Source organism: Ostrea edulis, chromosome 7, assembly GCF_947568905.1.
Source record: "Ostrea edulis chromosome 7, xbOstEdul1.1, whole genome shotgun sequence".
Lineage (NCBI taxonomy): Eukaryota > Metazoa > Mollusca > Bivalvia > Ostreida > Ostreidae > Ostrea > Ostrea edulis.
This window is the reverse complement of record NC_079170.1, coordinates 74,950,650-75,022,738: the sequence shown is the minus strand read 5'-3', so window position 1 is coordinate 75,022,738 and position 72,089 is coordinate 74,950,650. Positions and strand designations below refer to the sequence as shown.

The window sequence follows — 72,089 nt, the reverse complement described above, 5'->3', positions numbered from 1 at the left end:
CGTAAATGTGCACCAGGAAAATCGAGAAAATAACTATTTAAACAAATACGATTAACTGGACTCGAAGATGACTTAAGTTCATGACCCCTACCTTGGTGAACAGAGTGCAAACCTCCAATATGATAGTCAAGTTATCATAACCGAAAGCGCTAACAGTACAATGCTATTCAAGTTTTGTATTCCTTGACTTCTATTATTGGATATATATATATATATATATATATATATATATATATATATATATATATATATATATAATTGAGGATTATCTCCCTCATGCATAGCTTTTATCCTTAGACGAATTTGGTTCCACATTTTTGGCACGCTCTTTTTGGCTATATCTAGCTCTAAAACTTCATAGTTATTTCGGATTTCACACATTTCGATTGAGCATCACTGAAGAGACATTATTTGTCGAAATGCGCATCTGGTGCATCAAAATTGGTACCGTATAAGTTTTACATATATACTATAAATGTTCATGTGAATAAAGTTTCTCAAAATCATACTTCCTAAAGGCATCTATGGAAATCAACCCAGAGATTTCAGATTCTCCTTCTGTACCAAGGACGCTCATGATTTTAACGCCGATGGATTATGGCCGGCTGGAAACTACTGCATTATGAAACAAGGGTATACGTGTCCTCCAGGTAAAGACAGTTTATTATTTTCCCTAACATGTCTTTAAAAGTTTCTTCTACACCTTCGTAATGTAAAGAACTTTTTAAAATTAAAATTCTTTTAACAACTTAAATACATGGCATGTGAAAAAATTGGAAGTGATTCACATGAATTAATGCTGGATACCATGAATACAGTAAACCTATCATCGCACATGATACACTAAACCTACCAACATACATGAGACACTAAACCTATCATTACACATGATACATTAAACCTATCAACACACATGGTACACTAAACCTATCAAACGCACATGATACAGTAACCTATCATCACACATGGCACACTAAACCCATTATCACTCATGATACCCTAAACATATCAACACACATGGTACACTAAACCTATTATCACACACGGTATACTAAACCTATCATCACACATGATACACTAAACCTATCAACACACATATTTACATACCGATGTCGTGTATATAAGGAAGCTGATATGTGAGATTTTGTTTATGATTCAGGTTTTAATTACGGAACTATTACTTGGGATGACGAAAACACCAATAACATGAACATGCGTAGTGGAATATTACCCAGTGGTGATTACGGCAGGGACACCACCATACAGTATTGCTGCAGGTCTCTCTCTCTCTCTCTCTCTCTCTCTCTCTCTCTCTCTCTCTCTCTCTCTCTCTCTCTCTCTCTCTTCTGATTGTATTAAACAAACATATACACAACAACGAAATGCATACAATGTAGTGATTCTTACGTAAACACCCTCGAAAAGATGAAAAATATCAATATGCTAGGTGGTATCGTATACTGTCGTATACTAGCAGGCATATCTCTACTTCACTAATGTTATTACTTACAATTACACTAAAATTTGCACTAAAATTTGTATTTCAAGGAAAACAAACTGACAGAATCATTCAGAAATTTGCCTGAAATAAGTTAGTATGCAATGGAATCTGTTACAGTTATTTTGAATCTATTATTTCAATAAAATGAAAAGCTGAAAATGACGAGCAGTGATCAATCTCATAACTCCTATAAGGAATACAAAATTAAAAGCTGAGAAAACACGGACCCCTGGATATACCACGATATATATATATATATATATATATATATATATATATATATATATATATATATATATATTAAAAGAAATAGAATAAACAGTACACAAAGTTAAAAATTTAACGCAAGCGCTTTCATTTTATAATCCTCAGGCGTTACATTTTAAAATAGTTTTGAAATGGTTTGACGTCATAAAGGCGTCCTAACATTTCACGTACATAACAACGTCATAAACGAATGAAGGGAAAAGGATTTTACGTTAATGACGTCAAACCATTTCAAAACTATTTTAAAATGTAACGCCTGAGGATTATAAAATGAAAGCGCTTGCGTTAAATTTTTAACTTTGTGTACTGTTTATTCTATTTCTTTTAATATTTTATACCGGACACTGTGATTTTTTTTAAAAACACAATTGGGATATATATATATATATATATATATATATATATATATATATATATATATATATATATACAGTTGGGTATATACCAAAGACCTAATCACACAGAGTATACCCCAAAATGTGGGTTGTATGCTATATGTTGTGACGAAGGTGTAGGCTACCGAAACGGCAATATAGATGCGCGGGTATGTTAAGGCAGGTCATGCTTCATTTGTACACGTAAACTGCATAATTTTTAAAATCTCTCTTACATAGAGAGAGGCAGCTACTAACTCTTAAAAACTATTTTGGTTGTTTACATGAGAACATTTTGTATCATAACAACATGACAAACATGCGCTTACGTATGACGTCATTGCATGACTGTTATAAATAGATCATGGAGGTACCTTAATAGAAAATGTAAAAGTAACACATTATCCCAAGATTCAAATAATGGTCTAACTGGCGATAATGACGGTAAAATACCCATAGTATATCAGAATTACTAATAGAATCCTACCACTTTCAATAAGAAATAATTATTGAACATTTAAACACGAAACCATCTAGGTCATGTTTTACATTTTGCATGATGCTATGCAGTTTTCTTTAAAAGTTTTCTTAACAGAGGATTCTATCAGTAATTGCCGTGTACATTAGTTTATGACCTTTCAAACGGTGTATAAAAAGTCTCTAAAAGTATACGGGCTAATGTGCTACTTTTCCAGTTTTATTTCAGTCTGTGACAGAGGAAAATCGGATCGACATGCTAAATGGAATGTTTTCTCCGTTAAACAAAGTTGTCAATGAATGATATCGGCATACCTTCTTAATATCAATAAATTCTCAGCGTTTCACATATATATTCCATATATCCCATGTCATATATTTCAAATACTCTACATTTTGTCGATATTTGCATGACACACATAAACAAATTCCTTGCATGTGTCAACGTCACTCGATGTATAGTCATGACGTCATCAGTTTACTTTCATATCGATCAGACAGAAATTACACAACAGTATAGCATTTCGAATTTCGTTGGATCTTAGTAGCTGCATGGTTTATTTTATGCATAAATAAAACTGAAATAAAAAATAAAATCGGAATTTAATATATACTTAGTGATATACTTATTTCAATTATGACGTCACATTGTTTCGCGGATTTTATCCCAGTAAACATTTTCATAACCTGCCTTAACGTACCCGCGTGCTTACTCCTCCTAGGCACCTGATATCACCCCTGGTGTGTCTAGGGATCCGTGTTTGCCCAATTATCCATTTAGTATTCCTTATAGGAGTTATGATATTGATCACTGTTCGTTTCCTACACCTTTCATGGTCGAGGTTCGTTTCTGCATACAATGTCAATTTATGAATAATTCGCAGGAAAGCATATGGTTACAGAAGAAAGCATTAATTCAGGGATATATTCACAAATATATTCAATGTACATTTTTTAGTTTTTTCAAACACTTCAATACAATTCCGATGATCGGGGCAAGTTGGGCACTACCGCGTGTCTATGATCAAACATTAAAACAACGCTGTGTTTTATTGTCACTTTTACATGACCAATGATTATGTGTTACCTGTATAAGTTTATGCATGTACTGTCAGTGTTTCCAGTCTTCTTCAGTCGTGTTTATTCATCATGGCAACTTGAATATAACACAAGAAGACTGCAAACAAAAACGTACTATGACGTCACATTGGATGTTACAGTTCATAGTTGAAATTGAGCAAAAAATATTTGGAAAAAGTAAGAGCCTTGTATTAATTCTAACAGTACTCACTGACCCCGTGGACACATCGTCAAACATGAATGAGCGTACAATCTAATAGATGGTAAGTAATGGAACAGGATTTAGGGGGGTGGGGGTCACAAAGCTGTTAACTTCTGGTCTAAGTGATATACAAACGTGAAATATTACAGTAAGTAGTTAATCGGAAAATAAAGCACTGATCTGATACTAAATGTCAGGTGCTAGATGATAGAGATATATACCTATTCATAGAGATGCCTTCTGAATAGCTCATACAAAACATTGATTTTTAACTTATTCTTTAATGCAATTTCATTACAGATCAGATGGTTATTGGATGAACTCTATAAAGCTTCCGAACACTCAGCCGTTTTTTCTGATTAGATATACATCCAACTGCCAGACAGTGGAGGGCATGTTCACGAAAGAAGTGGGCGTCAACTATGGCGACGAAAAAACCTACAATAGAGATTCATCTTCCGGAGCCCATCCATTCCGATTGCATCTCCGCGGAAATACGAATTTCCTTATTTATTGCTACTATTACATTTAAATAACATAAAATAAAATGTTACCCATGGCGGTCGTATTATTTTCACTGTTTTAGTATCTGCAAGATAAGTTACTTTTTTCGTAGTGTTAATATTGGCTTATATCCGTTATAGCCTCTTAAAAGTTTCAAACCTTTTACATCTTGTATTCGCCTACTTGCGCTCTCCGAGAAAAACTAAAATGAAATCGAAAGCAAACACAAATAAATAAGAAACAAAACAAAGCCAAATATATATTGGCATACTGTATTCTCTGATAACACCACCAGTGGTAGGTTGAGGCACTTTTTGGCAACGGGGATGTCCAATGTTTTTTTTTATTTCCTTTTATTTCTGGATTGTGTAAAACCTAAAGCGTTTAACACGGGTAGTGACTGTTTCTTCGCTAAAAGTCAAGCATTAAAATCTTTTGGATTGGAATGGAGTAGATATTTACTGCTGTGAAGAAAGAGCCAACATCAAAATCCATCGGCATACCATACCCACTCAACAATGTCAGTGGTAATATGAAATATTATTTAACTGGTACTTGAATCATACGATTGGTAGTGCATTCGTGATTCCAATTTCCAATTCAAGGATATTTAAATGTAATATAAAACTAAGTTATCTCATTTTCTAACGATACATTTTTAAGGTTTTCGATCTTTTGCAAAACGTTTAGAGTATATTTATCCTTATTAAGAAAAGACATTGAACACACCGATTTCTTTACACATTGAGTGAGATCTAATTCAAGGGGATTGCCATGATATCCTTTGACCTTAAAAGGGGTGTTTGGAGGTGAAAGGTCAAATGAGTGCAGACTATTTTCGTATTTGGAGGTGAAAGGTCAAATGAGTGCAGAATATTTTTTTCTAAAAAGATTCCATTAAAATTATATTCTGAGGTATATTCTTATTACATGTACATGACCGTGCAAAACAGGAAACAGGAAACCTATGTTCATCAACATACTGCAAGTGAATCACATCTAATTCATCGAATTTCACTGATTAATAATGATTGGTTGCAAGGGATCAATAACCTTTGCTATAATTTTGACCATGATTGACTGTTTGCCTCTGAATGAAACGTGAAGGGCGAGGATAATGAACAGTGATCAATCTCATAACTCCTATAAGCAATACAATATAGATAGTTGAGCAAACACGGACCCCTGGACACACTAGAGGTGGGATCAGGTGCCTAGGAGGAGTAAACATCCCCTGTCGACCGGTCACACCCGCCGTGAGCCCCATATCCTGATCAGGTAAATGGAGTTATCTGTAGCGAACATCAGTGTGCCAAGAACGGCCTAACAATCGGTATGGAACACGTCAGACAGTATCTGACCCAATGGTATGTTGTATTGACGTATTATGCACATTTATGATACATTAGCCCAATCAATCTGTAGGGAATTCTTCAAATATTATTCCATTACACAAATAGTTGCAATTTACAGTCAAAATTAAGGTCAAAGCAGGTGACCCAAGAGTGACTTGCCCTTGATTGTAAACAGAAAGATAAGTCGTGCGTCGAATGATATTTAGTAACGAAATCTTTTTAAGTTGAAAAAGGCAAAATGTAAGATATGAATAAAACAACGAACATAGTATGGAAAGAAATACTGTTTAATAGAAAGTGTACAGACTCTCAACTAATTAACATAAATATTCAAACCCTAATTATCTCAGAAAAACCCCCCAGATATTTAAAACAGTAAGGGGAGAGATCACAAGATCGATGGCGGATAAAGATCTAAATTCAAATGTTTGAGAGGGGCGGTAACAATTCCTGTAAGTATTTGTCATCTGACACTGATTATACTTTAGTAGAAAAAGGAAAAAAGACAAGTGACTGTTAAAAACAACAGTTAATAGTTTTTATGTACACTTTCGTTTGTGAATAAACATTAGAAACAGTATATAGAGTGTTATTTATAATCATATGTTTGTACTTGTTAATCGATTAATTTCAACAGTCATCGTATTTGGTTTTAAGGGATAAGGGTGGGGTGTCTTGGTGAAAACTATTTGAATTTAGTTCTATATCAGTCATTGAATTCATAACAGAAACAAAATTAAAAAAGAACGCATCAGAATATTTATAAAAAGTTTATTTTGTAAACAGACAAGAATTCCATCAATTAAAACAACAGAAACAGAAACATACCGTTCAGTTGTTTCTGATGTCTGCAACTAGGTCTAGGTTTAAAACTAAAAGTTCTGCTAAATGACGAATTCATACGTTGACTTTGATATTGGAAGCCAATAAATAGAGGCAGAGTTAGATCTATAGGACTTAATGCTGATGATAACCTGTTGTTTCCAGGTAACAGACATCACGGTCATGACTCGGTATGAGCGAGGCTGGTTTTGACGATCGAAAAAATATGTTCATGTCAAGGCACCGCAGCAAGTCTTCATTAAAATTCTACAACGGAATATCTCAAGTAAGCTAAAACTATCTGACAGTTCTTTTTTTTTATTTCGTCTGACACACACGGGAGGTAAAAAACAGCAACCTACCTGCACTTTGCTAAAACCACGGGTCCTTACGATGATCATGCTGTTGTTCCCTTTCAAAACTTGCAAAGATCTGACCAAGTGTTTAATGTTAAATTGATCCATCCATCCTTCGTCAATTCTCTCCGATTCTCTGAATTTCTATCGACATATGTGTTCAACAAAGGAATACATTGTTCAGAGTGCAGCACGAGTTATTTTCCCCTGAATACAGGGGGCACACAAGACGACGGGGTCTTCTAGTGATGGCGTCATTATAAGGAATAGATAGAGAATGTACTATTTCTTATTGTAATTAAGTGTCAGTTAATGTAGAAATTAAGTGTAATTGCTGACAAACGATATGACTGTACATAATTCTTAGTCATTTATTATATATGTATTTATGTGTCCTGTGTGTGATTTTTCGCAGTCCACAGTATCTCAGTTTAGATCAGAATAAAAAGGATGAGCAATTCTTCATTATTACTTTTTATCAATATTATTGACGACAAAAAACCACAATAAAATATTTAAGAAATTATATGTGCAACCAACGCATGCAATCATTAACTTGTAACCATTTCACACTGTGGACAAAGATATATACATTAGGTGTCAATGAACGAAACATGTTAATTATATCGAATCCGTGTCTCTAATGTAATTTAATGTTTGTGTAAATCAACTTAACCCAAGTACACACAAAAAATCGTCAAGCACGTAGCAATTAAGAGAGAGAGAGAGAGAGAGGGGGGGGGGGGGGGGGAAGGAGGGCTGGCCTATTTTTTTCGACAATGTACTTTTTCTGTTATCATTACATGCCAAGCTGGTTATTCTTACAAGCAAAGTTTGATCTGAAGGTTGTCGCATTTTTTATATAGCAGTATTGAATTGTAGTGGAACTATAAAATTCAAGGAACCAAATTATCAAATGTCAGGACTAACCTCGATCGTATCCTCCTCCTCCTCCTCCGCCCCGGCCCTTTCCCTCCGTGATGTAGGATTTGGAGCTTTTGGGTTTTGTTATATTTGTTTGTTTGTTTTTGCTTTTCAAGAATTTTCTGACAATCATTGTGAAGTCAACTTCACCCTGTCGTCCTCTTTTTTTGAAAACAATATGTTACATACCCCATTATATTTATATTATTAAATGTTTTCATCGTGCATTTGTTTCAAGATTACTCATGGAAGCAAGTTTTGATATTAATAGTACCACTTGGACAGAATTAAACACTAAAATAGGCCTACTGGATATAGGTCTATACCCCACACACCCTCCCATTCCTTCAAATTAACGAAAAGTAGATGTTCTTCGTAAAATCTAATAAACCGAACTGTATTATTATAAGAGATATGATACAACCTGTTAATACTCAGTCCATTATCAAGATTTTGATACCATAAGCTTTACAATACTTGTTACTACAATTTTATCTGAACGGTAAGCCCGCCCCTTACTTCCGGTGTAAGGACAGGAACTACAAAAATGAAGGTCATTGCAACGACAACAAATACCAGATAAATTCCAATCCGGAAAGTTCACTTGACCCTTTGGCTCAGGTGACCTAAATAGTAACCAATCAGCCAATATATCTTACTTTGATTGTGAAACTAACTACCATTATTTGTAAGATTACGGAAAACCATCGTTGTAAAAGAAGAAATATGGAGGTTGGGGTTGACTTTGTAAATTCTCCGCAGATTCGACAAACAACGTTATTCGTAATTGTAAAACACACACACAATTACTAATCATTGATTCACAAGGCCATATGTACAGATGTATATATATATGTATGTTCTTGATATCAACTGTCAACAGATACTATGTGCATATTATCAAAGCATGTCTTCTGTCAGTCGAACTTTTCACCTTTGCTTCAATTTCAACCAAACTTGGCACACAAACAGTATCCTAGTTTAAAGAAGGCTCAAGTTTGTACAAACTATTGGCACCTTCCCTTCCAAAAGGATACATTCAAGAAAATAAGTAATGTAAAGCAAAGAATCACTGGATCAGAGAAGACAAAACGTGTGTCAAAGAACCCATATTAAGTGTAGATCAAACAAGGGGGTGTGCGCAGCTCAGTTAAGGCTATCCGAGAAAAATCACAGTGCTGTTATAAATGTACCTCTGTGCACTTCGCACCATATGATGTCACAATGAAAAAGTACGTCACAGCGTTTATGTTCTGATAGTTGTATCGTGGGGAAAGTGTCATGATATTTTGTCATTATTTACTACTGTTATCAAGTTATAAGTTGTATACGTGAAAATATATCTTGTCAAATGAATATATATATGTATATGTATATATATATATATATATATGTGTGTGTGTGTGTGTGTGTGTGTGTGTGTGTGTGTGTGTGTGTGTGTGTGTGTGTGTGTGTAATATATATATAATTTATTCAAAAACTTCTACGTGAGAAGAAAAAAATCTCTCGCTGTGACCTTCAATTCGACTTTTAGATATATCGATGACGTTTTGTCTATTAATAATGATAGCTTTCATTCATATGTCGATTTGATATATCTCTGTGAGCTCGAAATAAAAGACACCACAGAGTCGTCCACTCCTGCTTCATACTCAGATATTTTATTGAAAGTAGACCTTAATGGCAAACTGACAACTCAACTGTATGACAAACGGGATGATTTCAGCTTCTCCATCGTCAACTTCCCACATTTATGTAGCAATATTCTATTATCACCTGCATATGGTGTTTATATATCTCAACTAATTCGATATGCAAGAGCTTGTTCTGGGTATAGTCAGTTTTTAAATCGAGGTAAGCTACTGACAAACAAGTTGATGGTACAGGGATTTCAACAGTCTCGATTGAAGTCAGCATTTCGTAAATTATATGGTCGTTATAACGATCTAGTTCGTCAATACGACCTCGCATTGGGTCAAATGCTGTCTGACGTGTTTCATACCGATTGTTAAGCCGTTCTTGGCACACTGATTTTGACTGCGGATAACTCCGTTTACCTGATCAGGATATGGGGCTCACGGCGGGTGTCACCGGTCAACAGGGGATACTTACTCCTCCTAGACACCTGATCCCACTTCTGGTGTGTCCAGGGGTCCGTGTTTGCCCAACTATTTATTTTGTATTGCTTGTGAGAGTTATGAGATTGATCACTGTTCGTTATCTTCACCTTGCATATACATATATATATATATATATATATATATATATATATATATATATGAAATATAGTATTCCTTTATGATATCAAATCATTCTCCATTTTTAATATATAGTATGCACGAAGGTGATATTCATATTATATTGTGACCTTGAAATCGTCCCTAATCTGAATGACTGATGCGTTTAAAAATTCCCTCATGTACATAAATAATCTCATACTAGAGAAACAGCGGCAAAGTTCAGGTTCATCTGCTATAAAAAACAATATGAATTTCTCTGCTATATAATCTAGATATATTTGTGCGTTTGAAATGTGCGGGGAACAATTTCTGTCTTGTATATTAACGGTATGATATATATAAGACTGTTGATATGTTGTTAAGTTACAACATGGTCAGTTTGATTATCCATTTGCCCCGAACACTTTTCATGTTAACGATTTTTATCTTTTTTCTGAGTATATCAATAAAAATTCAGCTGGTTACCCGCATGAACCTGACCTTTTGTTCACAAGTAGGGCCTCTTGCTGTTTTCCAAAAATAAAGTGTTAAGTGATATTTAACTGACGTCACGGCAAATTACCATGAGGGGAATTTACGATAGCTCAGTCACAGTCAACATATGTGTAGCATCGTTTCGGTGTTTAACCATAACAAGTGTAATGATACCCGAGATGCAATTTCACCCATGATTATTGACTACGGAATCCCTTAACCTAGTTGCGTGGGGAGTCAAAATTTTACATTTGGATATATTTGAAATTTAAAAAAAAATCTTCTCTCGAACAACAATTTACTTTCATACAAGGTGGCAAATTAATTGTTCAAAAAGATCAGGAATGAAAAGTGTGGTTTTAAAGAATAAACTTTGAAAGAGCAATGTTGAAATGTTTTAGAATAATTAACAACATGTTTAAATGTATCAAAGCAAAATACAGATTGGGAGTCCGTCAATGGGAAAATGTGTCTCTTGTTTTTATTTTACATATACATGTACTTGAATGATTTAGAATTTGTAATTAAGTGCCAGTTAATGATATGACTGTACAAAATTCTTAGTGATTTATTATATGCATGTTTCCCTATCTGATTTTTCGCAGTCCACGGTATCTCAGTTTAGATTAAAATAATAAGGATGAGCAATTCTTCATTATTACTTTTTATCAATATTATTGACGACCAAAAACCTACAATAAGTATGGTGTAAGGTGAAGATAACGAACAGTGATCAATCTCATAACTCCTACAAGCAATACAAAATAGATAGTTGGGCAAACACGGACCCCTGGACACACCAGAGGTGGGATCAGGTGCCTAGGAGGAGTAAGCATTCCCTGTATGTTTCATCGCGATTTTGTTCCCAGGTGTCTGTTATTTATTATCTTTTTTTTTCAGATTACTCATGAAAGTTGTGGTATTAATAGACTTGAATACGTTTATACTCCTTCCCCTTCCCTGCAATATAAAGATATGTATATTCTAAAAATGTTCTTTGTAAAGTTGAATAAACTAAACTTTGTTATTATACCCCGCGAAGCAAGGCTCTAAAGATAACACGTATGTAAAAAAAACAAAAAAGTCAAAATCAGCAAAAGAAAATGATACAATCTCTATATACATTCACTGAAATTTTCGTGATCCATATGGGCGCCGCCATATATTTTTTCACTACCTGCTTCAACAGTTATTCGTGTTTTATTTTGAATGCCAATGATAGAAGACTCTGACGTGCAATTCGTAATTTAAACACTCAGTTTGTTCAAAGTGAATAGTATAATTATCATTGTAACAGGTTTTAGCAAATAATTACATATAAAACCGTAATACGACTAAATAGATGAACGAGTTCATGAGTTTCTTTAAATAAGAATATACGATAAAATTACGGTTATATTTTTACCATTTTGAATTTATTAGTTAATTTTGTTTAGTTTTATAACGGCCTTTTTCATTGCATACGAAATGTATTATTGCTGTTTATAATTGTTTGCTTTGAAAAAGGTTGAGGCTAAATGTGACGTCACAATGCACAGTTTACGTCGCCTTGTGTTTTATTTCCCGTGTTCAATGAATAGGCGGATCCTGTAAAACTGTTGTCCCCATATAAACCCCTTTAATAGAGAGCGAAGCCCTCTCACGGTCCGAAGGGCTGTGAGAGCGGAGCTCTCCCTATAGGTAGCACGTATATACATGTTTAAAAGGAAAATATAGGAAAATAATGAACAATTAAACCATACCTATGGAACTTGAAAAGTTTGGTACCAATAGCGTCGATTCGAATATTAGCGCGTGGACATGTATTCCTCCATTTTGAATCTCGTCTACCCTAGTTCACGTCGTTCTGAGATGTTGCATAAAATCCGTAAAAGCATGTAAATCTTATTTTCTTAATCATATATAATCACTCTACGTTTAACGCCATGTTTTTTGTTGTGGTTCAAATGCTATGCTTGTAAATTTGCTAAATAACGACGCTGAATATGACGTCATAATGTACTGTTTACATTAATTGCGTTTAGTATATTTCCCGCGTTCAATATATAGGCGGATCAAATGTCCAAAATTAGGATGGTTTGATACAGCTCCGTCCGCGTGCTAACTTCGGGATGTTTTTGTCCTGTTTTGGATATAGATACTAATGCCAAAACTGTTTTGCTTCGCCCTCAAACACGGTCACGCCGTAAAACATATTATTGAGATGTTACTGGGTTTTTAGCGCAAGGAAAATTTCATTAAAATGTATATTTTTAAATGAATCATAATCTACCATACTTAACGGAATTATGATTACCACTTGGGACACTCCAATGACCATTACATGCTTCGCTCGGTCCAACGGTCACACCGTATACATATTAAGAGATATGATACAACATGTTAAAACTCAGCTCATAATAAAGATTTTGATACCGTAAGCTTTACAATACCCTATTTGTTACTACTATCTTATCTGAAGCTTAGGACCCCATCGGTAGGCACGCCCACTACTTCCGGTGTAAGAGCAATAACTGCAAAAATGAAGGTCATTGCTTTTTGAACATCAAGTAGGCCAAAGCCACTGTTTCTTCATCGCTGATCGCCACCAAATCATATCACGGATGTAATTTACTCTGCTTTTCTTGTTTTCAATTCAGTTGACTTTACGGTCCATATTACCTTTATTTTACACCTGTTTCGTCTTTTTTAACCTTCTAAATTAGATATTCACGATTATATTATTTTCCCAAAAATATTGTTCCTAATCATTCATTCGATAAAAATCTAACGAACTATATTTTGTGTTGTCCGATTGTTATTTCTGTAATCTGCCATGTAAGCTTAGGTATGGGAGCTTGGTAAGAGCACAAATCAAAAAAGAAATATAGGTGTAAGATATGAAATATCAATTTCAGTGTTATAGGATTTGGCCTTCGAGCGTTATAGGATTTGATCACATTACCAACTTCATGTAATAACCCAATAAGACTCAAAAATGATATCTTATTTCTTAATTAACGCGACACAGATGTCCACAATGAATCCTCGTAATCATCATGATTACTTTCCATGCATGTCGTTGATGATTTGGATTTTTCGAAAAGTTACAGAGACATTTATATTGTTTGATGAAGAACTGCCAAACAAAAACCTCCACGTTTAAAGTATGGACAAATATATGATAATCCCCTTCGTTTTGAGACAATAGAGACAAACATTGCTCAACTGTAGGTAAATATTTTATTAAATCGAATTATAGTAGCAGTACACGAGGGCGTTATCCTTTTTACCCGGACGCGGTCCATAAGGATGGGATCCATATGCATGGTCTTTATTGTTTTCATTTTCGTCGTCGAAATTTATTCTTAATTCTCTGGAGTTCATTCCTTTGACTGCCTGGCAAGGGGAATTAAATCTAAGCAGATGGAATGGCAGGGAAGCCGGAAGTTGGATTGGTGTAGTGAAGTTACCATATTTCCTATAATGAGATTCAATTTTTAAAAATGTCTGTTCATTTACATCATATCCTTCTTTAATTTGCAGTATAGCGAACTCTTGGTAAAATAAGCGTTTAATTACTGTAGATTATAGCCTGCTGTTTTCAGTATTTTTCTCTTGGTTTTTTTAAAACCTCGATTTGTAATGCAAATTAATCCATTGTATTATGCTTGCTATGGTAGAATTAGGAATTTAACAAGTATTTCATGCATCACAAAGGTCTAAATTAGTGGTACTTCACCTACAATAGATAGCATCTTAATATTGGTGAAAAATTTCGACGGGTAGTAAGACAATCAACCATGCATACATTCCAAAATTGATTTTTTAAGCATTGATCATCAGTTGCAATCACATATGAATCAAACTTTCCATTCTATAGAAACATCTTGTAAGGCATGCGATTGGGTATGCTAGATACTCATTATGAGGTGCTGACGTGGCATTGCCCAGATCCGGGTTTACATTCAAAGGAAGATTGCCAAAATATATTTGGTATGATGCCAGCATGGAACCATGGGTAAACCAATGTTTTTGTCATATTAATTCAACATAGTAAAATATAACATCAATTTACACCTTACTTCTTCAACGTTTCATCGTATAATATATGCCAATGCACAGTATGAAAAATTAAAGACAGCCAAAAGAATGTAATATCGACATTTCCTAAATACATGTGTATTTCCAAGTCTGTTATTTCCCAAATCTCACTGAATGACTCCCTATAACTTATCATATTACACGTGACCAGCATTCATTTCAACACTCACTTTCTGCAGAATGATTATCTCCAAATGAAACTATCAACAACAATACAAATTGCAATAAAAAAAATTACCATTTGCTGACTGCGTCTGTTCATTTACATCATATCCTTCTTTAATTCCCAGTATAGCAAACTCTTGGTAAAATCAGTAGTTCTATAAAATACGATAGTGATACCCGCAGCAGTAGTTAATCATCATGTCTTTGTCGTATTGTCTACTTGGTAATACTCCGTCAGCACTGTTTTTGTTTTTGTCGTTTTCGTCATCCCAAAAAATGCTTCCATTCTCAAAACCTAATCACAGAACAAACGCCAAAAATTGAATGTAAAGTATACGAGTTATGGTATGTGTACATTCTATATATATTCAACAATTATTCATCAGCAGATTAAGCTCTTGCGTATCGAATTAGTTGAGAGATATAAACACTATATCCTTGTGATAATGGGATATTCCTGCATAAATTTGAGAAGTTGACGATGGAGAAGCTGAAATCATCTCGTTTTCGCAAAAAGTTGAGTTGTTAGTTTGCCGTTAATATTTACTTTCAATAAAATATCAAAGTATGAAGCAGAAGTGGACGACTCTGTTGTGTCTTTTATTTCGAGCTCACTGGGATATATGGAATAGACAAATGAATGAAAGTTATTATTGTTAATAGAGAAAACGTCGTCGATATATCTAAATGTCAAATTGAAGGCCACAGCAAGAGATTTTTTTTCTTCTCACGTTGAAGTTTTTTTTTTTTAATAAAGTCTACTTCATAAGAATATAAAGACAGGTCAACTAACAAAGGAGGACAATTCGTACCCATGGCAATTCCAGCAGATTGTTGGAAGACCTGATCATCAAAGACCTCGAATATATGGTCAATGAGGAACTCCAGCATATTTTTTTTTATTTCAACTTCAGAGTACTTGTGCTTGGAATCAGAGTGGTGTTAAACACAGTATTTTTTGGATGACTGATCACTAGATATGAATATTCACGCTTTCCATTTTTGTTGAAGAAGAAACTGTCTATGTTAAAAAGTATAGTCTTTAATTTATCGTTAGGAATGGTCGTGTAAAGTGTTGAAAAGTCATAGGTTTTGATGTGGTTGATTTGAGAAAAGTTTTGCGATTTCACAAGTTTACAAAAAGTTCTTTAGAAATTTTTAGAATCCACATTTGATTAACACCACTTCTGGCATATGTAGTCGAACAGTAAGTTTGAAGGTTTTCCTGAACAGCTGTCATTATTGTCGTAAGGGGCAAAGATAGGGGCTTGGTAGAGAGCTTACTGGACCCAGTATTGTTAAATGTGACTAAAAGTGAAGCATTTTTTGAAAAATTTCATCTTTTGACAGGGCAGTTGGAATATAAGTACGATTACTAAAAGTGGAATTAATGGCACGTTCGTTTAAAATACAGTTGTAATAATGAGTCTGTGTAAATAAAGACAATGTTGTTACAAGCTTTGTCATCTGGAACCAAAACATATCCCTCGAGTAGCCTATAACTCCTTCATTACTTCTGGTTTACTAAACACAGAAGGATAGATGTTAAGTACTTTTGTTTTAATATGTCTAATGCGGGATTGTAATATTTCTCGTGTACTTTTAATCCATTCTGACAATGTATCAATTCTTTTTCATATTTAGCCCATCGTCTGGCACAACCTTCGACATAATTCATAATAGAGATGAAGTTCTGTCGCCAATTGAAAAACCGAGGTTCTCTGTATTTAAGACCCTTTAGAATAAGTGATTTGAGGTCCTCATTTTCAACTATATCGACATCACTAGTAATGACATGTCCAGTTGGACTATAGTTGAAAGAAGATGAAGAATATGTACATGTAATTCAATTAAGTATAAGATGGTCTATATCTAGGCACTGCAAAGTTTGTTTATAATTAAAAAGTTTGGATGCAATTGTAGTAGAAGTGTATTTGTAGGAAATACTGGATGCAGACTTGAACTCATTTCATATGCCATAAGCACTCGATCAAGAGCCACTTTTCAATTCACAACTAATCCGATTTACACGCATAAGCCAACATTGGACTTCACTCATTGTGAAAAGCATGCTTCGCGTTACGAAATACTGGAATAAAAGTCCCCATCTTCCGAAATACTTTCCAACATGATTAAAATACATTGGTTAGTCAAAACATAAATGCAAATGAGCCTTATAGATGCCTCACAAATAGTGGCATTGTTGGTTATTTTTATTAAAAACATCGGGTTTTCACGAATTCCGATCATACCAATATCACTACAACGAGAGCAAAATGTGAATGTTGTTCGTAGATGATTGGAGAGTTATCAAACCCTAAAATTTGTATTTTCAAGATCACATACCTGCCGAGATGGTCGATGCAAAGCAAAGTAAATGAACTGCTTTTCTAACACAGAAAACACTCATCTTCAGACGGTAACGGACTTTGACAAGGTGGCTATACTGTAAAACGCTGACTAGCATTAAGTCTCATTAGTTTCAGATGAGTATGGATGAAAAACTTGAATCATTCTCTGTATTTTATATGGTTCGTTATACAAATATATTCTGTCCATAAACGATTCATTTACACTTGCCATTTCGAATTTTATTATGCAATTTATAATATAAGACAAAGTATCAATTTTCCGTATCCGCTCATGTGTAACAACATCATACCACAATTCCCTGACATTCGCTTAAGTCGACCTGAAATAGACTTTGACTGGCGCCATGTTAGACCTTCTCCAAAAAAGTAATAAAATTCAGTGTGTTGACATTTGAAAGAATTTTTGATATCGCGGTAAAAGACAATTTCGTATAAAACAGTTTTTCTCTGCAATACAGAGAGATATGTTGTGTAATTGCCAGCGAAATGAAAATTTCCTTCAGAAATGGACAACAAGAAACTTGTCTAGAAATTTTGCTACCAATCCGTGAAATTTGATACCCATAATAATTGAAGAATTCTACGTGCCTGGAATAAAAAATGTTTTATCAATATCAATTTGTAACAATGAGCGTTGCATGTTTAGAATCTCATTGTCTGTAGGAATTCATACGCTTTTATTTTGGCTAATGGTAATAATAATAATAATAATATCCTTTATTTATACAGGATTGCACAATTAGTTGTATAAATTAGTTTACATTGTGGTCCTGTCTATAACGTATACATATCGATAACCTGTAAAACTTATACGGTACGAATTTTGATGCACATATGCGCATTTCGACAAATAATGTCTCTGCAGTGATGCTGAACTGAAATGTTTGAAATCCGAAATAACAATGAAGTTTTAAAGCTATTATAGGAAAAATCAGTTGCCAAAAAACTTCATTTCTATTATGAATTCTGTCAAAGATTATTTCAGACGATGGACTAAATGTGAAAATGAAGAACTTGATGTAAAACTTATATGGTGCCAATTTTAATGCACCAGATGCGCATTTCGACAAATAATGTCTCTTCATACAGTGATGCACAACCGAAATGTTTGAAATCCGAAATAACAATGAAGTTTTAGAGCTATTATAACCAAAAACAGCGTGCCAAAAAGTGAAGTCAAATTCGTCTAAGGATAAGAGCTATGCGTGAAGGAGATAATCCTTAATTTTGAAATGAATTTCTAAATTTTATAACAGCAATTAAATATACATCCGTATTTTCAAGCTAGTAAAGAAGTACTTAGCTACTGGATTGTAAAGACCCTCGGGGACTAACAGATCACCAGCAGAGGCCTCAACATACATGTATATCACAAAGCATGGAAATATCACAATTTATATACATACAGATAAGAACTAAATGAAAAGAGACAATAAACACACGAGTATCATTGAGGATCAAAATAATGTTTTAGATAAGCTGATTTAAAAGATGTGGTAGTTGTGCATTTTCTTATAAAATCTGGTGATGAGTTCCATAAAATTGCTGCTGAAATGATAAAAGATCTTCTAAAATATTCTGTTTTGATTCTTGTAACATAAGTAAAATTGGTAGAGCTCTTTCTTGTATTTCTTGTGTTTACCTTATTCACAAATCTAAAAATATGCAAATACTCTGAAGTCATATGATCAGGATATCGTGCTCACGCTGGGTGTCACCGGTCAACAGGTGATGCTTACTCCTCCTAGGCACCTGATCCCACTTTTGGTGTGTCCAGGGGTCCGTGTTTGTCCAACTATCTATTTTGTATTGCTTATGGGAGTTAGGAGATTGATTACCGTTCGTTATCTTCACATTGCATGATGTAAAACTTTAAACATAAGAATAATATTTCGATAAATAAAATAGTCAATCAAAGGCATCCATCTCAAATTTGATAACATGCAAGAAGTTGACACTGAATGAGGTACACTGATATGTAAAATGATCCTTGCTGCCCTCCTTTGTAATTTAAAAAGCCTATCAATATTTGTCTTGTTCTTTGTATCCTGCCATACTGTACAACAATAATTAAAATGAGGAAAATCGATAGTATTGTAAATACGGATAACTCCGTTTACCTGATCAGGATATGGGGCTCACGGCGGGTGTGACCGGTCGACAGGGCCTGCTTACTTCTCCTAGGCACCTGATCCCACCTCTGGTGTGCCCAGGGGTCCGTGTTTGCCCGACTATATATTTTATATTGCTTGTAGGAGTTATGAGATTGATCACTGTTATCTTCACCTTTCATACATTGTTTGCAAAACGAAATTATATCGAAATGAAAAATACTTTTCATCTTAAGAATAGGTATTCTATGATACATGCATCTACAATATCTGTGAAATAGCACAACATATTTATTCATGTAGATATGGGTCATTATCAAATTTTGCAGATTGTTCAGAGTTTGAAATGACAAGAAATATAAAGCTCTAATGTCCATTTTTTTTAGCATAAACATTTTTATCAAACATTACGGTAAAACATATTAATTTTGCAAACATGGGATGTGCCCCAAAGTGGGAAATACATATATGTGACACTGGCCTTCGATCTTTAGAGAAAAAAGAAATGCAACATTTATTTGTGACGAGTTTACCTTTGTCAGGATTATCATAAGTATTTCATTTACATGTAGCAGATGCATTCATGACCTTGAAGCTCAACTTATCGAACTCGAGATCGAACGCGGACTTTTCTATTATATCACATATATTAAGTATGATACATAAACATCGAAAAACAAACTCAAAGAAAAACATCAGTATTGTCTTTATTACCGTCGGAAACCCACGGTTGATTACGCTTCGTTCCTCTCTCCATCACCCGTGGGTCCATTCATTCCTACTCGCTCGTTCTCATGAATAAATATTTTAAAATATCGTCCAATCAAAGTAATCGTTATAGTAATGGAACTCTTCTGTTTTTAAAAGTAACACTAACTTAACTTTGCTATCACAGCAATTGCATACCGAAATTGGGCGGAAGGCGTCGTTTTGATTGGACGAATTCGCTTAGGGTTTTCCATGAGCGCCCAATCAAATTGCCTAATTAATTATTCATGAGAACGAGCGAGTAGGAATGAATGGACGAACGGGTGATGGAGAGCGTAACGAAGCGTAATCAACCGTGGGTTGCCGACGATGTGTCTTTATCTGAATCATACGGATTCGAGATTCATCATGAAACGGAATCTATAGCAGGTCCAGGGAATTTTAGATATATCATCTGGAATTTAAGTGTTAAAGACAGACGGACAGTCAGAACCAAATAAATATCCTTTGGAATGAAGTGTTACAGACTGACAGCCAGACACAAATAGATATACTCAGGATTTAAAGGAGCATGGAGACCGTTCAGCTGAAAATTTTATTTCTCCATATTTATTGTTTCCAGTGCTTATCTAACGTATTTCTAATGGTCAACCACAATTTAATATCAGTTTTTGAGTTACAGATGAGTTAGAGCACCCACAATTCTTTGTTGTGTGAACAAAGTTCATGTCCTGTTTTTGTTTGCATATAGATTGCTTGATAGAAAATAGCATGTTTAAAACAAAATGAGATGTGCTAAACACTAGAAACTATTAAATTATGTTCAGAGTTAACTTGTAAATTGAAAAATTTGCTTTAAACGAACTTTTACTGGTATATCTAGCTTATATGTAAACAAAAACAGGGCACGGGCCTTACTTACATGACAAAGAATTGCGAGGTCTGTATCTCCCATGTACCTCGAGAACTGACAATCACATTTTTGATGACCATTAGTAATACCTTACCGAAGCATTCTAAACATTAAGAATGGAAAAATAAAATTTGAAAATTTGCAGCTCAAATCGTGTCCATGCCCCTTTTTAAGGTGCAATGTAGCTAGTACTATATGCAATGGTGTCCTCCCAATATCTTTAGCCTGTTGTTCAATTATGATATTTCATATGTCGGTGGTTATGAATAGTAGATGGCCCCTAATGATTTCCATGTCAAAGGTCAGCAAATACAGGCAGTACAATAAACAATTTATTGGTAATTGTCCAATATCTTGAGAAGACTTTTTTTTTTATAGTGATGCTATTCCATGCAAGGGTTGGTCACTGGTTATAGAGACCTTTGGTGATTTTCAGTTCAAAAGGTCACCTTAGAAGTGCAGTGCTGTACTCCATGCATTTGATGTCAGCTAAAAGGATACATTATGCAATTTCAGTATGCTCAAACTTCAGAGAAAAGGGAAATTTTCCACCTTTAACCAATCACCAAAATGTTATGAAATATAATAAAGAATCAAACATTAACACATTGACAGCTTAATCGTGCCCTTGATGCATGAACCTGACACTCCCTTGCTATGACTGTGGTAGTATAAAAATTAACACAAGTATACAGATGGCATAGCTGAGGAAATATATATGTTTTGCAAACAATTCTTGTTATGGTATTCATGTCCTTAATTCTTTATCTAGACATTGAAAATAGTTTACATGGCAATACAGTACATGTAATTTAGCTCGTTTATGGAAATGATTGCAAAAGCTACTTGGTGTTTACGGATGGCCCCGGGGGTCTTACTGGATTACAGTTTATGTTTACATGTTTTTTTTATCACTTTAACTGATTTTTATTAATATGTTAAACTTCTCCATGTTTATTTTTGAAATATCCATTGTTCTTATTGTTAATTTTGACTGAAAAAAGGTTTAGGTTTGTATTATTTGTCATTAGTATGAATTTTTGGCAAAATTCTCAAATCTAGTTTTCGTGCTACTACAGATCAATTGCACTACGTTTCACCATTATTTTGTTTATATATATTAAAATTCTTTGATTATACTGTATGTATTTTCCAAATTATCTAACTTCATCACTGAAATCCACCAAAAAATCACTTTTTGACAAAATGCCCAGATCGACAGTTTTCATGCTACTATAAATCAATTGCACTACGTTTCACCATAAATCTTTTTTATATATATTTTAAGAGTCTTTGATATGGACATCCTTTGATGGCAGTTATTATACTGTATGTATTTTTCAAATTATCTAAATTCATCACTGAAATCCAACAAAAAAATCACGTTTTGGCAAAGTGCCAAATTATAATACGTCATCGCAACCCTTCAAAATACCGTGAACTATAAATAATCAATGTTTCTAAACTGCATGAAAGTATAGCACTACACAAACAATTAACACACTCTTTATCATAGGTGGATATAGATATTATAAATAAGGAGAGAATTTTATGGGGAATCGAGATTTATGGAGAGAATTAGTTGTCTTTTTAAATTTTTTATATATCACAAGGACAAAAGATGGGTAAAACGGGATGAATTTTACAGTTCAATTAGCCCCCATAGACTGCTGTCGGGTTTCCATGACAACGGATGGTAGAAATTTGGTGCTGGGTTTAAAATTATGTAGGATGGTGCAAGTAAAGTTAATACTGTGAAAATCAAAGAAATCTGTGACGTTGAGTGGCTTTGATTTTTTACATAGAATTGATCTTAATTAAGTGTTTCAGACAGACAGTCAGAACCAAATAAATATCCTCTGGATTTAAGTGTTACAAACAGGCAGACGGACAGTCAGAACCAAATATATATCTTTCCACTGAAGGACAAAAACAAACACATTTTTAAGAAGAAAAAATCTTAGTCGAAAACACTATGCAAGTATATATAACTTACTGTATTAGTTGATCTTAGCCCTAATTAGTTCTCCGTAAAACATTTCTCCAAAATCTAAACCGAAATTGGGAGGAGAGAGCCAGGTGTTATGGGGGCAAATCTGCAATATGTTCATGTGAAACTGCTTCGAAGCACAATTAAGGTTCCAGTATTGGCAGTGAGGGAGCAGATCCCAATCTAAGTACAACAATGTGTATTATGGTATCACATAGAAACAACGAGAAATCGCAACCCTTCAAAATACCTTGAACTATAAATAATTAATGTTTCTAAACTGCATGAAAGTACAACATTACACAAAAACTTAACATTAAACTCTTAGTCGTTAAACACCTATCTCATCACGAGATCACTATTCGTAAGTTTTACCTTTCATTTGCAGTAAGTGTCGGATCAACTGTTTTTCTTAATGAAAAATTATATTTTACAATGGACAAATATTTGTAGAGATTTAAAAACTATTAAGTCGAGAACAATGCCTATATCTTATAAATTCACCAAATTCCTGATCATTCAAATCAGAGGTAGGGGTCAGCAAATTCATCTTAGAAGCTTGAAAATGGTAGTGACTTTCTCAATCAGCGTCTGAGTCCTGCTTGTGAAGTTCATTGGTAGGGAGCAGAAGTCATGAAATGAACAAGTCTTGCACTTATTAAAGCTTCATGATTAATTGTATATTGTTTAAAATCCTGCTTGAGAATATTTCACTCATGTTTCACAATTGTCAGTGAAGGTCTGCAAAATGTAGGCCTATGTACACCTTTACAGCACTTGCGGCCCTTCAGCAGGGAGGGATCTTTATCGTGTCACACCTGGTGTTACAAAGGGACTCTGTTGTTTTGCGGTCTCATTCAAAGGACCACCTCATTAGTCGCCTCTTATGACAAGCAAGGTGTACTAAAGACCTATTCTAACCTGGACCCCCCACGGACTAAAGCTGCATGAAATTGTAAAGATAAAGAACAGTGATCAATCCAGAAAATGGCAAACACAAGCCCCCTACCAGGACCCTAAGTGGAGCCAGCATTCCTGTTGATCAGTCATGCCTGCCACAAGTCTTGGTACATGGAGTATCCCTAACGAGCAAGATCACGATAAGGATTCACTGTTACAGGATTTATTGTCAAATTTCTATACCAGCCAATGATTCTCAAAAGAGCACATCACTTTGTCTTGATATTGCATTATCAATTTCGCAAGGAAAATGCCTGCCTATGAATATTTATAAGATAATTGCAGTATCCATGGCATGAAGAATTTTCATGATTTTGTTTCTTTAAGCCAAGATTCAAGCAAATGTATTTCACTCAAATGTGCCCTTGTACACTATTCATTATTTGTACATAAAATGTATTTAATGAATGAGCCAATCAGTAAAGTACAATCCTTGAAATCCCTGAACTTTCCTGGAATTCGGAATTTCATTTTGCAGGGTTATAGACATGATCTTATTGTACTATTCACTGAGTCTTTTCATATTCAGTTTGCATCTTCCTTATGGTCATAAGAGCTTTAAATATAGTTTTGCGATCTTCTCTATTGAGGTAATTGTAGCGATCACTATAACAAAAAACAGGACGTTCTTCCCAATCTAGCTTCAGAGGTCCAGGTCTGTTAGCAGGTCGTTCTGTCATTTTTCTCCAAGTCGCTTTTGGAACTTCAAGGTGAGTAAATCTTACCTGAAAAAAAAATCAGGATATGATTACATGTATTATTGTGCAGTACACCTGTCAAAACATCAAACTGCAAACTGAATATCAAATAAGAGCTCCATAAATATGGTAAAATACTGTTACATGTAAGAAGTACTTTATAACAAGAAGCCTTACCGGTCACCTGAGTATTGGGTAAAAGTATCACTAGTCTAAAGGAATATGAAATTTTAATGTTCTGCATATTAAAGCTAACTTTATAGTGTTCAGCAGCAGTATAAAACAAGATGAGTTCTTAAAAACACAAAACTTTCTATTTTGGACTAACCCTACAAAACCCTAGTGAGAAATCACAATTTTGGTGCATTCTTTTCTGCTAACTATGCATTTAGTTTTTATACAGAAATTTTAAAGAAGTATTTCATATGATGAAGACAATAATCACTATGATAATTTTGGCCCCGTTCTGGAACTGAAACCCCTACTACTAGGATTATGAAATTCATAATTGTGATATTGGAATACCTAGTTCCTCTAAATATCAATTTAGTGTCAATATGATTAATGTCAATATTAAAGAAGTTATCTAAATGTTTTACATATAAACACTAGTTTGGTCCCACCCTGATGAGAGAAAATCTACCCAACGTTTATGAAATTTACAATTTTGGTATAGGCTTTCCTGTTCTAGATGAATATGCATTTAGTCTTTCTAAAAGATTTGCAATTGTAAATGTAAATAAGATATTTGAAAATTGATCAATTTTGGAAAGCTTTTGCCCTGCCCCCAAGGTCCCAGGAGTGCAGGAGTTCTGAAATCAATGATTCATCTCCACCTTGCCCCAAGATGCTTCAATTTTGAAAAGAATTGGAAAGGTTGTTAGTAATCAAGAAAAAAGTTAAAAATATTCGATTGTTAATGCACGCTCCACAGCGACGGACACACAACAACTGCAAGAGGTCACCAACGTGACTCAGGTGACCTTATATTGACGCAAAGTGACTTGTGTGACCTAAATTTAGTTTCAGATACACTATACAAGTCACAGTGGCTCAGTGGGTAGAGGAAAGGGTTCGAGTCCAGTTTGTGTCTTATCCAACCAAAGACGCACAAATAAAATGGAGGTAGTGGCTGCTCCTTTAGGAAGATCCCAGCATTTAGAAATAAGAGTCAAGAGTCTTATAAACCAAGAACATGCTTCACAGTGAAAGTTGACACATTAAAAATAAACTCTCACTGCTACAAAGTTTGGATGATTTCAGGCAACTGAGTATATTATGATCCAGACTTTACTATATTTGGTAATATCATTCTTAATAAAGGTTGCTCTCACCCTCTCTTAGATTGTACGTGACATACTTTCCCCACCAGACACATGAAGTGACTTATTGAAGTTTGAATGTTCTAGGCTTCATAGTATCCAGATTATCGGAGTTACACATGAAGAAGTTAAAAGACGTACACCTTCATAATTACATAACAGGACCTGTTACCTACAAGTACAATGTATTTACATGCATACTTAGCTGTGTACTGTAAAAGATTAACAAGAGGCCCATAGACCTTATTTGTCACCTGAGTATTAGTACAGGTATGACTAGTCCCAAGGCCTATGAAATCTAGAAAAAAATTCTTATTTTGAATACTAATATTCAACAAAAGTACATGGATAAGTTTTAAGATCATATCTTTCTTTTAAATGCCCTTGAAAGTGCCTATAGTGGTGGAAGGCTTTACATGATATAATCTACACAATATGACTTATTTGGACCCACTCTAGGGAAGGTACCCTGGGATTGCAAAATTCACAAGTTATGTACATCCGTTTCTGCTTTTCCTAAATATCCATTTAGTTTTTATACCATATCAGCAAACTTTGTGAAGTAATTCAAATGATAAAGAATATATAATCACTATAATAATTTTGTCTCAACCCTAGAATCAAGCCCTAGCCCCCTTGGATCATGAAATTTACAATTTTGGCAAAGGAGTATTCACTCCTTCTAAATATCTATTTAGTTTCAATTTAGCATCAATAGTAGTTTCCTCGAAAGCAAGCTTATTTATCGATAAAACGACCTCCATGATGACCATAACAAACAACGTTTATCATTTTAACGAAGACCGTAGATTATGAATTTGATGACTGTCATTACATTGTCACAATTAGAATAATAAGAATATTTTTTCTAGATTTCATAGGCCTTGGGACTAGTCATACCTGTACTTATAACAAATATTCAGGTGACAATGAATTACCCTTGTATAAATTGTATAAATTCAGGTTACATTGAATTTACTTGTTATGCATTAAAATCAATATAATGCATTTTGAAGCGGTCAAAATAGCCATGGTTTTGCATCACAACAACCCCGCTAAGTAAACCAGTAATGGCGTCTTTTTTGTATGAGTTGTTAGGAAGGTTACTTTCACTTCTTGAATCCCAATTCAAAACTGGTATGTAGTCCTCATAAATATTTGTTTCATGCATCATACTACAAAACTTGGAGGTTGTTTTATTGATAAATATACTTGCTTTGGAGAAAAATACAGCAACTAACATAAAAAAAATACTCTACTAGACAGTGATAATTATTGTAAAATGATGCAATCGAATAGTCAATCATTTGAAATCGTGATTATAAAATTCTTATAAATGAAGTCAGCTGCCATTTATGATGACCATGATATATACTACGGTCATCCACTTGTATACAGTGAGGGGGGGGGGGGCAGGAGTCCAGAAATTTACATTTTATGCTCCCCCCCACCCTTGTCCAATGATGCTTCATACCAAATGTGAATATAATTTGAAAATAGTTATTAAAAAGAAGTTAAAATTGTTCAATTCTTCACTCATTTAATAATCTAATTTATTTTATCAAGTGGGCAATGTACTGACATTCTCAACAAATAGATTGAATATAATAATAATAATAATAATAATTGGTTTTATATAGCGCCTTATCCAGCGTATGCTGCTCAAAGCGCTTTACAATTATCAATGTACATTATTACCCCAGCAGACCTTATATCAATCTAGAACTTTCTCAGCCTCCTAGGAAGCATACAGTGCAAGCTGCCATTACAAGCACTAGAGCACTAACATTCTAACAATATCTTTCACTGTCTATAGCCAGGTACCCCTTTTACACTTTGGTGGAGTGAGGAAATTCATGTAAAGTGCATTTCCCAAGGACACAACGTCAGACCTGCCGCGGCTAGGACTCGAACCCACGATCTTTCGGTCGAGAGTCTGACGGCCTAACCACTCGGCCACCGACGCCATATCATATGATACACGAAACACAAAAAATAAGCAGATATTCATCTGGTCAAACTAATTTGATTATAATTCGAAAGTTAATAATTTAGTCTAGAGGTTACTTTTATTTTACGTACCCATGTTTTTTCAATTGTAATACCAAGTATTCATTCATATCGAAAGGACTTCTGCAGGTAAACCAATAGTTCTCCAATATGCTGTGTCCATAACACGTGGTCTCCAATAGATGATTTTGGGGATGTTGCAGGCTATCGAATATATAAGTATATATATGTGTCTGTGTGTGTGTATCACAAAGCATTCATTGTTCAATCACCGTTCATTAATTATTTACTCATTGATCAGTCTGTTTCTTCATTGTCATTCAGATCTCGTAAGCGATGATTTTTTTATGAACAATTTCCCTAACAAAGACAAAGTGAACATGATGAACACATATGCTTGCTTAGTCAATTTAAAAATCAAATTTCACACACTGAAAATTGGTATTGCCATTAACAAACTAACAAGAGTACTGCAAACGGTACAAAATACACCCGTGAAATGCTTACATAGGGTGTTTTTCTTGTGCTATAATTTGTATAACTTTGCTTCAGGTATTATCAGCCATCATGAGGCTGTGACAAACGTTCATATGAACAAAAGGTCTCAACTTAAAAATCTAGATTTCCTCAAAATGGACCAAGTTCAACAACCTGTAACTTTTTCCAAAAATGGAAGAAAATCAAAATCCTTCCCCAGATGCACATCTTCAATACCCATACAAACACTCCACAAAATAAGAAGGTCCTCACTTGAAAACTATGGGCGGAGGAGGGCGGACAAATTATGTACCCTTCATAGAATATTAATGTCCAAATAGACTAAGTTCAACAACCTGTAATTTTCTCAAAAATTGTAGAAAAGCAAAATTCATCCCACATGCACATCTTCAATACCCATACAAACACTCCACAAAATAAGAGATGTTTGTAAAACAAATATGCCCCCCATGGTGCAAAATTGAAAAGGGTTACATACACATCATGTAATTGATAGTAGTATCATCAATTCAAAATATTGAGCAGACAACATCTTCCTATGTCAAGAGTGAATTGACCGTGTGACCTAAAAATCAATAGGAGTCATGCACTCCTTATGTTGTACCAGTGTACCAAGTTTGGTGTCAATCAAGCAAATAATTCTTAAAACATAGGAGACAATATATTACTATGTCCAGGTTAAAAAATTGACTTTTGACCTCAAAATCAAAATGGGTCAACTTCTCCTGAAGATGTACCAGTGTACTAAGTTTGATGCCTGTCAAGCAAAAGGGTTATCAAGATATTAAGTGGACAGTATATTACTATGTTCAGTTTGACCATTGAGCATGTGACCTCAAAATCAATAGGAGTCATTTCCTCCTGAATATACACCACTGTACTAAGTTTGATGTCTGTCAAGCAAAGGGTTATCAAGATATTAAACGAAGAGTATATTCCTATGCCCAGATTGACCCTTGACCTTTGACCATGTGACTTCAAAATCAATCGTTGTCATCATCTCCTGAAGACGTACAGGTGTATTAAGTTTGATGTCTGTCAAGCAAAGGGTTCTCAAGATATTGAGCACACATTATATTCTAATGTCCAGTTTGACCCTTGAACTTTGATCATGTGACCTCAAAATTAAAATAGGAGTCATCTTCTCCTGAAGACATACCAGTGTACTAAGTTTGATGTCTGTCAAGCAAAGGGTTCTCAAGATATTGAGCGGTCATTATAATATTATGTCCAGTTTGACTCTTGACCTTTGACCATGTGACTTCAAAATCAAGAGGGGTCATCTTTTCCTGACGATGTACCAGTGTACGAAGTTTGATTTCTGTCAAGCAAAGAGTGCTCAAGATATTGAGCGGACAGTATATTCTAATGTCCTGTTTGAGCTTTGACCTCTGACCATATGACCTCAAAACCTAAAGGAGTCATCTTCTCCTGAAGTTGTACCAGTGTACCAAGTTTGATGTCTGTCAAGCAAAGGGTTCTAAAGATATTGAACAGACAGTATATTCATATGTCCAGTTTGACCCTTGACCTTTGAGCATGTGATCTCAAAATCAATAGGGGTCATCTTCTTCTGAAGATGTAATGGTGTACCAAGTTTAATGTCTGTCAAGCAAAGGGTTCTCAAGACATTGAATGGTCAGTATATTCCTATGCCCAGTTTCACCTTTGACCATATGACCTCAAAATCAATAAAGGTCATCCACTCCTTAGGATGTACCAGTGTTTTAAGTTTGATGTTTTTCAAGCAAAGGGTTCTCAAGATATTGAGCGGACATTATATACCTATGTCCAAAGTAGATTGACCCTTGACCTTTGGACCTGAAAAACAATAGGGGTCCTCTTCTACTCATAACCACCCACATATGAAATATCATAATCATTAAATGAATGGTTCTCAAGATATTGAGCGGACAACATGTGGTCTACCGACCGACCGACCAACTGACCGACTGACAGGTGTAAACCAATATGCCCCTCTTCTTTGAAAGGGGGCAAAAAAGAAGGGGGGCATAATAAGAAGGCTCTCAATTGAAAACTGTGGGAGGAGTAGGGTGGACAAATTATGTACCCTCCATATAATAATTATTTCCAAATAAAGGGGCAAAACTCCTGGAAAAAAAGTCGAAATGGATCAAAATTGCAGTATGATCTAGAGTGACCCACAAAGAAGCTACACAGCAAGTTTCAGCATGATATGTGAAAGGGAAATGAAATTATAAAGAGAAAATCCCGAACGGACGGACGGACAGACGGACGTACAGACATCACTGTACCATAATACGTCCCGTCTAAAGACGGGCATATAAAAACAGGGATGAGGTTAAAACTGCTAATAATTGACCAATTCATCAAAAACTGCAGATCTGTAAGAGAGACTAAATGCATACTTTAGTACTGTAGAGCATGATGATTTCTACCAAACTTGTTTGGTCAATATTTAGCAGTATTTACCCCAACCCTAAGGATGTGTGAGACCTGAAATATACAGTCAATGTCCCCAAGATGTTTCATACCAAATTTTAAAAGAATTGTAATGATAGTTATCATGAAAAGGTTAAAAATGTCCCACCATGATGAATGCAGACCAAGGGCAATTGGTCACCTGATTGACCTAAATATCAAAACTTTACATACCAATGATTTGTCTTCTATGTCAGATTTCTGCTTTTTCATTGGAGGATATGGCATAGAGTCGTTCTCCGAAATGACCTTCAAATGATTTTTTCCCCTTAAATATGAATGAATCTTAACACTACTTATTATAATAATAGAGGTCTATGGTCACATGGTAAATCTGTATAGCTTAAATCAATTTTAAGGAGTCACTTATACATGTACCAAACATTTGAAGAAAATATATATATATTAAAAACACTACCTAGAGGCCCATGGGCCATATTGCTAATCTAGATACAGGAGTTGAACAAATGAATTTAGTCTACATGAAATGTATTGCACTATGTATCCTAAAGGTTCTTACATATATGTAGCAAGACAATTTGAATACATTATCCTACATGTATATATTACAAAGGATAAACTTTGAACTACTTTCACCCTAAAACTACACTACCTGGAAATATTTGCATAATGTGGAACCTGTATATTAATTAGCTTTAATTGCCCTAGTACTTGGAGTTCTGGTAGGAACAAAATATGAACCTACACTACATGTGTATTATAATACCAGTGTTCTTGAAATGGATTTGACTGCTTAAAATTTCATCGGACCATTAAAGTTCACGGTTCATTTCATTATTTGGACTTATAAAAATCTTGAAATGTTTGATACCACAGAAGACTCTGGACTATAGATGCATATTGAATTTGATAATCTGTACCCATGTTGTCCTCAAGGATTATTCAATGATTTTTCCTAATACTAGTGAAAGGTGAAAATAACGAACAGTGATCATTCTCATAACTCCTATATGGAATACCAAAATAAAGAGTTGGACAAACATAGACAAACATAGACCCCTGGATATACCAGAGGTGGGATCAGGTGCCTAGGAGGAATACGTGTCCTCTGTCGACCGGTCACATCCACCATGACCCCTATATGTTGATCAGGTAATGTCAAACTTTGTGAAGCATAAAGCTAAACTATGTCAATTCAACAATTTGTACCCTTGTGGTTCTTGAGTTGAATATTTCCAAATATTGTGGTTTATAGCCCTCATCCTGGGGAATATGGCATGAAAAATATAAGCCAAGAAAAAAAAAGAAAAAATAGACACCTCTTATGTTTGTATGTTAACACGTGTAAGCTATTTCCCAATTTCCTACTGCAGAGAAAAATCTATGGGCACTAGATTGGACAACAAGCCAAGAATGTGCATGAGGTCATGTACCCTGCCTAGAATAGATGGAATACAAAATGGAAAATGGCTTGCACATATCTATATGCATGATTAACTGCTTTGTAAAATAAACATCATTTTGATCGACCTGGAGTAGGACATATGATATTGATCACTGTTCGTTATCTTCACCTTTCATCTGTTATATGAATTCTTGGTGGGGTATATGAGATTGATCACTGTCCGTTATCTTCATCTTACATCTGTTCTATGAAATCTTGGTGGGGTATATAGACTCTCGACTGACAGGGAATTAAAGTCCTTATACTTTCCATATAACTAATAATATCTATAGTGCTGTCAGTTTCATAGGCAAGATTACAGAGTTCTTGCCACCTGCACTTTCTGGTAATAACCTTGTTTGTGTGAACAAGAGGCCTACAGGCCTTTTCAGTCACCAATATTCTCAAGGGCTATGAAATCTAGTACATGTTCCCAGTTTGGCCCCAACATAGAGTGAAGAACATCTAATTCGGGGATCCTGAGAATTACAATTTTGGTAGTAAGAGGCCTTCCTCCTCTATATCAATATGCGTTTAGTTTTTCTTACACTGTTGTTGCTGTTGTAAAGAAAAAGATTTTTGGAAATAGGTAAATTGTTGGCAGTTTTTGCCCCACCCCTTAAAGGTCCCAGAGATGCAAGAGTCCTGAAATTTAAAAGTTTTGTTCCCTTTGTCCAAAAGATGCTTCATAACAAAGTCAAAAGGATTTGGAATGGTAGTTATCAAGAAGTTAAAAATTTATATTGTTCACACATTTAATAACTGACCATTTTTGCCCCATCTTGATACCAAAACCCCCATCCTAGGATATCAAACTCATCCCTACCCTAGGATCATCAAATTCACTCCCATCCTAGGATCATTAAATTCACCCCTACCCTAGGATCATCAAATCCACCCCTACCCTAGGATTATCAAATTCACCCAACCCTAGGATCATCAAATTCACTCCCACCCTAGGACCATCAAATTCACTCCCACCCTAGGATCATCAAATTTACCCCCACCCTAGGATCATCAAATTCACAATTTTGGTAAAGGGCTATCTGTTCTAACTAAATATACATTTAGTTTCAACAGTACTAATCTAAGAATGTTACTTAAGTATTTTACACATAAAAACTTTGTAGAACCCCAACTCCGGAGATTATGGAATTCACAATTTTGGTAGAGGTCCTCCTGCTCTACATCAGTATGCATTTAGATTTTCTTACACACGTGTGGCTGTACAGAAGATGGTTTTTGAAAATAGGTCAATTTTTGGCAGTTTTTGCCCCACACCTGAGGTCCCAAGGATGCGGGAGTCCTGAAATTTACAACTACTTTGTCCCAAAAATGCTGCATACCAAATTTGAAAATTATTGGAATAATAGTTATCAAGAAGAAATTAGAAATGTTCAATATTGTTAACTCACAACAGACGTCGCATGACAACTAATTGCAGTAGGTCACCTAAGTTTACTCAGGTGACCTAAATATTTGTACACACAATCCAACTGTTTCATGATATCTGGAGTGGACATGGATAGATTTCATTGTCTTCATACAATCCAAAACTTGATCAATTTCATTTACTTTATCGGTCAAACATGATATACAAAATGTAATACTAACCTCACATACACAGATAACGGGTTTGTCTGTCTGTCTATCAAATCGAGAACAAATAATGTCTGCTCTGGATGAACACGTGTGACCCATTATTAATGCTTTCTCCATATTAATGAATGGCTGGTTCCTAAAACAACAAGATGCCTATGGGTCACATTACTCACCTGAAATTGGAATCTAGCCTACCTGAGGTTGTTCATTGCATTATAAATCGACCCACTTGTATATATTACAATTAAAGATGTTGATAGGAATATTTTTCCAGAGCAACATATACTGTATAAGTGAAAGATTTTAATGATACACACATTTAGCAATATTTTCATAAAACAACGATGCTATCACCCAAGATATGGAATGAATTGTCAGCAAAGATTCAATTTTAGCAGTATCATCACTCTCGCTGATAATGCAGAAATATACTCCTCGCTAAATATTATGCTTATGACGGTATTCCAAAGTCACGATAAAGATCCCTCCCTGCTCAAAGGCCGTTAGTGGTGACCAATGACCTAAATTTTGCAGCCCTTCACCGGCAATAGTGATGTCTCCATATGAGGTTAAAATATTTCAGCGAGACGTTAAACAACCAACCTTTCACACAAGGATGATTTGTACCAAGTTTGATTGAAAATGGCCCAGTTGTTCTGTAGAAGCAGATGAAAATTTATGTGAAAACTTAATGACAACAACAACAGAAAACGGACAAATTTCAATCAGAAAAGCGCACTGGAAATATTAATCAACAATTGATCCATATAATGAAAAGACTTAATTTATCCTTATCTTTGCAAGAAATGTACAAAAATAGGAAAATGGACAGTTTAAATCACAATTGACCATTATTAACCAGCATTGACCACTTGGGGAGTATTGACCGGGATGGTTAAAACCACACTGGATAAAACCGGGGGCAGTTCTGACCGCCCAACCCTGATTAGGAAACAAATTCATAAAGGTAAAACAGAATACTGCATTTTCTTCTGAGTAGAAGTAGCTAGTGTACAATTAAGTGTATATAAAGGTGCATAAGTTTTAATCATTCTCTTGCTGCCTTGAATTTGCATGTTTATCATGTTTACTTAATATAAACATTTTATAGAATGACCTTGATGACAAAATGGAAGCAATTGTTTATAACAGAAGGGGGCAAATAGACCAAGATTTTGTTTTTCTTTGCATCATTGCATCTGACATGTAAAATGTACGCCAACGGTATATCCCTAAATTAAACACAGGGGCTTTCATATATATCAGATAATTATATTCTAGGGTGTAAGAGTTTAGGAATACAGAACATTGGACAATGTAATTATGTTGTCACAAGTATAAACACTATATCATATCCAGTTATAGTAATCTATGATAATTACATTTCTCACCGGGGAGAGGTGGGGGTTGCGGGTGGGGGGATAATACATTAAGGTGTGTTAAAAATCATTCTTATATCATATACTGTATGTGTGTTAATTTCAGGGATGTGACTGAATTCCTCAGAAATCAGAGGAAAACTGGTCAAAAAGAGAGCAAAACACCTCACCCTACTTGGAAAAATATCATTTTTAGACACTTTAGATCAAAACCAGAGTGTTTCATTTTTTCGAAAATTGAGCAAATCAGCGGATTTCCTTTAAAAAATTCACACCCCTGTAAGTTAGACTACTAATAATAATGCTTGTGTTTTCGCTAATATTCGCTAACATCCGGCAAAAAATTAGAGTAGATGCAGGTAGAATATATGAATTTTTCTCCAAATTCATTTTCAGAATACACAAATTAAGAAACATCCTCATCACAATTTCCTACAAGGTACAATATATGGGCTGAAACGATTCACTGAAATATTGATACTTAAAATCTTTTCAATATAAACGCTTGATTCAATGTTTGATTCATTGCCTTGATTTACGATTCCATATGTGTATTACAATCAAGAGGTACTGTGAGCAATGCTCACTAAGAATACTCTCTGCTTACCCCAATCTCCCAAAGGGTGTTGTTAATAGGCATAAATTACCCCTCTCCTGAGTGTAAAAATATAGTATGCCTTTGTAGAAGAAAATGGAAGATATAGTCCAAACACAAATCCATGGTATAAACCTATAATTTTGACCTTGAGATCAAATGTCAAGGTCATAAAGATATCATGAATGTACATGACATTTAGTCTCATGGTGATACACCCATGTCTTATGGTTTAACTATGTCAAAACCCTATAATCAATTTTGACCTTGAGGTGAAAATTCAAAGTCATATAGAGGTAATGAAGGTACCTGACACATTGTCTCATGGTGATACACTCATGTGTCAAATATGATATGCCTATGTCAAAGAACAAAGAAGTCATGGCCCTGACACGAATGTTTAATTTTGACCTTGAGGTCAAGGTCATATGGAGGTCCTGAAGGTACATGACACATAGTCTCATGGTGATACACTCATGTATCAAATATGGTATGCCTATGTCAAAGAACAAAGAAGTTATGGCCCTCACATGAATCCATTGTAAAAACATTTAATTTTGACCTTGAGGTCAAGGTCATATGGATGTCATGAAGGTAAATGACACATCGTCTCATGGTGATACACTCATGTGTCATATATGGTATGCCTATGTCAAAGAACAAAGAAGTTATGCCCTGGACACAAATCCATTGTAAAAAAAAAAACCTTTGATTTTGACCTTAAGGGCAAGGGTCAAGGTCATATAGAGGTCAAGAAGGTACCCGACACATCATCTCATGGTGATCCACCTGTGTGCCAAATATGGTATGCCTATGTCAAAGAACAAAGAAGTTATGGCCCGGACACGAATCTGAAGACAGACAGACGGACGGACGGACGGACAGACAGACAGAGTGATTCCTATATACCCCCCAGAACTTCGTTCGGGGGGTATAATAAAATTAAATGCATCAGGCTTGACCTATACTTTATATTATCTAACATATACCTGCATGAGGGACAAAATAGAGTTCAATAACATTCAGATTGTTGTTTGCCTTGAGTCTGATAAAAACGATAATGGACTTTATCGGTTTAAACTACAGATTGCAGAGCCAACAGGCATCTTACCGTTTGGCAGTTTGGAAACATTCTGCTTTTAAAATCATGATTATGAATGTTGGTAATTAATTTTTCTTCAATGTTATTATTGGTTTCTTCTGTACATTGTATCATATTGAAAGTATTGAATCGCTGCATCAGTATTGCAATATGTATCATACCGTGAAGGGGGCGTGGCATTTAGGCCCTATACAATATATATATATATATATATATATAATAATGAATGTGAGGGGCCCATTAATATTGAATGCGAGGGGCCCATTTCTACCTGTAGTTCAAATTGCTATGCTTCAATATTAAATATTTCTGTATAAGTGTTAAGTTCAAAATAATGTTTATTCAATAATATGAATATTTTCTTATGAAAATTCGTAGGCTAGGGTACGTGGTGTAATTCAAAGTTGGGTTAGTGGAAATATCATGACATTTATAATTTTTTCACACCTCATCACACACTTGTATATTTGTTTATAGGTTAGTCATTTGAATTGTGTCTACAAGGTATACAATTATTAAATCTAGGTTGATAAAATTTTGGTGAACTCATTGTATAATGTTTACATATTACGTATACTCATGTACTCCAATTTGTGAATCTTCGGATATCATCAAAACAGATCAAAATTATATCCCCACCAATAATTGGCTATCTGATATAACAATATTCTCACAGACCAAAGAACACAGCTTTAAATTATGTACTTTTTTTTAATTACAGAGTATCAAAACCAAACAACTGCAGCAACTTTTCAAATAAGATCTGGTATTTCCACTCGGAAATTTTTTTCTTGGGTGTTTTAGTTATAATATCCTGTAGGCAGAAGCAAATTTCATGCAGCTTTACAAACAACCTGCAAAAAATAACAATATATTTACCGATTGACTAATCAATGGAATAACAATAGTTATACTTCATCTTTTCCTTGAGTCTAAGGATGTTACAATTAACTTAACCAAATTCTAGTTACCACATTGTATGAAAATAGCATATATATAGTGCTGAATAATTTCATGTAAAAGAATGTTTATTCACAAGTTTATTTTCTTTATTACCTGGATAACAACATAAACCTATGTCAGGGCTCGAAATTAACATAAACCTATGTTAGTTTAAAGGGACTGGTTCACGATTTTCCTCTAAATTTTGTTTTTCACTTTTAAATTAAATGATATTATGATCAAAATCTACAGTCTTATATTATGTTTAAAAGGTTTCATAATGAAAATTGAGGTTATTCATCATGACAGAAGCTAATTTTAGAGAATTTATTATTTGTTTTGAAAACAAAGATTGAGGTGTGTTTTAAAAACACTGTTTTTGTTTACGGGGTTTTCAAAATAAATGAATATCGATCCAAGTTTATTATCGATATTACAGCTCTCAAGTATTCTTTAGGTAAAATGTGTCATTCAAAAGTTAAAATTTGTGAATGTACAATATGAAGATGCTTTAAATTACAAACTTAATGTTTCACTGGTTTGTTCGTTTACATATAAAGAATCGAGTCTTTGTTTACATAACATATTGCTCTTATCCTTGCATTAGACGGTTCAAACTTTGGTTGTCAACATTAAGTGAACTATAATTTTCATTTTTAACATCAAAATTGAAAAACATTTCTTTCGAAAATTGTGAATCGGTCCCTTTCAAAGAGATTGTGGTTAACCTGTTGATTAATAATGCATAATATTACCTTTATCACAAGAGTGCAGTCACAGTGTAAACTTTGGAATTTATATCAAGTCTACCGTGCCTTAAGTGGTTCCCGCTAGTGGTAGACCTCAGCATAAATATGGTCTCTAACAGTAAAATAACTTACCAGTGCATGTTAATCATTCCTTCTTCTTCATTTACTTTCAATGTCATCATCTGATTTTTATCCGGATGCCATGGGTTACTGGAATCTGTGCAATACCCCCAAAAAAGTGCTATACCCAGAAAAAAGTACACTATACCCAATACTGCGATAATATACACAGGATATCCTCTTAGATGGATTGAGAAATGGTTATCTGGAAAAAATGGTACACTGAATTGGTACCGTTACCGTTATACAGCCAATTCATAGAAAAATCCAATACATCCGGCGCCATTTGCCGGCGCCATTGCTTGTGACGTATTATAAGGTATACCACGCCCGATCAAATTAAAGACGATGATGTAGTTTAAATGATGGTGGGTTTTTATAAATTCAAATATATGTATATTTTTTTTATTTTTTAATATAAGTTGATGCCCCATCACCTGTCATTTTGTCACCAAAATGAATTCAATGGATTTTTAATTTTTTTTTTAATTAAATATCATGAATTTAACACCAGTATTTAATTATTTCAAACACTTTTTAATCTCAAAGGCAGGCATGAGTATGTAATTTAAGTGATTAAATAATTTTCTTGCAAGACAAATACACACTAATATAAATAAGGAAGTTAGCCATAAGGAAAACATGAATTTGAAATTTATTTAAACATACATAGTTTCCATATGTTCCCAGCTCTAGCCACGTGGAGGCCTCCTTTCTGTAGAGCCATAATTTCTTTTTTTTGAAATGAAATATTTAAAGCCAAAGGACCAAAATCATGAAGAACACAACATACAAAAATTTAAAACACATAAAACATCTGTAAATTTACATTTATAATTTATTTTTTGCTTATGTTAAATAAAAAATATTGAAACCAAAGGAAAACAAACTATCAAAAATATAAGAGACAAAAATTTAAAACATCTTTAGTTTTACATTTACAAACAAGAATTTCATTGGCATGTCATTTCCTGCTCATGTTAGATAAAAATATCAAAACCAAAGGACCAAAACTATAAATACGAGAGACCAAAATTAAAAATACACGAAACATCTTTAGTTTGTTTTTTAAATGAAGCAATGAAAGTTCTAACCTACACAAGATCAAGCTGTATTCAGTGGACACACCCGTCTGGCGGGGGAGGAATAAGCCTGAAAGTAACCCTACTCTAAGTTAAAAAAATGAATATGTAGGTTAGAACTTAGAGCAGGGTTACTTTCAGGCTTATTCCTCTCCCGCCAGACAGGTGTGTCCAGTGAATACAGCTTGATCTTGTGTAGGTTAGAACTTTTAGAGCAGGGTTACTTTCAGGCTTATTCCTCCCCCGCCAGACAGGTGTTCAGTGAATACAGCTTGATCTTGTGTAGGTTAGAACTTTTAGAGCAAGGTTGCTTTCAGGCTTATTCCTCCCCCGCCAGACAGGTGTGTCCAGTGAATACAGCTTGATCTTGTGTAGGTTAGAACTTTTAGAGCAGGGTTACTTTCAGGCTTATTCCTCCCCCGCCAGACAGGTGTGTCCAGTGAATACAGCTTGATCTTGTGTAGGTTAGAACTTTTAGAGCAGGGTTACTTTCAGGCTTATTCCTCCCCCGCCAGACAGGTGTGTCCAGTGAATACAGCTTGATCTTGTGTAGGTTAGAACTTTTAGAGCAGGGTTACTTTCAGGCTTATTTCTCCCCCGCCAGACGGGTGTGTCCAGTGAATACAGATTGATCTTGTGTAGGTTAGAACTTTTAGAGCAGGGTTACTTTCAGGCTTATTCCTCCCCCAACAGACGGGTGTGTCCAGTGAATACAGCTTGATCTTGTGTAGGTTAGAACTTTTAGAGCAGGGTTGCTTTCAGGCCTATTCCTCCCCCGACAGACGGGTGTGTCCAGTGCATACAGCTTGATCTTGTGTAGGTTAGAACTTTTAGAGCAGGGTTACTTTCAGGCTTATTTCTCCCCCGACAGACGGGTGTGTCCAGTGAATACAGCTTGATCTTGTGTAGGACTGATCCATACACCAATAAAGGGATCAGCATTATGGCCTTCATGAAATTCTCATCGTTGGATAAAGCAGAATTATATATATATATATATATATATATATATATATATATATATATATATATACATGTGTATATATATATATATATATATATATATATATATATATATATATATATATAATACATAGTGTTTAGCTAAAACTCAGAATTCTTTTTATGCTGATATATATATATATATAGATAGATAGATAGATAGATAGATAGATAAATTCTCAGTTAATGTACACAAATCTTTATTCTGAAAAATATCGTATGATTTGGTAACGTATGCTAGTCAGTAACGCAGGTTTCGAACAATGCATTGTTGCTTAAACAAAGGTTAAGGACATTTCATATTTTTTTATATTCGATTACAAATACGCAAGATGAATGAAAGGTACAGTATTTCATGTTTCATGTATTATACTATTTTCACCAGGCATATATTGCATTGAAAAACTCGTTTTTTCAAAACATGAAATACTGTACGTTTCGTTCTTATCCATACGCTAAGAGAACACAATATTAAAATTTGGATAAATCAAAGGCTATATTCTCTTTTAAAAAATGAAACCTATGGATCGGCGACATGACTTTATAAGATACACGTTTACAGAGCTCCACTTAATTTTTTATCACAAAGAGTATTTACCCCCTGATTTTCAAATCAATGAGTATTTTCCTTTTCAGAAGAATTCAAAAGTGTATTTTTTTAATTTACTGATTATCGTTGTTCTTTTGCACAGCACAGAAGATGTCACCAGATAAACGATACTTGAACTTAAAGTTTATTCTAAAAGGCCGCTCCAGCTATTTACGGAGAAAATCCTTTGTAGTTCTTTAATTTAAAACTATTCATTGTCATTTGAAATTTGATATTTATCATTGATGCATTAAATTTGAATATGTCAGACATTCAAGTCACATGATTATGATCTAATTTTGTATATCATTCGTCCACGATCGATAATACAAGGGTTTTTTCCCTGTGCTTTCGACCGCACAATAACTCTTTAAGAAAGAAAGTATAACAATTAGGAATATATAATAGTGTTTTGAGTTAACTCTTCCAATTTTTCAAAATTGTGATTGTCATCCAAATGTATTTCATAGCGCTAAATATCATGTATGATCAAGCCCTGGGCTAACCTCACTTCATATGAATAGATAATTCATATTTATATCATACTACATGTATCACAAATACGCGGACTAATAAGCATTACTTTGGGAGTGTAAAGCGTATTTACATTCGCTAATGAGTAATTATACGCATGATTTTCAACTTAAATGCGTATTTGGTAAAATTTAATGAGTATTTACGCTGATACGCACCTTATCTGAGCTCTGCAATTTACCAATTTGAAAAACACACAATAGAACTTATCATTTTCTAACTCATTCATGCTATCGAACTTCATCAAAAATTCTGTTGTTATGCGTACCTTTTATCTACCACTGATAATGAAATATAAAATACCTGCTCTGGCTTGTAACGTACGTTTCATTTCTGTACATAACGGTATCCCTTACTACAGTAGTTGGCCATAAGTAAGTTCACAAAGAGAATTTTCTCTATATATTTAATGCAAATCTATCTTTTTTTCAAAATCTTCTCTTACACCCCCCCCCCCCAAATTACACATACTTATATAAATAGTATATACTCTCAAATTAAGATTCGTGTTAAAATCGTCATATCTTTACAATACATTATCATATATTTATTCTTAAATTATTATATGCTACTGTAAATACTTCTGAGATTAGTGCTTTTTATTTCATCAAAATTGATGAAGAAATGCGGTCAGAAAAATTGTTTAAAAGTATATGGTTTTGTATTAAATATATAGTGAACATTTTCTTTGGGAACTTACTTATGACCTAGTACTGTATACTATGTTTACATATCAATGGATAAATATATGTTAATTTCCAGTTATGGCAATTATGGCAACCATTTCTTTTAAAAATTCTCATTGAATTTCTAAATGGAATAGGTATGTACTAATAAAACAATTAAAAAAGAGAAAACAAATACTACGTTAGAGGAGCCTGCATGTGCATATTTTTTTATACCTGCATACTGTACTTACTAAACTATAATTATACTGATTTGATTGCAGTTTTATATGTATTCAAGCAACAATATCATTTTCAGCTGTTTCTGAAACAGTTGGGTTAACTTATCTAATGTATCAGGTTGTTAATTTAAATCCTGTCTACAATTAGTATTTCATGTATAAATGTAATTATAGATGTGTGTAGTGCAGAAGTGTTAACTTTGCTAGTATCAGTACCTCCGAATGATTGTTATTTATTTTCATTGTTATAATTAATTGCTTGTTTAACCTGTGGTGCACCCCCCCCCCCCCCACGCCCCCGGTAAATAAGCAATATACATAGCTTATAGTGTAAACAATTTGTAAGGAAGAAATTTTGTCTTGCAAAAAAATTATTTAATCACTTAAATTACATACTCATGCCTGCTTTTCAGATTAAAAAGTGTTAAGTGTTTGAAATAATTAAATACTGGTGTTAAATTCATGATATTTAATAAAAAAAAAAAATTAAAAATCCATTGAATTCATTTTGGTGACAAAATGACAGGTGATGGGGCATCATCTTACATTAAAAAATAAAAAATTATACATATATTTGAATTTATAAACTTAGAAAAACCCACCAACATTTAAACTACATCATCGTCTTTAATTTGATCGGGCGTGGTATACCTTATAATACGTCACAAGCAATGGCGCCGGCAAATGGCGCCGGATGTATTGGATTTTTCTATGAATTGGCTGTATAACGGTAACGGTACCAATTCAGTGTACCATTTTTTCCAGATAACCATTTCCCAACCCATCTAAGAGGATATCCTGTGTATATTATCGAAGTATTGGGTATAGTGTACTTTTTTCTGGGTATAGCACTTTTTTGGGGGTGTTGCACAGATTCCAGGCACCGGGATGCCATTTTTTGGTCAATTTCTTGACTGTTCCCTTTCTCTCTGGGATGCCGTTCAAAGATTCATGATCGAATTCAAAATCACAAGCATTTACTATTGTGTCTAGCTTTGCAAGAGCATTACTAGAGAGACGGATTAAACACCATTTACTCAATATAATGTTGAATATATCGTCTTTCACAAAACGAATATCTAGTTTATCAACGACATGATGGGTCCATTCACATGATGCACGACTTAGAACATCATTTTCGTTGAAGCTTGGCGATATAGACCAGGTTGTGGAGTTCTTCAGAAAACCTGACACCACATTTGGAGAATCTGATGCCATTAAGCAGATCCAGTGTTTGTCAACAGCGGTAGGCTAATACACTAGTCAATGCGCGTTGTGTTAGTTTCGTTTTTACTTTTATTCATGAATTTCGATCCCGATGTAAATTATTCACCCGTTATATTTGACCACGCCCGACTTCATCTTTGATGTCTCCGTTACTCAAGGGCGGATCCAGATGGGGGAATCCCAGGGGATCCACCCCTTTTTGTGGATCAATTTTAACGAGTCTCAGAGTCAAAATGGATACTTACAACACCAGTATATCATTTAATTCTAGGATAAATAAAACCACTGATATAGCCTATATATTTACGATATTTTCGTCAAATACAAGTATCACGTAAGAATTCATAAAAAGTATATGTAACATAAAAGTTTTGTTTAAGAAGTAGACGGCAATTTGAAAATGATGTGTCAGGAAATGCTCAGAACACAAGATTTTGCACCATTTACACCAGAACCCCTTCCTGTTGGGAGTAACCTTTAAACCAGCCCCTCTCTCTCTCTCTCTCTCTCTCTCTCTCTCTCTCTCTCTTTCTCTCTCTCCTGAGTATGGAGATTAGAATGACTAGAACTTTGGAAACAAGTAGTATATAATTCAGCATTCTATTCATGTATAAAAGGCTGCCACACGAAAACCCTGATATATGTACACCAGCAAAGGGATAAATGGGGTAGCATGAAGGTTGTGAAAATTTTGTAAAAGATCAAATCCCCTCCCCTTTTTTTTTTTTTTTTTTTTTTTTTTTTTTACAAATTCCTTGATCCTCCTATGGTTACTATATGAATCATTATGTACAGCGAGACAGCTGGCCTTGTTACCGACCATCTCCTTCCTGTTCGTCTGTTTTTGTCACTTTACTTACTTATTTGGATTTGGAGAATTCTTCAGAAAAATATAGGTATCAATTCTAAGCTTTAGTAGTATATTTTTGTCAAATCTATAGTCTACTGGTAATAATTTCTTAAAGTATTGTTAATCTTACAGTGTGCATATGCATTTCTGTTGAGTTTATTTTCAAGCCTCTAATACGTCTCCATATAAGTGAAATATTCTCGAGAAGGGCGTAACACAATATTCAATCAATCAATCAAGCCTCTAATCATAGTGTAGTTAGGTCGTCTCGAAGTCGTCACTATAAGATAAAACAAACATGCCCATCGCGATGTACGAACGCCAACAACAAAATAATTTATTCTCAAATCGATATTATTATTTTCTATAAGTAACTCGTGATAACACGGTATAGAACATTGCATAGGGGCGAGTCAGGGAATTGGGGTTAGAGTGCGGGGGCGGGGACTTTATGAGGCAGTAGGTCCAGAGGGCGAAGCCCCCGGAAGTTCCTGGATTTTATGGATTTTATAGGGCTTGAAATATGTCTCCTATGTAGTCATTTTCACTATGGTTCTGTAATTGTCGATAAGGTGCAAATTAATGAAATGACCCTAAGGGTTTCGGGGAAAATATAAGTTCTCCCTATAAAAGTAATTCAATTAATGAAAAGATTTTGTCATTCATTTCTCGAAGAATGGAATAAATTATCGCGTCTTTTATCGTTTACATTTTTTCAGCCAGAGACCACCATTCCTCTTAAAGAAAATTTTAGGGGAGCACCCCCCACTTAAATCTGTCACTGTTACTTGTAGTTAACTCTCTCTCTCTCTCTCTCTCTCTCTCTCTATCTATCTCTCTCTCTCTCTCTCATAGCCATTAAATATTTGCGTAATCTTTTAAATACAATATCATTTTTACATCTTATATTTGGTTGGTCTATCTGAGTTAAGTTTTTGTTGTAAATCTCTTCTTTTTTCTTCTTTTTTTTTTCTTTTTTGCTTTTGTCAGTTTGTGATGACATTTACTCGTATCATCTCTTCTACAAGGTGGAAGTCCATCAGCACCCTTTGATAACAAAAAATAAATAATTCTAAGTCATTCAAGTCACAGGGACTAAGCCCGTTTTGGGCCCGAACCCTGTGATACCATAAGTTATGGTATCACAGGATTTGCTTTGATACATTTAAACATGATGTTAATTATTCTGAAACCTTTCAACATTGCTCATTCAAAGTTTATTCTTTGAGACCGCACTTTCCATTTCCTGATATTTTTTTAGCAATTAATTTGTCACCTTGCATGAAATTAAATTCACATACCTGGTTTTTAGCCCACCAGAATAGTATGATCTTAGTCATTAAGCACAAATCAATTAATTCATATGATAGGGAAAAACTATATTTCATACATGGATAACATATTATATTAATACTGATCCTATTTTCATGTACCCATCCATTTAAAATTGCACTACTTTCAAAAACCGTTGGTGTAAATTAAGAGTGATATGCATTGCATTCTAACAAAATAAATCTTTTGAGAAAGTGTTGTAAGGAAAACGGACTGCCTTTGGAGACAAGGCGAAAATAATATCAGAGGTAACATGACACAATAGGGAATCAAATCTATCCATGGCAATATGATATGATTTGAATAAATTGAATTCCGCAATCCCTTAGAATGCGTGTATTGATATGACTGATCATAGCCTGTTGGTCCTAAGGAGATTTTTAAAGACTGTCCCTTAATGCCCATAAAAACTTTACCTCACTATCCTAACCTCATTCTACCCTAGGGCTGTTTGAACTTTAAATCTACACTACCTTAGGATGATTGTATATCAATAATTAATTAGTCATGTCCCTGTATGCTGTTCTTTTCAAATATGTTCATATATATCGTCCTGTAAAACTTCTGTCCCCTGCATCAATTTATTGATATGACTAAGAATTGTGCTGTTGGTCTTGGGTTTTGTAGTTTTACCTATATATTCCACTTTCTTATACTATTGTCCCACCCAAACCTTGGGCAATAATGTGAACAAACTTGAATCTACATTACCTGTGGATGTTTGCATATCAATATTACCAGGGTATTAATCCTTGTCGGCCACGGTAGCTCAGTGGTAGAACCTTTGCTTCGTTAGCGGGAGGTTGTGAGTTTGAGTCCCACCCGTGCCATGTTCGCGTCAAACCCAAGACATACGAAAAAAACGAAGATTTTGAAAAATCCCGATTTTCTATTTGAATACAGAAAATTATAGAAATTAAACAGCGGCAAGGGGAAGGTGTATTTCTCCAATAAATTGAACACAACAGGTTATAGAAAGGTGGGAATTTGTTGGCATTATTATTATTTGCACTATCATCAATGAACAATTAGTCAGTCTACACGTTTATAATAATTTTAAAAAAAACAGCGTTATCTACGGTTGTCTGTCTAGTAAGATCACTTTCGGGAAGGTGACTGTAGAATTATCTAGGGCTGTCTGTGTAGAGGGGTCACTTTCGGGAAGATGATTGTTCTCAGAACAGGTGTTCCCCCAGGAAACCAAATGAACAAAATTGGCATACATGTAAAACTCTGCCATTTCTTAAATCACAAACATTTGATGTTATCGATGTTTATTTTGAATTTAAATTTTGTTAGACGTGTTTAAAATGCAGTTAAGGTGCAGTAGTTCCACCCTCATGTGACTTATCAATATTAATGGTTGTTAGTGGAAAAACTCTTATCAATTTCCACTCAATATAGTTTAATTTAATTAATAACCAAAGAAAATGTGTCTGTCGCCACCTTTTTTAAGATGTCAGACATACAAAACACAAAAGTATAGGTCAACATTAGAAAATCATACATTTTTGTAAAACATAATAATAAATTTAGATAAAAACTTGTTTAAATGGCAAATTTCAAATGTCAACAGTTTAGAAAAACTGTTCATTTATAAATGTGTATAAATTAATTGTGGATATTGGGGAAAACATTTTATAATAGACATGTTAGTCTCCGAGGGTCTCTACAGCCGAGTAGCTAAGTACTTCGTTACTAGCTAGAAAATACGGATGTCTATTTAATTGCCGTTAAAAAGTTTAGAAATTCATTTCAAAATTAAGGTTTATCTCCCTCATGCATAACTCTTATCCTTAGACGAATTTGACTCCACTTTTTTGGCACACTGTTTTCCCCTATAATAACTCTAAAACTTCATTGTTATTTCGGATTTCAAACATTTCGGTTGAACATCACTGAAGAGAAATTATTTGTCGAAATGCGCATCTGGTGCATCAAAATTGGTACCGTATAAGTTTTACATCTACACATAATATGGATTCTTTGACATACGTTTTGTCTTTTCTGGTCCAGTGGTTCTTTGCATTACAGTACTCCATTTTTCTTTCTTTTTCTTGCATGTTTCCATTTGGAAGAAAACTGCCAAATGGTTTGTACAAGCTTGAATCTTCTTCAAACTCTGACACTGCTTGCGTGCCAAGTTTGGTTGAAATTGAAGCAGAGGTGAAATTGTGAAAAGTTTGACGGACAGAAGACATGTTTTGGTAATGTGCACACATTTATCTGTTGACAGTTGATATCAAGAACATACATACGACTTTGTGAATCAATGATTAGTAATTGTGTGTGTGTGTGTGTGTGTGTGTGTGTGTGTGTGTGTGTGTGTGTGTGTGTTTTACAATTACGAGCATTGTTGTTTGTCGAACCTGCGGATAATTGACAAGTCAACGCCAACCTCCATATTTCTGATTGGCTAAGTACAAGTACTGTTTAGGTCACCTGAGACAAAGGGCCAAGCGACCTTTTCTGATTGAAATTTATCTGGCGTGTCGCTGTAATCGGTGTGATCGTTGTCGTCATTAATGTTTTACATTTTCATGTTCTCCAGAGCCTTGAGGTCAATTTCAGTCAAACTTGGTACAAATCATTCTTGGATAAAGGGAAGTTAAGAATTTTCAATGAATATCCATCCATCTTCTAAGGGGATATTTTCAAGAAAAACCAAAGGTTGAGGACATTGTAGAGACAGTCATTTATATATAACGTTTACTTATTACGTGATCTGTAAATTGTCTCTCAGTCAACCTAAATAACGCCTTCAGGAATCACAGACCTCTTGTTTACATGACATTGACAGCCCTTTACGATTCTCTACTCCAACCAATGGGCAGTTTGTGCCTTCCTCTTCCTCGATGAAAGGCGAAGATAACGAACAGTGATCAATCTCATAACTCCTATAGAGGTGAAGATAACGAACAGTGATCAATCTCATAACTCCTATAAAGGCAAAGATAACGAATAGTGATCAATCTCATAACTCCTATAAAGGCGAAAATAACGAACAGTGATCAATCTCATAACTCCTATAAAGGTGACGATAACGAACAGTGATCAACCTCATAACTCTTATAAGCAATACAAAGTAGTATATTAGAAAGAAATAGGGGTCATAATGTGGTACAATTACAGACCCATACTGAAAACGGGAAATGGTAGTCCTAGGCTCCTTTACCCTTCGCCTATGTATCTTGCGCCTTGTCTTCAGAGATTACAGCTATAGAGGCATTGAAGCAATTTATTGCCTACGCGATACAGAATATACCAAACTTCAGGCAAGCTGAACAACACATCCAGATATTGCAGACCTAAGATAAGATAAGATAAACTTTATTTTAAATCGGTATGTCAATACAACAACGAAACATGGAGCTTTTAGACCGAGATATAACAATGTACAACGTACATCTGTAACAAGTAACTAATGGGATACTACAAACATAAGTCTATCATGTTTAAAGGTTTCATTTGCATACGAGAGTAAAGTCAATTCACATTAAGAGAATCATGCTTGAAAATGATTTGAATTGAAAATTCTTAGATGTTTAAAATATTGCAAGTTAATATTATATATTGATATTAAAATTTGAGGTTGAACAATTTTACACATCGAGGAAAATTGGAACGACACCAAAAAATAACGCATACAATGCATTACATATTGACTTCGTTAAACTAATGCATGGAAACATCACAAATGGCTAAATTGAGCTAAAAGTAAAGTCAATAAAAGAAATCTTTGAATAAAAACTATCTATCTAAATTAGAAATTGTAAGTTACTATCAAGCAATATCAAAAATAGATAAGAACAATGCTACAAATTAATAATCATAATAATGTACGGCATTCATATAGCGCATTGTATAATTTGTAACTACTCTCTAAACGCTTTAACAATGTAAAATGTAAAACATGATAAGATTAATCAGAGCATAAAATATAACATCCAAATAAAATAAAACAATTTAAACATCACGAGTTCATGCGACAAACCAGCCTTTACTTTAAAAAAAATATATTACAAAATATGGTTATAAGATTTCCTAAAAAGATATGTTTTGAGGTTTGTCTTAAAACTATTGACAGTGCCACACGAACGGATGTCTATCGGTAAACTGTTCCATAGTGTGGCAGCTGTTACATCAAACCTTTGATCTCCATAGGTCTCTGTACGAACGCAGGGTTGATGGACATACAACAGAAAATAACACAGACAATACACCAAAGATTAATGCATGATAACACATCACGGATCGGCTAAATTAAACTCAAAACTTAGAAACAAAGAAACAAAACATGCTGCGTAAACAACAACAAGAAAGAACAGACATACACATATTAGATTCCGTTAACATAAAAACAATATCCTTCGTCATAAAAGGGTTCAGTCGTGTATTCCAACTTAATCAAGTTTAGGTCTACACCCTGTAATTCCTACAGCTATATTTCTACTATTGCATACAGGCATTTTGATTATAAAGAAACTTTGTATTGCCTAAATATATATCATCTTCTACGTAATCCACCAACGTGTTCTTGTTCTTCTTTCAACTATAGTCCAGCTGTACATGTCATTACTGGTGATGTTCATATAGTTGAAAATGAGAACCTCAAATCACTTATTCTAAAAGGTCCTAAATACAGAGAATCTCGGTCATTTAATTGGCGATAAAACTTCATCTATTTATGAAAAAGAAGAACTTGATACATTGTCAGAATGGGTTAACCGCATTTATAAGAGGACTATTAAAATCTCGCATTAGACATATTAAAACAAACGTACGTACCAGCTATGCTTCTGTGTTTAGTAAACAAGAAGTGATAAAAGAATTAGATAGGTTACATGAGGAATATATTTTGGTTCCAGCTGGCAGAGCTTGTAACAACATCGTCTTTGATTGTAAGGCTCACCATTACAACTGTATTTCAAATGAACTTGGCATTAATTCCACTTTTGGTAATCGTACTTATATTCCAGCTGTCCTGTCAAAACCATGCTTCAGTTTTAGACACATTTAATATCCCAGTCAATGGATCGAATGAATATGAGTTACCGTACCTATACTGGATTCAAAAACTACATAAAAACCCTTACAAACAAAGATACATTGCTGGATCCAGTAAGTGCTCCATCAAGCATCTATCTTTGTTCCCCACGAAAATATTAACAGCTGTGAAGGAGAATCTTCAAACTTACTGTGCGACTACATATGCCAGAAGTGGTGTTAAACAAACGTGGGTTCTAAAAACTTCTAAAGAACTTTAAGCAAACTTGAAATCGCAAAACTTTTCCCAAATCAATAACACCAAAACCTATGACTTCTGAACGCTATACACGACCATTCCTTACGATAAATTAAAGACTAGTCTTTTTGATATCATAGAAAGTTGCTTCTTCAACAAACATGAAAAAAGAATATATTCATATCTAGTGATCACTCATCCAAAAACTTACTTTGTTAAACACCACTCTGATTCCACGCACAAGTACTTTGAACTTGAAATTAAAAATATGCTGGAGTTCCTTATTGAAAATACCTTCGTGGTCTTTGGTGATCAGGTCTTCCGACAGTTTGTTGGAATTCCCATGGGCAGGAATTGTGTTCTTTTGTTAGCTGATCTGTTTTTATATTCCTATGAAGCAGCCTATATTCAAAAGCATCTTCGTGAGAAGAAAAAACAATTCTTGTTGTGACCTTCAATTGGACATTTAGATATATCGACGACGTTTCGTCTATTAACAATAATAACTTTCATTCATATGTCGATTCGATATATGCCCGTGAGCCTGGAATAAAAGATACCACCGAATCACCCACATCTGCTTCATACTTAGACATTTTATTGAATGTAGACATTAACGGCAAACTGACAACTCAACTGTATGACAAACGGATGATTGCAGCTTCTCCATCGTCAACGTCCCATATTTGTATACCGATATTGCATTATCATCTGCATATGGTGTTTATCGCTCTTAACTGATTCAATGCGCAAGAACTTGTTCTGCGTATAGTCAGTTTCTAAATTAAGGCAAACTACTGACAAGCAAGTAGATGGTACAGAGGTTTCAACAGTCTCAATTGAAGTCAGCATTTTACAAATTCCACGGTGGTTATGATGATCTATTTCATCAATACAACCTATCATTGGGTCAAATGCTGTCTGTCGTGTTTTATAACGATTGTTATGCCGTTCTTGACACACTAATTCTGATTACGGTAACTCCGTTAACTGATCAGGATATAGGACTCACGGCAGATGTGACTAGTCGACAAGGGATGATTACTCCTCCTAGGTACCTGATCGCACCTCTGGTGTGTACAGGGATCCGTGTTTGTCCAACTATATATTTTGTATTGCTTATAGGAATTATAAGATTGATCACTGTTCGTTATCTTCACCTTTCATTACAACACTTAACATCAATAGCAGACATCATATACACACACTGTTAAGGCATAAAGCAAGAAGTAATAAATACATATCAGGATCTGATGTAGAAGTGTGGATATGAAAGTATTTATCTACAGGAACTGAAATTACAGCCATTTCCATTCCAATGGGATAGTGAAGGTTTAAAATGATTAAGATTAATTTCGTCCCAAAAATGTTTTGGGAAGCTATCTCATAGTACTGCTACAGGATACCAGTATCTGTGAGATTCCTTACCATACTCTGATGTTGAGACTGATGTAGTCTGTAAAATATTAGTGTAACGAATATTATATTTATTCTCTTTGATCTTAACTAACTCATTAAAGCATGGCAGAGCAAGGCCATTTATAACTCTATAAGTTTCTAAAGCCAAAGTGCTGATTCTTATTATATGTCTGCATGACATTGAGTATCCATTAGGACTTCCTTCTCCAACCAGTATATACTTTCTCATTTCTTCTCTTTGTATACTAGTTGTAGAAATAGAAATTCTAAATATGAATCGACTCCAAGACGTCACCGGGTGGTATCATTACAGTACAAAACTGAAAGCGGAAAAAGATAGCCTACTACAACCAGTGAAGTCATTGTTCCTCCCTTTCCTCATATAATAGAAATATTAACTCCAAATTTGTCTCGACACCCAGGAGGCACCAGGTGGTACCCCTACAACCCCAAACTGAAAGCGAGAATTGATACTTCTAGCTATAGGTGTTCTTTACCTTGTCGAGATGTTCCTTCCGCCTTGTCTTCAAAGATTGTGGAATCATAGCCTAAAAACCTGGAAATATACTGGTCAACAGATTTGCTGACTTAGATCAGCTGCGGAACCGATCATCCATGTATACATTAGGTATTGGTGTCCTAGCGAGCTGTCTTAATGTAAACCTTATACGGTTACCAATTAATAAATCATAAAGGTTACCAGCAATGTTTGAATTTTCCTCGAGCAACATTGTATTGTTGCTATTACATTCAACTTAAAGCCGTCAAATAAGAATATGAAATAAGCTGGGAGAGTAGTGTTTAACAAGAGGACGAGACGTCTTGGTTTTGGAGCGAGTTGCCGTGTGGGTGAGATGTTCAGAAATCTCCATCTAAGCCATGTTCTGGAGTTTGTATTCTTTATACGATTTGTAGAATTGATCATTTTCCGTTATACATACCTTCTTAATTTCGAAAAATCTGTAAACTTATGCAGTGTGGGTCTCACCGTGTCTCTTTTCTCCGACGAATTTATCCCATTTCTTTTTTGGGGGGAAAGATGTGCAAAGATATTGGAATATTGCAACATTTTAAGGGATATTTGGAGGGATTTTTAAAAATGTGAATAATTCATCAACCTTTATTACAATACGATTTATATTTAGACATTTTGGTGGACAGAAATAGTATTGTCAAGGTTTATAATAGTTGACATTATTCATTTTCCTTTCATATGATATAAGCATAAAACATTAAACACAAGACAAAAGGCTTGTAATATCTGAAGTTATTATTTTCCTTTCGTATAATATAAGCATAAAACATTAAACACAAGACAAAAGGCTTGTAAAATCTGAAATTATTTATTTTCCTTTCATATTTTAAGTGTAAAGTACCAAACACACATTCTGTCAAATACTAGAGTTCGTATAGTTCCAGTTTCACGGTATTTATCTCTAACAGAATATTCCCCTACAACACACACAAATTTCGTCATCAAATCGCCACCCTTTCATGTTCAGATAACACATGCGAAGAGGACGATTCAACATCTTGTTTTATTACATATCTTAAATTGAATTTTGACATTTTATGTAGATGATAAATTGACATACAATGACTGTCGAGAATAAACCCACCAGATGTAGTTAATCCCATATGTAAAAGTAAAATCTTGTTTTACAATCTCTGTACAACACACTGCATTTTTATTGCATTTCAAGTGCTTCCATGAAATCAGACTAGATTGCTGGATAAATTTTTCCCCCTGTTGAATCAGCCGGTTACTTGATCAAGATATAGGACCCAGGACTAGTAAAACAGATTGTGAACCAGACACCATATCGTATGTTGTATTGAGGTACATATATCCATTTTAAGGTATTCCATGTGTAATGAAAGGATAATGAACAATTTTGAATGATTTAGATCAACATAAATGTTTATTGTTAAATAATGATGAAAGTGAAGCAGATGAAATTCACATGAATGGTGAATGACCTTTTTGCACTTAAGATTTTTTGGAAGAGTTGTCTGCCCTTTGTAAAAATAAGAAAAATCTAATTTTCTAAAAATGTGTGTGGTCAATGGTTAATTTTATTTTATATTTTCATTAAGAGAAAGTGTATGTAACTTTCTACCAAGAGACCTGTATGAAAATATAATTTCTTTTTAAAATATTGTAATAAAATATGCTTTTCCCATATACTTCAATGTTAAATTTAAGGTGAAATAAATCAAGCAGTAAACAGAATTTTGAAAATTCCTATGGTGGATTATTTTTATTTGATAAACCCTTCAAAATGATACCATGATTACAAAAATTCCACCATCCATTTATTAGATATAAAATATGGTCATTATATATTGAATACCTTAAGATTATACTTAAGAAATTTACAAAACTTATTTTTATGATGAATTGGTACATTATGGAATGGAACAAAAAGAATGAAATAGCATAGTCATAAATTTGTATCTAATTCTAATCATTTTCAAAGGACCGTAAATCCCACAGTACAGGCAGTTACTAGAATATATATCTAAATTCAATACAATATGCAGTGGTTACACATTGTAAAACAATGAACTTGAAAAAATGTTACCAGAACAATATTTTCCATATTTTTGTGCAGTATTTGCACATTAAAATATTAAACATTCATGATAGACCTATTATTTTCTTTGTGGTGAACATGCCGACAATATTTAACTATTTACATTGTTAGCTAACCTGTTTTTATATTCATATGAAGCAGAATTTATTCAAAAACTTCTACGTGAGAAGAAAAAATCTCTCGCTGTGACCTTCAATTCGACTTTTAGATATATCGATGACCTTTTGTCTATTAACAATGATAGCTTTCATTCATATGTCAATTTGATATATCCCTGTGAGCTGGAAATAAAGGACACCTCAGAGTCGTCCACTTCTGCTTCATACTTAGATATTTTATTGAAAGTAGACATTAACGGCAAACTAACAATTCAACTGTATGACAAACGGGATGATTTCAGCTTCTCCATCGTCAACTTCCCACATTTATGTAGCAATATTCCATTATCACCTGCATGTGGTGTTTATATATCTCAACTGATTCGATATGCAAGAGCTTGTTCTGGGTATAGTCAGTTTTTAAATCGAGGTAAGCTACTGACAAACAAGTTGATGGTACAGGGATTTCAACAGTCTTGATTGAAGTCAGTATTTCGGAAATTCTATGGTCGTCATAACGATCTAGTCCGTCAATACAACCTCGCATTGGGTCAAATGCTGTCTGACGTGTTTCATACCGATTGTTAAGCCGTTCTTGGTACACTGATTTTGACTGCGGATAACTCCGTTTACCTATCAGGATATGGGGCTCACGGCGGGTGTGACCGGTCAACAGGGGATGCTTACTCCTCCTAGGCACCTGATCCCACCTCTGATGTGTCCAGGGGTCCGTGTTTGCCCAACTATCTATTTTGTATTGCTTGTAGGAGTTATGAGATTGATCACTGTTCGTTATCTTCACCTTGCATTTTAAAACAACTGTATAAGGTAAGTGTAAGATCATATTATGCCAATTCAAAAGTCTAAAAGCATCAATGAAATATGAAAATAAGGAACAGCGATCAATCTCATAACTCCTATAAGCAATACAAAGTAGATAGTTGGGCAAACATGGACCACTGGACACATCAGAGTTGTAAGCATCCCCTGCCGATCGGCCAAACCCACCGTGAGCCCTGTATCCTAATCAGGTAATCCAATTATAATTGTATCAAGTATCAAAACATCCAATTACACTCTAAAATGCAGAATATTATTCTTCAAATCATTCTAAAAACAGGGTTTTAAAAATGTATCAGATTCACGAGAATTCCTTTTGCAGCATTTCCCCTAGCAATTTCAAGCGTTTTTACAAAGTTGTTCTTAAAAGAGATATGACCAATCACCATGCACTAATACTGACTTTATAACAGAATAGTATATGAAAAGTTTGACACCTTGCAATTAAGCACGAACACGTTTCATTTATTACCACCATTAAAATTTCATCAACATTGAAATAAGATTATCTAGATGTTGACAGAGTCAATTGTGAGGTAGAAAACCAACCGTGATAACAACGTGGAAGGAAAACATCATTAAGTGGTACAAAATTAATCCAACAACTTCAATGATAATAATTCACTGCCTTTAAATGTATAGAGCAAAGTTACACAACAAAGATAAACCAGCTATTTTTGTAGGTTTTCCTCATCACACTCTGGGAAGACAAGGAGCAATAGCTGTATATAGGCAATCAATTTTTATCATCTTTGGGTTAGAGGGTAGTAGTGTTGTTCTCGTTACCTACCAATTCAATTTCCAATTTTTCTGTGTAAACAAGTAAAACTGCAAATTTAAAACATTCATTAGAAATGTGTTAAATTATATCTGTTGATTCAACAGTGATGGAAATCATGACTACAGTGGCGGACCCAGAGCTTGTTAACAAAGGGGCGCATTATGCTGGGATGTGGGGACTTAAGGATTTTGATGATCTTTAAATTGCTTTTATAGGTTATTCTATGTAATGGGCAGAAGGAACCCTTCATATAGCGCAGGGGAATTTACTAATTAAACAATAATTATTTTGTTATGAATCCAACGTATGTTTTCGTGGATTCGTGGCATCTTGATATCGAGTTTAGTGGCATCCAGGGAACATGGAATTCATATTCTGGTCAGTTATTCTGCATACATTTTCATACCAGTAAACAATCATAATTAAATTGAAAACCTGAATAAAATGCATTCATTTTTTTAGCTTCTGAGAACACTGACAATCAGAAGAGAATTGACAACTGCCGTTCTTTTCTCGAAACATAATATGTATTGAATTCATCTAACTGATTGGAAAATTCATCTTTAGTTTTTATTTCAATTCTTGTATTATATTTCCAATTTCTTTATTTTGCCTATGGATGCGGATGCTTGAGAGTACGATCATACTCCTAAATACACCCCTTGGAAAGGTCTTGTCTTTCATGAATTATTATTGGTTCTCTGAGGTTCTAGATTGGAATTGTGTAACCCACAGTACCAAAACATATAGTGTGCGCATGACACTCCACAGTGATTAATTTGTATATTGATCCGTAGACGATTTGCATATTGATTATTATAAGAAATATATGTATAAAAGATGACATGACAGATGATTTTTAATTCACCTGGAACACGGTAAGCTTTTAAAACAATTTAAACACTTTGAAAGCAGCCTTATGTTCGTTCGTATTATCACTGATTTTTGCCGTAGGTTTTCAGTTTATTTAGTATTTTATTTGTAACTTATAAATATGCAGTCTGTTGCGCTGCTTTTTTGTTGGTTTCAAAGATGCTGGTATATTCACCAGATGGATAAACCAAAATGGAAATATCCTAGTTAAAAATCATGACGTAAATAAAATTATTTCATATCTAAATGATGGTTTAATGCCAATTTGTTTTTAAATCATTTTAAGTACTCTTATTCACCAGGTAAATATGAAAAAACTCCATCTTCATGTACAAATGATGGCATGTGTTATATAATTCAATATTTGATTGCAGAATATATCCATATGAATTTCACGTACATGTAAATCACTTTTCATATGAAATTCACTTTAAAATATCTACGTTAAAATATTCACATGAATTTCACGTGAACAACAATTCACGTGAAATTCACATTTTAGGTAAAATTCACATAAACATTTGCACAAGGAAATAATGTGAAAAGTGATTCACGTGAATTTCACACTAAACTATTCCCACGAATTTCACGTGAAAGTTCTTCAATAAGTTTTATAAAACTACTGTTGAAGTTCAGTTAAATTTTCTGCACTGGGGCTGTTTACATACATGCAATTCGATGGTATTAATGTGCAGGTGGGGAAAATGATGTTATGGTATTAATTTTCCGCTGTCGGTAGACGAAGCATTGGTAACATCATTAATTTTCATAGTGGTAAATGAGAAGAATGTAAGCTTGAAAGCTAAGTAATATTTATATTTTTTCTAACCTGAATCATTATATTTGGTATGTTCAGTATTGTGTGTTTGCCCTACTCTACTTTTTTATTCTTTATAAAAGTTAAGATATTGATCACTATTCTTATTTTCATCGTCAAAAAGTAAAATGGTAAAAGAAGATAAAATGTTCAAAACAGTAAAGATACGGTGAATTTGAAATTCTTGTAAAAATAAATTGTGTCCCTTATTTTCTCTAAAATGTAACAAAAACACTATTGTTACAGCTATGTAATTGTATACAACAGCTTTATATGTAAAATGTTATCAGCATTTACGTATTATATATTTTCATGCATAAATAATGATTTTGTTGACTTAAAGAAATACAAACTTAAAATTCTAGGATTTTCAAGGTTGGTCATTATCAGAAGATGGACGGTTTCATGGTTAGAAATGCAGTTTTCGTACTCTGCTTTGTTTCTGTCATTTCAGCAGGTATGGTGTTATTATCAAAATCAAATAATGACAACTTATCAAATGATGCATTGTGAAATCGTTAGAAATGTATTTATTATATTATTATTAATTTTGTATTCTATATAATAGTTATGACATTTATCACGTTCGTTATCGTCACATTTTACTCATTTCTCTTTGACAATATACTATTGAAGATATGAATTATTTAAATGACCTCTTAACGTACTGTTTGGCTTTTCGGCAATGTTAAAGAAGCGTTTGTGCCAGCTCATGTAATTGCGTTAAAGTTCATCAGATAATTGTCCCGCTAAGTTTATGGTCAATATACTGATTTTATTTGCATACAACCTGTCGTTAGGTTAAATGCTGTCTCTGTGTTTCGTACTACGCTTGAATTGTTGGGCTGCTCTTTGTATTTTTAATCTGACAATAACGTCATTTACCTGAGCAAGATATATGGTTTCCGGATGGTTTAACAGGTCAAGAGAGGATGCTTACTCCTCCCATGCACCTTATCCCATCTCTTATGTTTTAGGACTCCGTGTTTGATCTACTTTACACGTTGTATTATGTAGAGAAATGATGTAAGCAGTGATTAAAAAACGGTTCCCATTTTTATATAATGACTGGGACTGTCAGAGGTAACATGAAGAGAAGGACACGGTATCTTATGAGAAATGAGACACGATTTTACACTTCGATATCCCTATCACAGTATATACAGCATTGTACATTAAAAATAAACCTCCCGTATGTCTGTTTTAATCATGTGCAAGGGATTTTAGTATGTTTTAAATATGTTAGACTATATAATCATGTGATATCAAATTATCACTTTTTCTCTGAAATGATTTGAAATATATGAACGACAAATCTTTGATTATATATATTTATTCAGTGAAGTGGCCAAAGGGAACGTATACATTGGTCAAGCCAAAGAGCGGATGTCCCTCAGGGTGGCTGGAAGGATGGAGAAACCAGGACAATGAAGATTATGTTAACCGAAACAGTGTAACATACAACGCTGACAATTACCAACATCACTTCTTTGGTAAACAGTAACATAGTCTCTGAATACGACCTTAGATACTTTCAGTTGTAGTTATCATGTATATTTGGTTGGATATAAGAATTTTTGGTAAATACCGTGACAAAAACAACTGACATGTTTCCATATACATGACATCACAGGTATATTGCAGGACGTGTCTCTTGTAGCGATAATGAGTGCGTCTCTCTCTGTTCAAAGATTGTGCTTTATAAATTACTACCGCCTTTAGTTTTCATCATTTACTTCATTAGTCTAATCACTAAATGAAAATAATCGTGTATGATTAATGTCAAAATTAAACTTTTAATGTTTCGTCACTTGAAATATTTCGATTTAAACTTAGTTAGCATATGCTGAACTCGAAATGAAAGACACTACATATATTAACGCCAATCTAACAACTCAACTCTCTCACAAACAGGATGATTGCAGCTTCTGCATTGTCAACGTTCTATGTTTGTGTAGCAATATTCCATTATCACCTACATATGGTGTTTATATATCTCAACCGATTTGATACACAAGAGCTTGTGCGTATAATCAGTTTTCAAATCGAGGCAAACTACTGACAGACAAGTTCGTGTTACGAGAGTTTCAACGGTCTTCTTTAAAGTCAGGATTTCGCAAATTCTTTGATCGTTTTGCCAATACAATATGTCATTGGGTTAAATGCTGTCTGACGTGTTAGGCCGTTCTTGGCACACTGGTTCTGACGACGAATTACTCCGTTTATACCTGATCAAGATATGGGGCTCACGGCGGGGGTCGACAGGGGTTGTGTATTCCCAACCATGCGTTTCGTGTAAATACATATATGCTACATTATATTTTGCTTCTGGGGGTTTTATATGCTGATCAATTTACGATCGACACTTCTTAGGTACCGAATACCACATGTGTTATGCTCAGATATTTATGTTTGCCGAACTATTTAATTTGTACTCGTTAAAGAAGTTATGGATTAATAATTGTTTATTACTTTCATATTTCCATCATGAAAAACACCATTCTTTATCAATGTTAATCACGTGCACACGGAGGATTTAGACGTCTGCAAGGCATGTTTATATATCTCAACTGATTCGATATGCAAGAGCTTGTTTTGCGTATAGTCAGTTTTTAAATCGAGGTAAGCTACTGACAAACAAGTTGATGGAACAGGGATTTCAACAGTCTCGATCGAAGTCAGCATTTCGGAAATGCTATGGTCGTTATAACGATCTAGTTCGTCAATACAACCTCGCATTGGGTCAAATGCTGTCTGACGTGTTTCATACCGATTGTTAAGCCGTTCTTGGTACACTGATTTTGACTGCGGATAACTCCGTTTACCTGATCAGGATATGGGGCTCACGGCGGGTGTGACCGGTCAACAGGGGATGCTTACTCCTCCTAGGCACCTGATCCCACCTCTGGTGTGTCCAGGGGTCCGTGTTTGCCCAACTATCTATTTTGTATTGCTTATAGGAGTTATGAGAATGATCACTGTTCGTTGTCTTCACCTTGCATAAAGAGATTAACAAGTACATTCTATGTTTGATAAGTTTGATTATATCTTACTTAAGATGTAACTCAATATAATGCACTCATTTAGGAATTATGCAGGGACCTTTATGAATGGTTATATGTATATTTTTCCACATCTAAAATGTATATCTTACCGCTTGCTTATATGAGAATATATATACTAAGCGTATCTAATAGATATCAATAAAATCAAAAATCATAATTCGCTTGTCCAGGCATCGATGGAACCCATCCAAAGAATATCAATATATCTTACTGCACCAAGGATCCAAATGATGTTAATGAAGAAGGCAACTGGCCAAAGGGAAGCTACTGCATTCTAAAGCATGGGAGTACATGCCCTGATGGAGGTAATTGAATATGTCATATCCCTTACTATTTAAAAAAAATCGCACCTCTTCGGTAAATTCAAATAGTGTCAAGGGATAGTGAGGCAATTCACATTTCTTCTTACTGATAAAGGTAACTGTTTTCCTTATCAATTTCTTGTCTGATGTCAAGTCCGGAATGTTCATTTGTTATTATTGAAGAGAGCCCCTACACACATGTTCTAATAATGATATGAATATACGTTATAAATCTACACAACATTCGATCTTTAATTCAAGCTTTCCAGAGTGGATATGTTTTTTTGGGATGACGAGGACTCGAACAATGAAAACAGTAAAGGAGGAGAATTACCAAGTGGAAGTTTTGACTGGAATACAAGGATTGATTACTGTTGCAGGTACATTTCAAAACCTATGCAAAAAAGAAAAAATAGAACGTTATACCTTTATGAAAATAAAAGTTCAATAATTGAAATATTTTCACACTAAAATATTGGCCGGTCCTTTTTATTTGATGTTGGACATCAGTCAACATCGAGTGAACGTTTGACAAATGACGCCACATAACATTTGCGGCAATACGAGGAATCCTTTAGATTGCAATGTAAATGTCAGCATCCGTCTACAACGAAATTACGGACTGGACAGGTTCGCTGAATACAGCGATCGCGAGATTTAACAATATTAGGAGATATTAGCAATGAAATCATCCCCGAATGGAGTCAAGATAAATGTATTAAACAAAAAAAAAATACAAAAAAACACGGGTGGTATAGGTACCTTGTGTTGAAAACTGAACGCTTCTAAATACAACAAAAGGTCCATTCTCACGTATAATTTACGTAATTCACATTATTACAACTAAATGTAGAGTAAATCGACATGAGGAGATAATCCCAGAATTAATGTACTTACAAAATAAATAGAGTGACCATCAATTACATGTACATCTAGATTTTAAAATACAATGTATTTGTATATTTTTTATGCGGATAAATCTGTTTATTGTACTGCACTACACGTATATTATATGTGGGGCAGAAATGTACGAGAAAAAATCCTTTTTTATATTTGAGACAAAAATGAGTAAATGCATTTATTGACAATGTCTTTCATGCATGTAAATATGGGCGTAAAATAATCAGAAATATTTTTCAAATCAGTGTGACCTTCGGGCACGAATGTGCACTTAAATATACGGAAACATCAAGTTCTTTGTAAATTAGGAGGGGTGAAACTGACCTGTCTAAAAGTCTTATAAAGTGAGACAAAATAATGATAATAAATTCTGCTTTTGCCCAAACTTCAAACTTTTCCTAAATGAAATTTTGGGGGTGGGGGTGGGGTGTTGAGTACATATATTTATGAACAGAAACTACCTCGTCTTTTGTACATATACCAGGACTTGTTCCTCGCTACCTGTACATGTATAAGGGTTGAATTGATAACTGCAGGTTCTTACGTTTTTCTCTTATTATGAACTATTCCCTCACTTTTTAACCAAAGAATAATTATGTTTTGTAATGATCAAAGTCATTTATTACATTCTTTGATATTGGAGCTTTCCTTGAATTTTCACATGTTCACATTTGATAATCCTGAAATTTGTACTTTATAAATCAAATTTCCGATATAATGAAAGTGTATTTTCACTCTTATGCACATATTCCTTGCTATGAAGATCGTTCACTTTACTTTGATGTTCCGAATGACAATGAACGATGAACGCACGGTGAACGATTTCTGAACAGTGAACACAAAACTGTAAACAGAGAGCGCACGGTGAGCGAAGGGGAAAATTGTGAAGTAGAACGTTTCAGGGTCTGTAAGCATGATTTCGACAGGAGTTTTTTATGTTCAGAATCTTGATTTTCCGTACTTTGGTTTTTTTTTTTTTTTTTTTTTTTTTTACCTCCAATGCAAATATCCATCGATATTTTGCTACACTTCATGGTTCTATGATTTATCCGGGCTTGAATAAATTGTCAGTGCCTCCCGGTTTTCGTAAAAGGCGATTAAAGGGTAGACCAAACTTGTGCAGCCTTTCACCGGTAATTATCACGTCTTCATATGAGTGAAAAATTCTCAAGCGGGCGTTTAACAACATACAACCAACCAGTCAATCTAAATTGCATTAATATTATCTTATGGAGCTCCAATACCTGGCTCCCATCAATCACAACAGAAAGAACTATGGTAATACGCCAAAATAGTGATGGATGTGTACAATTCTATAATATTATGTCCCATTAACCTTTATAAGAAGCAGGCGTATACGGCCTAACAAATGATTAAACATTTTGTTCATGAGCAACCTACTCTGTATTGTAGAAGTGACAGCCCCTTCTATACAGGTATACAACTTCCAACATCGAAACCTTTTTATCTGTTGAAACACAAAGACAGCCACTTCTGCCCATCTGTCATCGGAATGTTTGTGAGAGAGGAATACGTGTATACAGATGATGAGAACGACGGCAATATCAATAGTGTGCACGGAAGTCATCCATACGGACCGGTTAGCGGAGGAAGGAACCACAAGCTTTACTATTGTTACTATTGGTCACATTAATAAAGCACTGTCTCATGACAGTAATACACAAACGTTTGCTCTGCCTATGGTCAGTTTTTAAATCGAGACAAGCTATTGACAAAGAATTTGAGGTACAGGGGTTTCAAAAGTCTCCATTGAAATCAGCATTTGCCTAATTCTATGGTGGTTATAACGATCTAGTTCGTCAATACAACCTATCATTGGGTCAAATGCTGTCTGGTGTCCTTCATACCGATTGTTAGGGCGTGGGAAACCGGGGGTTGTAAGACCAATACATTAAGGTATTCAATGTATAATGACCATATTTCATATCTAATAAATGGATGGTGGAATATTTGTAATCATGGTATCATTGTGAATGGTTCATCAAATAAAAATAATCCACCATAGGAATTTTCAAAATTTTGTTTACTGCTTGATTTATTTCACCTAGAATTTAACATTGAAGTATATGGGAAAAGCATGTTTTATTACAATATTTTAAAAACAAATTATATTCTCATAATAATATATTAGTAGAAAGTTACATACACTTTCTTTTTATGAAAATATGAAATAAAATTAATCATTGACCACACACATTTTTAGAAAATTTGATTTTTTTTATTTTTACAAAGGACAGACAACTCTTCCAAAAAGTCTTAAGTGCAAAAAAGTCAGCTTCTAATCATTTACCAGTCATGTGAATTTCATCTGCTTCACTTTCATCATTATTTAACAATAAACTTTTATGTTGATCTAAATCCTTCAAAATTGTTCATTATCCTTTCATTATACATGGAATACCTTAATAAGAACTTTCTTTTGAATTCAGATTATAATTGCCTTGTTTTTTGCTAGATAGGCACGTGCATTTAGACGTAGGGGTAATGATTGTGTCCTGTTCAACAATAAATATTAATTGCTATTTTCATATGCAATAGGCATATCAAGTGCTCCCTCGTATTTTTTATATTTGATAGCAGAATTAAATGGGAAGAATATAGTATGAATGAATGATTATAAGTTTTGTTTAGTCACGTGTTATATGTCGACCTTTCAACTAAATGAGAATCGTTTAATTAGTATTGATACTAACCTCACTTTTATAAGAAACGTTCCCGCCGCTTTCATTTACCCCATGCGATATTACTGAAGTACAACCTTCACGGTCATTCCAGAGACGTTGAGAAATATAAACTTCATTTTATATTATTACTGGAGTTCTGATAAGATTCACATTTTCTTGTATGATTTTATAAGCACTCTTATTTCAACTTCAGAGTACTTGTGCGTGGAATCAGAGTGGTGTTTAACAAAGTAAGTTTTTGAATGACTAATCACTAGATATGAATATTTTCGTTTTCCATTTTTGTCGAAGAAGCAACTGTCTATGATATCAAGAAGTCTAGTCTTTAATCCATCGTGAGGAATGGTCGTGTATAGTGTTTAAAAGTCAAAGGTTTTGATGTCATTGATTTGGGAAAAATTTTGCGATTTCAAGTTTACTAAGACTTCTTTAGAATTTTTTAGAATCCACATTTGATTAACACCACTTCTGGCATATGTAGTCGCACAGTAAGTTTGAAGATTCTCCTTCACAGCTGTTAATGTTTTCGTAAGGACCAAAGATAAGGGCCTGGTAGAGCACTTACTGCATCCTGCAATGTATTTTTGTTTCTAAGGACTTTTATGTAGTTTAGCAATCCAGTATAGGTACGATAACTCATATCCATTTGACCCATTGGCTGGGATATTAAATGTGTCTAAAACTAAAGCATGCTTTGGAAGAATTGCATCTTTTGAAATAGCAGTTGGAGTATAAGTACGATTACCAAAAGTGGAATTAATGTCAAGTTCGTTTAAAATACTGTTGTGATAATGAACCTTACAAACAAAGACAATGTTGTTACTAGCTTTGTCAACTGGAACCAAAACATATTCCCCATGTAACCTATCTAATTCTTCTATCACTTCTGGTTTACTAAATACAGAAGGATATATGGTACGTACTTTTGTTTTCATATGTTTAATGCGGGATTTTAATATTCCTCTTATGCTTTTAACACATTCTGACAATGTATCAAGTTCTTCTTTTTTCATGTTTAGCCCATCGTCTGTCATAACCTTCGACATAGTTAATAATAGAGATGAAGTTACACCGCCAATTGAAAGATCGCTGTTCTCTGTATTTAGGACCTTTTAGAATAACTGATCTGAGGTCCTCATTTTCAACTATATCAACATCACCAGTAAAGACAGCTGGACTATAGTTGAAAGAAGATGAAGAACAAGAACACGTTGTTGGATTGCGTATAAGATGGTCTATATCTGGGCACTGCAAAGTTTGTTTATAATTCAAAAATTTGGATGCAATAGCAGAAGTATAGCTGTAGGAAATACAAGGTGTAGACTTGAACTTGAAATAAGTTGAAATACTCGACTGAACCCTTTTATGAAGAAGAATGTTGCTTATACCAGTTATGATAGTACTATTAATATATAAAAACAAAACGTTCAATAATGTACTGCCATTGCTAAATAAAGGAAAGAATAATCGTGATAACTGGTTATGGGTTTTATGCAGTAGCTGCAAACAGCATATGGGAAGCCACCGGTTATATATTAATCACATCTTCGTTTCACATTGGGAAGTCCACTTATTGCATTTGCATTAGTTTGCTTTTTTCAAGGTCTATGCAAAATTTCCATGTCAAATTGTGCCAACTCTTTCAGCCGGCGAGTAAGTTTTCCTTTAATGTCCCTGATCCACATAAGACTCTTATGAACAGTGCGAACCACGAATTGCCTGCCTTCAGGATAATTCTTTCAGGTGATCTGGTGATAGATTAAGTAAGCTAGGAAGGTCAAATCCTTAATTTGAGATCTTGATCTAGGTCAGGATTTCACAACTTCAATTTTGAATGGAGCAACAGTGAGTCCTTGCCTAAAACTCCCCTCTCCATACGGACGAGATCACATTTCTTTGGCTTTAGCTTAAGGGAGTACTCACGAAGCCTTTGCAATACATTCCATAGTTTTGCCAGTCCATCAGTAAAATACCTTTTAAGGGCCCAGTTGCACGAAGATGAATTAAATTTGACTGGCAGTTAACGTCTAATTAACACTATGTAAATGTAAGAGTTAATGGGAAGTTAACTGTCTGTTAAAGTTAACTAACCATCGTGCAACTGGGTCCGGACAGTAATGTCAATTAAATAAACCAATACTTTATTCCTGTTGTGAATTCAAGACTGTAATATTCATTAACTGTGTTAAATACTATTTCTTAAATTCTTCATATTGTTCTACATCAATATTTCATAACTGTATAATAATTATCTTAAATGTGATATATCGTTTCCCGTAATATGACGTCACATTTACTTATGCATTGTGACGTCATCACAACAAGTAAGCAGTTCAAATTATATAGTCAAAGTGAACAGTTGGGTTGTCCATTCAACACGATTCTCTCCCACATTGTTGGTGCCGTGACCATGGAGAAACTAAAGGCAATCCGAGCAGGGAATAAAGCAGCTATTACGCGTTCTATAAATGCATTGCTAAAAGAAGATATGGACCCCGTCAACATACAGAAAATGTATGAAGGAATACTCAAGAAGAGGAAAGTTTTGGAGAAGCTTGATGAGGAAATTCTCGAGGCTATTTCCGCAGAGGACGCGGAATCAGAGATTGTAAATTCAGATGAGTATTACTCTTTCTTAGACAAAGAACTTACACAGATAGAGACCCGCTTCAAGTTGAGTTTAAGGATATTTCAGTGAATTAAACCCCAGTGCCACGGAATTTCACATGCCGTTACCGGCCACGTTACAAAGCAGCTCCTCATTTGGATCACAAAACCACAAACTTCCAAAACTATCACTCCCAATGTTTAATGGAAACATTCTAGATTGGCAAACTTTTTGGGATTCTTTTGAGACGACTATTCATTTGAATCATACACTTACGGATGTTCAGAAATTTTCCTATCTCAAATCGCTGTTGGAATACGGTGTATCAAATGTTATTGCTGGTCTCGCTCTCACAAACAGTAATTATGAAAAGGCTATCGCATTGTTAAGAGAAAGATATGGTCAGAAACACAGAATTATAAATGCGTACATGAAATCTTTGTTGAAATTATCACCCCCGCAATCCAACTTGTTTAGTCTGAGGGAATTGTATGACACTGCTGAGTCGTACATTCGTGGTCTTGAATCACTCGGACAAGAAGAAGAAACATTTGGTACAATGTTAATTCCCATTCTAATGGACAAGTTGCCGTCAGATGTGAAAATTAATATCACCCGTCATAACGGAAGTGACCACTGGACACTAGAATCCTTACGCCGTTGCATATTGCATGAAATCACAATTCTAGAGGCAGGAAGCTCCAATTCATCATTGAATAATGTTTTGCTAACTGCTAATTTTCATACCAGTGCTCGATCATCAAAAGATAAATCCAATCGCAATATTACGCCATTCCAGCGCAGCCCCAAGAAATGTGTGTATTGCAAGGAAAATCATTTTCCAGGAGATTGTCCGCTAGATTATAACAAGAGACTTGCAATTGTAAAGGAGCATAAACTTTGTGTTAACTGCTTGGGACATCATCAGGTTTCAAAATGTCAATCAAAGGGTACCTGTCGTAATTGTCACAAAAAACATCATACTTCGTTGTGTAGAAAAAAACAGCAATTCAGACATTGTAACAAATACAGAACATCAGTCTCAGAAATCTACCGACATTTCTGTTGATAGTAGTATCATACAGGAAATCGCCCAATCTCAGAATGTAGATGACGAGTCAGTACTTCACAGTACTTCTACATCCGTTACTTTATTAAAGACCGCCGTCGCCACAGTTTCATCTTCACCAAGCGCGAATTCGTTTACATGTGCGAATATTTTGTTTGATGAGGGAGCCCAGAGGTCTTTCATAACGGAAGAATTAGCAAACAATCTTCAGGCCAAAGTATCAGGAAATGAAAGTTTGAATATCGCAGCGTTCGGAGATAAAACCGCAAAGTCAGTCAGACATTTGAACAAAACTACAGTATACGTTGAAACAGATTCCGGTGAAAAGGTTCCCGTAGAAGTTTTAATTGTGCCTAATATCGCCGCTCCAATTCATACAAATCGTTTGTCAGTAAATTCACTGCCACATTTGAAAAAACTTGAAATTAGCACACCCCGAAAACAGTGACACGTCATTCAGTGTTTCATTACTTATAGGGGCAGATTTCTATTGGAGTTTTGTTGGGGATGAAATCATTCGCGGAAATGGTCCTACTGCTGTGAGCTCAAAGCTAGGATATTTGATTTCGGGACCTACACGCATTTCTAATTCAACATCGAAAGTCCAGACGTCAATGCACAATGTGCTTACCTTTCACAAAAACGAGGAAGTTAATATCGCGAGATTTTGGGAAATCAAGGATATTGGAGAGAAAGATGGTCTATTACACGAAAAGGCGGAAACCTACGGACAACATTCCATTTCATTTGAAAACGGACGTTATTCAGCTAAACTTTCCTGGAAAGACAGCTGCGCAGAACTACCGACAAACGAAGAAATCGTTAGACAACGGACCAAAAACGTCATCAAAAGATTAGCAAGTGATGGTGATATGTTGGACATTTACAGCAAAATAATACAGGAACAAGAACCCCGCGGTTTCATCGAGAAAGTCGACATTAGCGAAGATACCAATTCAACCAGGAAACACTATATTCCTCATCACCCAGTAGCCAAAGATTCGTCGACTACTCCAATACGCATCGTATATGATTGTAGTTGTCGCATGAACGGGAAAAGCCCCAGTTTAAATGATTGTCTCGACATCACCGCACCAGATCTAAACAACTTGACAGGAATTCTATTCCGCTTCAGAGCAAAACAGTACGCCTTTACGACCGACATTAAAAAGGCTTTCTTACAAATAAATCTGGACAAGTCCGACCGCAATGTCACCAGATTTTTCTGGCTAAGTAATCCACAAGACCCTACCAGTGCGCTCATTGTATACAGATTTAAAGTAGTTCTTTTTGGTGCTACGTGTTCTCCCTTCATACTTGGAACAACGTTACTTAAACATTTTGACAGAAACCCGTGTGAAACATCGACGGAACTGTTAGAGTTACTTTATGTCGATAATGTACTTACAAGCTTCCCAGACCAATCTACTTTGTTGAAGTTTTACAAAGATTCTAGAGTCTTATTACAAAATGGTGGATTTAATCTACGATCTTGGAACTCCAACAACCATACTCTGCGTGAGTTAGCAAAAGAAGAAAATGTCCTTGACACTGATAAACAGATCAAAATTCTTGGAATGCGATGGGATTGCGAGACAGATTACCTGAAGTTTCCACAACTTAAACTTAAAACGTATCCAGAAGGAGAAAATGGAGAAATTACTAAGAGAGAAGTTCTACGGGATTCGTCCAAGATATTTGACCCACTCGGACTGTTCAGGCCGGTTACAGTAAGAGCGAAGATATTTATGCAGGATATTTGGAAACTGGAATGTAGCTGGGATCAATGTTCACCACACGAATTCCAAGAAAATTGGAAATCACTTGCACTCGACCTACAAGAATGTACAAATATTGAGATTCAGCGATACCTTCACACTGACTCAAAGGAAAGTCGGGCACTCCACGTATTTACTGATGCAAGTCAGCGCGCTTATGGAGCTTGTGCTTATCTCGTCACCAAAGACACATCTTGTCTTGTTATGGCTAAGAACAGGGTAGCACCTATAAAATCTCAAACATTGCCACGTCTTGAATTAATGGGTGCAGTAATCGGCGCAAAGATAGCCAACCATCTGAAAACAGTATTAAATGTGCAAACTGTAACATTTTGGTGTGACAGTCAGATCGTTCTGTCTTGGTTAACATCATTAAAGGATTTGAAACCATTTGTCAGAAAGCGTGTAAAGGAATTCACGGATTTAACAGAAGGTAGTGTTTGGAAATACTGTCCTACAAAGTCAAACCCCGCGGATTGTCTCACACGTGGAGAAACAGCGGAAAAATTCTTGAGTAACAAATTATGGATGAATGGCCCCAAGTGGATACACGATGAAAGTGCTTGCCCAATTTGGAACCGATCTACAGATACAAGTTCATCAGCTGTACTGAAGGTGGATTGTGAATTAAGTACCACAGACACCTGCACAGAATCAGTGAAAACAACGGAAAACACTACAGTTGACGCTTCGAGATTTTCTTCAT

The 72,089-nt window shown here is 34.6% G+C and overlaps 2 protein-coding genes and 1 pseudogene across 2 annotated transcripts in view; 2 read left to right on the top strand and 1 right to left on the bottom strand.

The window, feature by feature from the left end:
* Window positions 1-24,197: 24,197 nt before the first annotated feature.
* On the bottom strand, window positions 24,198-44,095 carry LOC130048777 (uncharacterized; annotated as a pseudogene).
* A 24,559-nt stretch (window positions 44,096-68,654) lies between these two features.
* LOC130048776 (uncharacterized) lies at window positions 68,655-70,053 on the top strand. Its single transcript, XM_056145827.1, has 2 exons — window positions 68,655-69,486; window positions 69,533-70,053. Exons 1-2 carry the CDS (start codon window positions 68,655-68,657, stop codon window positions 70,051-70,053), a joined length of 1,353 nt encoding a protein of 450 aa, XP_056001802.1.
* A 166-nt stretch (window positions 70,054-70,219) lies between these two features.
* Window positions 70,220-72,089, top strand: part of LOC125679769 (uncharacterized) — a 2,856-nt gene continuing 986 nt past the window's right edge. The window contains exon 1 of the mRNA XM_048919235.2: window positions 70,220-72,089. This exon is cut by the window's right edge and continues 986 nt beyond it. Within this exon, the coding sequence (XP_048775192.2) occupies window positions 70,220-72,089 (1,870 nt within the window).

Bases quoted from the DNA above. Each gene is read 5' to 3' on its own strand.
- LOC130048776 (XM_056145827.1), top strand. From the start codon at position 68,655: ATGCCGTTACCGGCCACGTTACAAAGCAGCTCCTCATTTGGATCACAA. The intron at 69,487-69,532 runs GTACCTGTCGTA...TTCGTTGTGTAG, and splicing joins TTCAAAATGTCAATCAAAGG to AAAAAAACAGCAATTCAGAC.